At 33.1% G+C, this 72,089-nt stretch overlaps 2 protein-coding genes across 4 annotated transcripts in view; both read left to right on the top strand.

Annotated features, from left to right (window-relative positions):
* LOC115444090 (arylsulfatase B) overlaps positions 1–2,647 on the top strand; it is a 6,176-nt gene extending 3,529 nt beyond the window's left edge. The window contains exons 7-8 of the mRNA XM_030169739.2: positions 182–850; positions 926–2,647. Coding sequence (XP_030025599.1) covers positions 182–850; positions 926–1,305 — 1,049 coding nt within the window. The 3' untranslated portion in view covers positions 1,306–2,647. The remainder of the gene's footprint in view (positions 1–181; positions 851–925) is intronic.
* Positions 2,648–13,299: 10,652 nt separating this feature from the next.
* Positions 13,300–68,080, top strand: LOC115444069 (fasciclin-1). Of its 3 annotated transcripts, none has more exons than XM_030169699.2 (14): positions 13,300–13,556; positions 57,060–57,198; positions 60,121–60,299; positions 60,544–60,683; positions 61,615–61,711; positions 61,793–61,970; positions 62,453–62,613; positions 63,465–63,470; positions 63,851–64,008; positions 64,079–64,169; positions 64,653–64,873; positions 65,117–65,279; positions 65,536–65,683; positions 66,233–68,080. In XM_030169699.2, the coding sequence occupies exons 1-14, from the start codon at positions 13,455–13,457 to the stop codon at positions 66,436–66,438; spliced, it is 1,989 nt and encodes a 662-aa protein (XP_030025559.1). In that variant the 5' UTR covers positions 13,300–13,454; the 3' UTR covers positions 66,439–68,080. The 3 variants fall into 3 exon arrangements, with proteins under 3 accessions (XP_030025559.1, XP_030025560.1, XP_037296574.1); XM_037440677.1 differs by lacking the exon at positions 13,300–13,556 and adding an exon at positions 17,065–17,091; XM_030169700.2 differs by lacking the exon at positions 63,465–63,470.
* The last annotated feature ends 4,009 nt before the right edge of the window (positions 68,081–72,089 follow it).

Genomic DNA, 72,089 nt, shown 5'->3' with positions numbered 1-72,089 from the left:
ATATGCGCGCATAAAACAACAAAACACAGAAGAATAACGTTAACTTATTGGAACTTCCTTCAAACGCACTTATTTTTATGTCTAACACGAAAACTTGCCGAACTGATTTTATGTAAGAATTTTATGCGAATACATAATAAAATGCCGCGTAAAATAATCTTTATTCTTTTTCTATAATCAGGTATGGTGACTTCTTTGGACAGAAGCATCGGTCGTATCGTTGCCGCTTTAGCTGAAAGAGAGATGTTGGACTCGACAATACTCATATTCATTTCTGATAATGGCGCTGCATCTACTGGGGATTTTAAAAATTATGGATCAAATTATCCTCTACGTGGAACTAAAGGTACACCGTGGGAAGGGGCTGTTAAATCTACCGCAATAGTATGGCAAAATTCTATGATACCACAAATTTGGCCAGGATTATTCCATGTTACTGACTGGTTACCTACACTGGTAGCGGCTGCTGGTGGCAACATTATCCAAGAAATTGACGGTATTAACCAATGGAACGCGCTTATCAGTGATGAGATTCCGAAACGCACTAGTGCCTTGATTACAATCGATGATCTGAACGGATGGGCTGCTTATAGGGACGGAGACTTTAAATTAATTATTGGAGATGTAGATGCAGATAAAAGTGATTATTACGGAGAATTATGGACTAGTTTACGAAAACCGCCACCTTCATACGAAAGAGCGTTGTTGAATTCAGAAACCGCTCAAGTATTTAGAGAAATCTTAGACATATATTTAGATGTAGATGCAGCAATCAGGAAAAGAAATGAATTAAATTCGCATATGCTTCAAAGAAGAAAATTATCTTCAGGAATATGCAAACCTACGAACGGTTAGTAGTAGCAATATGAAATTATTACATTATTTGTTTAGAATGTATAATTAAATATTACTTTTTTTTTTTTAGAAAAAGGGTGTCTTTTTAACATAACAGAAGATCCGTTCGAATCTCAAGATTTGTGGTTGCAAGCTCCGGAAATTGTGCGTTACATGGTGCTAAGGATCCGATACTATTGGTCGCAACTCAATCCAAGACGGCAACCGAAATTTGACCACCGATCTAACCCTGCTCTTCGCGAGTACGTATGGCTTCCCTGGGTTAAAAATAATAAGACTGTATCCGAAGAACTTGTTCAATCACCACAGTTTCCACTTATAGTGTCAGTAGGGGAGCTACAGTACTTAGTCGATTACAATTTAAATATGTTTAGTGATAAAGTCAGCGCCTATATAAAAGGTTTGGCTGCTACATTTATGGACAACATGAGTGGTTTGTTTTTGTTTTAAATTAAGAATAACTTTTTATTAACTGAGTAGAAATAAATGTTTACTATTAACTGCTTTGTTTGTAAAAAGAAGGACTGCGGAATTTATAATCTCACAAAGACCTGGTCTTAGCTTTAAGGGAATTATACAATCAATAATATTGTGCTCCGGATGTCTAAAGAAAAAAATATTTTTATAAAACAAATAAAATGTTTGCCATATAACAACTTTTTATTTGTCATTAAGCCATTTGCTACGAGATGTCCTTCCAGTTTTTCAAAAAAAAATCTAGATCTTAATACATTAACCACTTAACACTGTAGTGGTGTAGTGTAGTAGTGGTATAAGATGATTAAGTGAAATAGTGTTTATGGGCAGTTTAAATAACGACCTTGATTGCTTGAACGGTCAGAAATAACAAATTTTATGAAGCGATGAAATATTTTGTCGTCGGTTGGCCGGGCGTCCTTTGATCAAGGCGTGCACTAAAAAGGAAAATTGGTCAGCTTTTCGGGCCTGCGCGCTCCGAAGCATCCATTATATTATTAGACTTACAAAATATGTTGCGGATATTATCTAATATATAAATAAAAATTCACTGTTGCTAAATAGACACATATCCGAGGTTAATACGGTATGTGCTGCACCATTGCATTTTTCAATATCCGCATTTGATACGTCGCGTTCGAAATTAAAGTAAACAGTTTAAAAACAAAACCAAGATCAGATAAAATGTTTACATTTAGTTATAAAAGATAAACAAAGACGCTTAGTGATTTTTTAAATAAATTAATAAAGTGATCGGCTTATTCTGTTAATGTTTTAAAATTTTGTTGTTTCAATAAAAGCAAGGAGCATTATTGAAAAGCTTAGTAAACGCTGCGAATCGAACCAGTATAGCCGTAATAAATCTTTTAAATCGTAGCGCCTTCTAATCTAACGCTTCAAGTCGACAAGAAATATAGTAGTCTTCAACGATTTGTACAGCACTCCGCTCACTCATGATTGTGATTCCAATGTTTGATGAGTTCAAGTTTTAGATTGAATTCATTCTTGCGTTAAGAGTTATGACTTGATGTTTTTTATATCTGGAATTTAAATTAAAAAAGGAATTGAATTGTTTTATTGGAAGTATTTCATTTTACCATTTACTAGATTTTGCTCGTGTCTTGGGAGTTAACGTTCATTTCCAGGATAAAAGTAGCCTATAGCACTCAGGGGTAACGTAGCTTTCTATTAGTGAAAGATTTTTTTTAATCGGCTTAGTAGTTCTTGAGTTTATAGATAACAAACACATATACAAGAAATCAATCTGTTCTCGTTATGATATTAGTTTAAGCTGTACATTATTGCTTAAGATAATAAGCTGGTACTTTCAACGAGTCGTCATGTAAAGGAGTTAAAATTATGATGAGACAAAATATGATAATCATTTGCCCTCTCCTGTTATTTCAAAAACATTTCCATAAACAAAAACACAAACAATTTATGTAGAAAATGAACGATAAAGGACAACAATAGTAAGAAAACATTAAACCGTATTCGTAGGCGTTAAAACATCATCCACATCCGATTCTCGTCTCAAGTATTCAAATAGTTTAGGAAGACACGAAGGACATTATTTTGTATGTAGCACCGTGTGTGGAACAAAAGAAGCGTTTATCATCGAACAGCAATCACTGGTTGTACAAACTGTTTTGGCCTGCAGCCAGACTCCGCTGCGCTTACTAACAACTTTATTATGCATTACTCGCCGTCGTGTGAAACTAAATAAGCAACAGTTCACTTGCCAAGTTTCGACTTTACATTTTCATTAGATGCCGATCTGTCATCGCGCTACACCAATTAAAGCCTGCGATGAGTTGAAAAGTATCGTCACTTTTCGGTGTTAATGAGATTCCCACACTCAAGTGGTTTGAGTTGTTTATGAATATTAATATAAATAAATGGGTTGTGCTGTTATCTTTGTTTGATTCATGTAAATAGCGTAACTTTCTTTTGATGTTAAGATCGAAAAATATAACAATGTAAGTTATTGCTCAATTATTTTATGGGCTTAAAGTTCTTTAATAAGTAATTAAACGTGTCACAGTAAAGTAACTCAGGTATTATTATATTAAAATACACCAGTAAATTAGAAGCTACTTAGTTTTGGATGAGATCCAAAAGTCCAACCAAATACAGCGCTTACGACTGTTGCGTAAAGGAGCATTGGTCCTAATTATTCCCTTGTATAGTCTTATCAAATATTGCCTTCAGTTTTTTAGTAATTATTATAAAAGGGACATTACTACGATGACAACCAAGTATAAAAAATAAACCTAAACTGTGACCATTTGGGGTAAATATTTATCAATTTACGAAAAGCCTTTCTAAACAAAATCGTAATGTAACAAAGCATTGGATTCGGGTACACGCAATAACAAACTTTGAATAAACGAATTAAGTGTAAAAATCAAGTGGACATTCGGTAGTTTTATTTCATCTATATAAATGAGCGTATAATTTAGTTGAAAGTGGTAATCAAGAGACTCGTCGCGACAGTTGGATCTGTTCGTGGCCCCGTTGGTCTACTTACTACTAACTGAGCACGGGACTAATTACTTTATTTAATTATAAACACGCTAGTTCTTGTGCCATTTTCACTGAAAACTATTAATTTTTGATTAATATACTAATTGGGTAGCACCGAATTAAAAAAAATAGAAAGGATTGGGTTTTATTTAAAAAAATTAAACAATGTTATGGAAGTAGGGTCGGTTGAAAAAAATCTGTCAACGGTTGGGATAAAGTCTAACTAATACAATATTAATTGTAATACACAGAAAACAATTGAAATAATTTAAATTTATTATTAAATTCTACACGGGTTGTTTGCTCTGCCCGTTATAAATTTAAGGCGAATTACTTTTAACTCAATTAATAATTTCTCTTTGTTTCGAAGGCTTGAATTCAGTTCAGATACTTATGATACAGAAACATTCAAAGTTCTGGGAGATGTAAACACAATGGGATTAACAATGCCCATCCCTCTTAGTAATGGCGCAAGTTGATTTAGGAATACATACTTGGTGGTTAGTAAATCAATACTTTATGTTATTTGATAGCAAAACCTCGGCAACCATTAAGGGGGTCACGCAAAATAAAGTGATTAACATAGCTTATGTATACCCATAATATTCTGATATTCAACTCTTGGTAGCATTGCAAATATTTAGGGAAACGAATCCGTAATCGGAACTATTGACCGTACGGAATATCAGGGGAAATTTGCCACTTCCGCCTGCCACGTTTCTATCACTTCCTGTGGTGGGAAATCAACCTGTAGGTACCACTCTAGAATTTTATAAATTGTTTATTTGCCATCCCCAAAGATAACATAACAATATTTAATTAAACCTAAACGAAAATCTATGCTTTCATGTTTAAACTCGACCACTTTGATTTTATTGTTAAATTTTGTTAATATGATCCGCGTCACGATCAATTTTTATCGCTCATTTCGCTTTCGAAAGCGAACGATGCGGCGTAATTAAACAGATTCTAAAATTGCAAATAAATTCGATTATATAGATAAATAAATTTAGATCGATATTTAGATTCTATATTGGAAGATTTATTTTAGTAGTAGTAGTTTTGTTTCCATCATTATGTAATTTTAATATTTCTTTTAAATAATTAATATTTTTATTTATACCTGTAAAGCAAATGTTATATTTTGTATTTTAACATTTTTTTTCCCACAAAACTGCCTTGTTCGTTCTCATTTGAACTGTGTAAGTTAATCATACAGAATATTGTGAAACGACAAGACGTTGCATATGACTAGCATTATTATTAGGTTAATATCCCCAACGTTCCTGTTAATTAAATAAATCTAATCGCTACGGTAAGATGTATCAATTGACTTGCTTAATGAGTGGTGGAAGCGGCGGGCGATGCCCCGAACAGGAAGTGGTTGCACCCGCAAGTGCCTCGCCTTCCACTCGGAGTTATAAATGAGTCGACCTGACCATGGCTTGTACGTCTTACTATTTTGTAATCATATTATTAAGGTGAAAATGAAGATGTTCAGTTAGACGTTAACGCATAAATGGCTGAATGGATTTGGAGGAATTTTATAACTTTTGAGTAAATGCTACTTGTAATTTAAATGTATAAATCGGTCAAATACAACAGTCACAATCTTATCTATACTCTCAAATAAATGGGATATAATGGTTACTATGTACATTAGCTGTAAACAGCTAATGTATATAGTATACATTAGCTGTAAACAGCTAATGTATATAGTAACCATTATATCCCGATATATACGATAATTGTAAAATAAATTTTAGTTGTAACTTGGAAACAGGCTCTGAATTTTATATTAACATATTATTTTGATATAATAACGTTATTAAAACTCTGTAAACATATTTGTATCTGTTACATATGAAAGCAGAAACGAAAAGAAAGGATAGAGGCTGTCATCATTATATCGAAAATTTAAAAAAATATCACTGCATAATATTATTATCAAGTGTTTTTTCGAACTTTCATAGACATTTTTGTATCTCGCCGTAAAATCGAATCCAAAATCTTATGTTTCACAGCGTTGATGCGCCCCCACTATTAATGCGGCTATAATAAGGAGGTAAAATAACATTTTATTTTATTAAACGAACTAGATACTCTATATATATCATAATGCGAGACAGGCGTATGTTTGGTGTAAAGTAAACAACACTTCTCGGTAACATCGTAGTAGCATTCTGTATTACGCTGTAATACTGCGCGGCAAGTTTCAGAGTTGTGCTCTTTGACGTTCAACGTGACATAAATAGCAATAAGGTAAGTATATTTTACCGCGGTTTCACTCTTATATTTTGTCATGTCAGAACCTCCAACAAGGACTTCCTGGAATATTCTGTTTAGTTTAATTTGGCTTAGGCGACGTGCAGACGCTAGTAGTCGAGAAACACTATATAAAATGTATAAAGACGTATGTAATGTATAAAATTGGTAGTTTCTTCAGCAATTTTAGTGACTGTCAGTCAGCAACGATTTTTTTCATAGTGCTCAAGTAAATATAAGCTGCCTTTTATTGAATGAAAGGTGATATAAATGGTACTTATTTGATTAATATTTACTTGGGAGCATAGTTAGCAAACATGACTTTTGTATTTTTATTGCTTTGAATGACGAGATGGGCTTGCTGTTCGCTTGGTGGTAAGCTTTAAATTACAAAGTATTGTTTGGTATTCCTCTGCGTTCGCCATCCTAACACATGAGATATTAAGTCTTGTTATGTCTAGTAGGCTACGCACTGCTGCTTGTCGTCAGAAATAGACATTGCGTTGGTACCTACCCAGGCAGACTCTCACATGTGTGAGACCTGCCACCAGTAGTTTATTAATCATTATTTATAATATGAGGAGCATTTACTCAGAATTTATAATACAGACGCTGAGGCTTTAGATTCCTTAAATTATATTTTTTGGTTATTACTTTATTGAGCGTGAGGGAGCAATGATATTATTTCATGTTTCTCTAAGAGAATGTCAATACATACTTATGACGATAAACAAAATAAATGAATGGATTTACTGCTTGATAGAAATAACATCCAAAGTAATATTAAGAGCACAACATTTAAAAATTATGGAGATATACAACGTAAACATCTGAAAATGCGTTTGTCAGATTGGACAAATACAAAGAGAATCAGTCCATCAATATTTATCCACACGCAGTCCCGAAGGCATCCGCTTTGACGTCACTGAGGAAAATAAAAAAAGTATTTCCACCTCAAGTTTGTTTAAGCACGTGTTCTAAAGGATTAATTAGCACATTAAAGCAGCGCTTATTCTTAATCAAGTTAACATATTTAATGAATAGTCTAATTTGTTTGTTTAACGAGAGAAGCAAATATTCGTCTCGATGTTGATACTTTCTTGAACACGTATAGTTGGACTATTAAGCGAAGAGTTTGCGGTAAGATTAAGAGGAATTTGGTAAGCGATATTCACATACTTAGTTCGACTTCGCGGTGTTGATTCTTCATAATCCTCTACACGTTGAATATCCATATCAAAATTATTAGGTTATGTATTTTTACTGTCTATTAATTTTTTATATTTTACTTTTAATTTTCCATTCCAACTTTTTACGTGCGATCCGCTACAAATAACTGCAATACCGAGCGTAGTTGTTCCCTATTTTTACGGTAAACCTATGATGGCACGTTTCAATTTGGGTCTAAATCATTTTAGTAAGAAGGTCGTGCTAACTCGGTTTAGTTACCACAAATATTTGCCTTGCCCACATCCACCTAGAGTTATGAACATACAGCAACATATAAAATTTTATGAAGTTTGTTCAACATTTTAATTTAATGTTACTAATATATTTATGAAATATTTGTAGTTGTTAAAATCTGCTGTAGACTATATTGTCAACAGAATGAATACATTTGTTCGAAAGGCATGGTAGATAAGTGTTAAGGAATATCGTCGAGTAATAGCTTATTCACTGTTGGGCTGCATTTGTCCTTTACGTACTTCTACCCCTTCAAGTTCGATTATGCTGTACTCATAATGCCTCCAACTAGATATGGAGGGTGTTCATGACTGTAGTCGATCAGTACCCATCCCGTAGTTTAGCCACTCACTTGTCTATTATTTAATTAGAAAAAAAAATGATTCCTTGTTTATGTTTTATATAATCTCATCTATTTCTACAGCTAAGCTATTTGCTGTTTAATATTTTTATTTGTCTCTCTTTAAAATCAAATTAGTTCTCCTCAGTTCTTTTCTATTATTTTTATTTTCCTTATCACCGAGCCCGTAGGTCACAGAGGAATCTAATTAAAATGTACTCGGTTATACTGAGATATATTACGGCACGTATATGTGTAGTTATAGAGGACTAGCGACGATAAAATGGGATTATGTGGGCCACGTAAGCCGAATTAGACGTAGCAGATAATGAAAAATCGGTATTGCTTCGAAATAAAATTATTAGCGAAATGTTCTATATTTAGAGTTCTAGATAAACACAGCTACATCTGTGAACTAAGTAAATTATTTTAAATGCTTGAAAGTGAAAATTTGAGTAACGTTGCTAACTTAAATAAATTCGCGTAAAATTTGTGCGCCTCTTTTAAAGTACACCAACACAAAGTTATAACTTCAAGGAAAAGTTATCGCTTTAAGGAGTTAGTGTAAGCCATCTTACAGCAAGGGACTTGACTGAAATATTAATAGCTTTCAATGATGTACGTCTTAAACGGATTAAGAATTTCGTTTGAACATTGAAATATTATTATTTAATATTCTATTTTATTTACATAAATTAAGTCGTTTGACAATAACAAATTATGTCTACCTTTCTGGGCCGGGAGTTGTTACAAAAGATGTATTGTTATCTCTGGAAATATTCCAAATGATATTTGTTTGTTTCAGTACCTATGAGTTTGAACATCATAGTCTGGCGAGATGTTTCATAAATAAAAAATAAATATGCTCCAGTAATTTTTTAACGGTTTTAGAAATAAAGCCACGATATTTTATAGATAATGTGTGTACACAATATACAAGAAATATATTATATGGGTGTTTTTAAAAAACTTCCCGTAGTCAAATTTCGAGGTTTTAAGTCATTAAGAAAATTAAGTTCAATCGTTAATGGTTTTTGTTTTCAGCGAAATAATATTATTGTGCACATTTGGTATTCAATATTTATTTCAATTTGTTACCTTAATCATTTTTTAAAAAATATAGCGTGGCATAGAGATAGACGAACAAAAATAATAATCTAGGATTTTTTTTCCTTAAATGAGATCGGAACATAGAATTAATAGTAAATAACAATGTTTACATTATAATATGAACCCACAATTTACGAAGGTGCCTTCTGGGATTTAACCTTTTAAGAAGATGAATTTCTCTAAGACATATTTCAGTCTTATCTGTCTAATATAAGAAACCCCTGTGCAAAATTTCATTTACTCTACATTGACTCTCCGACCGTGTTAAAAATTTTATTAACACACATACATAAATGACACGTGTATAAAAATATCCACATGAACACTGAATAAAAAGTTTTATTTTTAACAATATAATTTTCTAGTTCATTGGTTTCGTCAGTTTGGAATGAGTTCAGAATTTGAAATACCATCGTACTTTCGATTGGCGTTTAGATCTACGTACGTATAATACCTATGCGGAAAATTAAAACGATATTTCAGAGACAGTATGTGTTATAATTTCCACACTCCATACAATTCTTTTAAAGGCATTAAGGAATCACATTTCAAAATATATTCAAGATTTTATACTTTTATATTTACTTTAATATTTTTCACATAGCAGTCAGTATATTATAATAATAATATACATATGACCATTTGCCAGCAGGCTCGTCATAATAGGCGGAATTTATCGGCTGCCTGGATTGATTATAAGAAAGCCTATGATTCAGTGCCCCATACTTGGCTCTTGAGGGTGTTGAATTTGTATAAGGTTGGTACAAATTTATGCACCTTACTTGGGTCATGTATGGGACAGTGGACCACTGTTCTCAGATATCCAGGTGGTGTGATTCCCGCTGAATGTGATGAGCCGATTAGGATCAAGCGGGGTATATTCCAGGGTGACAGTCTGAGTCCATTGTGGTTCTGCATGGCCCTGAATCCTCTCAGTACTCTTTTGTTGGATTCGGGGTTAGGATACCGTCTACGGAGGGAGTGAGCCTATATCTCACTTGCTTTACATGGATGATCTCAAGTTGTTTGCATCAAAACAAACCGAATTGATTGAGTTGTTAAAAATAACTGAAAAATTTTGCGACTCAATCAATATGGAGTTTGGTGTAGATAAATGTGCAGTTATTCATGTGAAGCGAGGAGAGGTTGTGGTCTCTGATGACATTCAAATCTCAGAGACTGTAAGACTTAAATCCCTTTCTGAGACGGAAACCTACAAATATCTGGGTATGCCTGAGGCACTGGGTATTGTGAGTGCAGACGTAAAACAATCGGTGAGAGAACGTTTCTTTGGCCGCCTGAGAAAAATACTCAACAGTTTTTTATCGGGTGGAAACAAGATTCGCGCCTTCAACGGTTGGGTTATGCCTGTACTCATGTACTCTTTTGGTATACTCAGATGGACTCCAGACCGAATTGGACGCCCTGGACAGAAAGGTCCGGACTCTACTGACTGCACATCGTATGCACCACCCACGTTCGTCAGTGATGAGATTGTACATCCCGCGGAAATGTGGAGGCCGAGGTTTACTTAATGCTAAGGATTTGCATAACCGCGAGGTGTGCAATCTTAGGGATTATTTCCTTCACAGTGAAGTGGGCATGCATAGGATTGTAGTTATGGTGGATAAAGGATTAACCCCGCTTTCCTTGGCGAAGAGAACTGGCGGAGACCTCTGATATTGGGTATAAGGGAGCGCAGGGAAATATGGAAGAGCAAAGAATTACACGGTCGGTTCTATCGGGCCTTTCATGGACCTGATGTGGACCAGCTTGCGTCCGTATCTTGGCTACGTTTTGGTAACCTCTTTGGGGAAACTGAGGGTTTTGTCTTTGCAATTATGGACGAAGTTATCAAAACGAACAATTATAGGAAATACATCCTGAAGGATGGTACGGTCGATATTTGTCGCGCATGCCATCGTCCTGGTGAATCAATCAGGCATGTAATTTCCGGTTGTTCGTATCTTGCTAACGGCGAGTACTTGCATAGACACAACCTTGTAGCCAAGATCATACACCAGCAAATTGCTCTTCGATATGGTCTTGTGTCTTCTGAAGTACCATATTACCAGTATATACCACAACCAGTTCTCGAAAATGATCATGCAACGCTGTATTGGGATCGATCTATTATCACAGACAGGACAATTGTTGCCAATAAGCCTGATATTGTGATAGTAGATCGATTGTCGCGCCGAGCAATACTTGTTGATGTCACCATTCCGCATGACGATAACCTTGTTAAAGCCGAAAGGATAAAATGTCTAAATATTTAGACTTGGCACATGAGGTTACCGACATGTGGGATGTGAACTCTAATTATTGTTCCGATTGTCGATTCTGCGCATGGATTGATACCAAAGAGCCTCGACCAACATCTTCGGAAGCTCTCAATTGGCCGTTGGGTCGGAGGCCAGATGCAGAAGGCAGTATTGCTGGACACGGCGCGCATTGTGAGGCGATTCCTCACTTTGAATCCCTAACCGCCGGTGGCCTGGGTCTTGCGCTTCGCCATCGGAGGGTCATACATTTTTTATATTTTTATATGCATGTTTTTTTTAAAATGTATATGTAAAAATGTAAAAAAAAAATACCTTTAAAATAAAGAGAATTGACCATATACATATAGCTATAATATATTGGAAAAATCTAATAAAAAATCATGTAAATTGCGATTCTTAACAGAATCGTGTTAAACTGTTCTTGCGGATAGTCAATACATTTCAAACATTGAAAAATTCAACAGAAGCTTTGTTTACCTTTTTACACAAGCGCAGCAGTGACTCAACTGCAGCTGATATGATAAGTAGCGTCTAGATAGAGTGGTAAGAGATGTTCCTCGCTAGACTACTGAATTATGCCAGCTTATTATATACATATTATATAATTGGATATACAACTACTCAATAGGTATGTTTTACACGTGTAGTTGGGTGGATAAAATAATTCCACTACCAGCAAAACTTAATCATAAAAATATATAATATATTTTACACACCATGCTTATTTGTAAAATATTTTTTTCAACAATATTACGATGTGAATATCCTTAATATTTAACTTCAATCGGTACCTGGTAGGCTATTAATTTCCTGGATGGTCACAATATATCGGTCAACGGTCGTCAGCCTAACCAATTTGGGTTTCATTAGCGTTGCGTAGACAATTTACGGCTAGAATTAATCATTTTGTCGATGTGTCGAGGTAAAGCATGAACATAATGTAATAATTGAAGACTAATCATTTTGTATCTAAAGGTCTGATCACAGAAAATAAACCTCATATATATTATATTATTAATTGATCGCATCTATAAAAAAAAGTCTAAATTTCTGTTTATATATAACGTTTATAACACGAGTGGTAAGATTGAGTGTCATTATAATCACAATAGTGACCTTTGATCGTTCACTTCAAAAAGAATAACATGGAAAACGTAAAAATATTGATGTTAGGGACTGTTCTATAAGGTGATATTGTTACGAACGAACAACAAAGGTAAAAATATAAAGCGCGGAGAAAGTCGAAGATTTCAAGGCGTCAGAAAACAATGGTTTATAATCGGTTCCCGTCACGTTTTATCAAAACGAGCCCGGCTTGTGATGAGTAGGTAAACGCATACCAGTTTTTATACTGGATTTAAGCTTTTTTTTGCCTACAAAGAGGCTATACGTGTTAACGATGTATGTACACTATATTGTTCCAAAAGGTAAACCAAGTAAAATAAAACTTTGCACATAGTTTGTGTTTACCACTTCCGAGGCAGGTTATTGATGATGTTGCTTTCGCTTCGACATAGTTAACGGTTTTAGCTTTGGTTAATGAGTTCGAAATTTATTTTTAAAAGATAAAACATGCAGTATTATATATGCATTTTAACTTGTGCTATGAACAATGAGAAAGATTGTGCACATAATTAATTTAAAATATTCTGTGAAAAATTAAAATGTCATACTTAACGTACAATAATATTTTTAAATCGAGCTTAATCCTTTTCAAGATAAGACGGCGCTTTGTATAACCAAACCTGGAACTGTAAAGGTGCCAATCCATTGTTATTACTCACACGCGCGGCGGCACAAACAAGCTCTATGCGTCATATTATCTAAGTGGCGGTTAAAAGTTCCTATTTAATATTCGGTATTACACCTTGCATCCAAACATTTCCTGGCTTATAATTCGAAATCCAACGGCCACGGCGAAGATGACCAGCACAACGCAACGGTTGTATCGTGTGAGAGCGGGAGGGAGCGGCGGCTTGCGTCGACGGGCCACGGCGCTAGAGCCGTAGAGCCGGCATTTATCGGCCGGCATTCCCTACCTCCGCGCGTTCCTAACACGGATTCCGCATATGTACTCCGCGAGTGTGTTGTGAATACCACTTGTGACTGTTTTGGATGTTTGCACCTCCAAAATGGGGCCGATTGTGTTGTTAGTTATGTGCTTCAGCGTCGCTGTTGCTGATAGAAAAATGACCGTCGCAGAGAAATTGCAAGAAGACGCGGATTTATCTCAGGTATTTAAACTTTTACAAATGTTAATGTTTTAGTTGGAAACACGATTTACCACTTTGTTCGGCTCCGTAATTATTAAACATGTTAAAATTAGAGTACAAGATTTTAATGTAAATGTCTCAGAGTATTTTTGCATACTTATTCAAAGTCAAACTGTTTTAGCTGACGCATTTCGCTCCGAAGTTGTTTACTTATACAAAACCTGTTTTCTGATAAGTTTCGCTTATTATTATTTTTATTTGTGCGGAACTCTATATAAATTTAATAACTCTACGCTATTTCTAAACCGATGTAATGCTGTATTGATTTAAATGATTAAATAGACTAGAACCGTTGTATGGCTCTCTTATTGGGTATGAAATATGTAGCCAATTTGCCTTCCTTGTTATAACCCTAATCACGTCAGAGGCCAGAGCGCTTAAACTCATTTTAATGCAGCTTAGTCCGGAGATGGGTTTCTGTTTCGACTATAAATTATAATTCCAATATTATACCGTCTTTATGTAAAGTGTGGAACTCCTATTACTGCCGATATTTAATACACTAGTATATACAAGTATGCAAATAAATTTTAATTACAGTAAAATCGCCAGATGTAACAATGCACAGATAAATTGATGACCAATACTGACTTTTGCATTTGCATTTAACCCTTAACAGTTGCGTATAATTACAGTGAATTAGATTTGCAATCGCTGACCATCTGCCATTTAGCTGTGACTCACTTAGTTTGACATTCACTACCCATTTTCCAGTTTATGATCATGTCACAAGTTACGCTACGTTACTTTCACTACTGTCTCTTATAGTATTTATTTTTCTGTAATTATCAAATATATTAAAGGGCCGACATTTCAAAAAAACAAATACCGGGCGCAGTTAAAAGGGCTATATGCCATAAGGATTTTAAAACACTCATAAAATCGTACCTTTTTAAGGAAGGGTTTGTTAAATAAATTTCAAAATATTTGTAGGGATTATGAAGTGAAATAAGAACATATAAATGAACGGGGTATTAGCATCAATCCTTTGTTTAATTGGTAAGGTAGCTTCACTTTCTCTGGACATTTATGAGTCTTATCAAAGACAACTGGCTTAATTTCCAATGCTTAACATTCCAATGTGTATCTTCATATAAGAAAGATTTGATTGTCCTTCACCACGCCTTAATGGTGTATTATGTATATGTATGGATTTTTATAATACATGTCAGTTTGGTGCCATTTTTCACCAAAGCTACGATGTTTCTAATCTATTTCTAACGACTTTTGCTGTTTGTCACCACCAAGACTACTTTCAACGGTTATTTTCATTTTAGACGGTGTTTTACATGCCGCTTGTCAGCACGCTGTGCAAAGCATGAAAAACTCACAGTGTGGACGACAGTATCGACTGTATGTCATAAAGTCAATGAAAATATTGATCTACCTTGCTTGCTATGTACCAAGTATTCTATAAATGTGTCCTTATGTATATATTCGTCGATGCATAGATTTCGGTCAGAAAACGTGGTCGCGTCTCATTCCGGAAAGGATTATACATTACTCGACCGCGATTGTCATAGTCACACGCCCTCCCTGTTACTAAATGGCTACGGGTCCCGAAATGTGTATAATGAACAATTTGATTAAATATATTACGTCTATTGTATTTGATGGTTATGTATCTGCGGGATTTTGTTTAGAAAACAATATGTTACGTTATTTTATATATTAGGGGCGGCATATACCTATGGATTAAAAGTTATTATGTAGAGCATTTTAAAAGTTTTATTTGATTATATTTTCCATTTACAGCTATTGAATTTCGCGTAGATTGTAACTTGCAAATGGAAGCTTCTTCATATAAACCGATCAACTGTAGATAAAACTTCAATGTTCTGACATCACATTTTAACAAAGAAATTCAAGAGCTCACTCTACCTTTTCTGATTATCTGATGATTAGTTTTGCAAAGTTAAGTATCTTTGCTGTTGCGTGGTTTCTTATTTCTATAAAGCATAAATACAACATGGTCTAACATTCTAAAACAGATATCAACATATTATGTAAGCATGATACCATCTATAACTATCCGTGATCATAATATTGACAGATCAGTCACTTCGATGATACAAAATTAATTCCCATACAAATGTCGTTTGTGTCACGAGCCGATAATTATATAACACGTAATGGATCTATTCGAGATATGAGCAGATTATAAACATGTTAGACAAAACGAATTATGGGGAAATGTGCCTTAAATGTAAATTGTGTTATGTTCATTATTGTATCAAATGACGTGATTATATTATTAATTTAAATCAAAGATTCGAGTACTGTTAATCAATGATTCAGTTATTATAACATTTATAACATAAATGAACTGATGTTTAAATTATGAAACAATAAGCATAATATTAGGATAATATTTATGTGTAATGATATAGATAACTAAAGTTGGTAGCGAAAATGTTAAGCAAAATATTATTCTTAGAATCCAATCTCATAAAAATGTATGTAATAGACTTCTTACATAAATTATTATGTGTCATATACCTACGTTAGTGAAACAAATAATTTATTTCATAATCTCTTCACATAATTTGCATTTTATTAGTATACCCACATCTCGTCGGTAAGACATGACATAGGCGAATATCTTATAAAGGTTATGAATGCCGTCTAAAAATATTCAACCTTTCCTCAGGACTCTTTCAACTTAAACCTAAATGTGACGTGAGAGTAGACAGCAACTCCTGTCAAAAGGATTACATTAGTTGGGCACTTTATGAATGCTTATACCGGGTCATTTCTGATATAAAACAGCAAGAGCCTGCGTCATAGTTATAGAACAAAGTTCTAAGGAGAGTATCCTTGATGTTTGAATGTATGAATGTACAGTAAGCAAATCGGTCAGTTTTCATCACATAGAGCCGTTAATGTAGTTGTTTCTATTGTTCGATCTCAAAGATCCACCATTCTTGAAAGAGAAACAGTAGGTATTTGCATATCACTGATTGATAGTAATATCTTTTATGTTAAAATACGGCCTGAATATGTTAAATTTAATTGAATAGGCATTACTTATTTGATCTTAATTAAATTTGGTGGCGACTACAATTCTAATACAACTCTTTAAGCTCATGTCTAACATAGTAGCATACAAATTACGTTTTACTACATTTAAATGGACTTGATTAGTAGTAGGTACTTAACAGCGACATGGACGTCCGTCTGGATGGTAAGAAAAGTAATAACTTGTAGTAAGTAAGCACGACTACACGAATTAAGACAATAAAAATAATCAAATCAATCATTGTTCGTGAAGCAAATTCATGACCGATACGAGGCAATGGGGATAGATGGTCCTCACTCATAATTGACCCGTGCGTCTCAAACGGTCACATCCGTTTGTCTTATGACGGTCCTTTGTACTCTTACTTTATCAATGAATGGCTCTCATTACTGCCTCGAACGTTAAGCGATTAAATACTTCGCCAATTGGAGTACAGACCAAATCACAGTTCGTTACCTCGTGAATATGTGCGAATATGTAAGTTTTACTTTACTATTAATGTAATTCACATTTCTTTCATGAACGCGTACGTGTTTAATGTTTAGAATATTTTATAAATGAACGTTAAACGGTTTTATATTAGAAAATTAAATTTCATATAATGTTTTAATTCCATCATGCCTGTGCCGTCACATTTTACGGCACTATTTTGTTAAACTTTACTTTTAAAAATTCTTTTATCTACTACATATTTACGTCGCAACAAAAGAGATAGGTATTCTGCGTTTAACCTTATTAGTTCGTTCAACTTGTTATTAACGTAAACATCGATAGTACATATTTTTAATCTGATCCCCATATTAACCTCACGAACCAATGAGGCATACTCACAAACTTTCCGCATATTTACATCGCTTAAGGTCGACTAAGGTTAAACTTACCTACGTATTATGTACATTTCGCTATTTCCATCACCCCTACTTTACTATGATCCGCGAGAGCAGTTTCGCTCATTATGTAAGGCTAGTCCTGTTGTTTTATTCAGCTGGTGCTGTAAAAGCGTGAGTGTCATTGACTGCAACATCACACTTTTGGTTTGGTATAATTATAATATACTAGCTTTTACTCGTGGGTACGCTTTTGAGAAAGGTTTTCTCTGCATAAAAGTGTTTCTGTATATTTGCAGAATGAAAAGCATTTTTAATACAAGAATTGACCTATGCTTTTTTTAAACCTATTCAACAGTTTATATTATGTTTTTTATATATTGGATTTCTCTTATATGGGTACTTATTTATCCATAGTGAAATAAAAACCAATATTGTAAATTAATTTATTTATTATTTGGAAATTTATACAAAATTAAATTATTTATTATGCCATTGTAATTTAATGATGATTTTTTTATTGTAACAATTTATTATTGTATGCATTTAATTAATATGTAATTATAATTAATCCTATGACGTAATTTTTTTAATATATTCACTATAAAATTAAAGAGCCTAAATTAATAATAATATACTTATATCTTCTCAACAGTATTACAATTCACGCATAATATCATTATTGTAGTATAACATCCATGTTTATGATAATGGTAAATAAGATAATATGAGTTCACACTGTATATTCGGCGTGACGATGAAACTTGTGCTTATTATTCTTTATATTATATACTTAATATTTTTTTACATAAAAAATATAAATAAAAATGTACTTTATTATAAAGCGTGAGAAAAATCTATTACGGGTATTGGTAATGAAGAACTCAGAAATAAAACATACAAGGTACACACATAAATTACACATTGAATTCAAAACACGTTTTCTATGCCGCGCTTTCCATAATCGAAAATGTTATTTGCGAACATAATATTTAAGTTTATTGAAATTCTCAAGGACTTGTATTCGGCCTGTCGAAACTAAATAAAAATGATTTGTTAGTCAGTTGTTTATTACCTCTTGCAATTTAATTTTACAACTGTCCAATATTTTACATTTATTGATGTTAAAACAACATTTGTAGTACAGTCGAATCCGTTTATAATGACATCGAAGGGAATTGACAAACACGTCATAATAAGCGGACGTCATACAAAGCGTTTTGTGAAAAAAAAAATATGTAAATAGTATGCATGTATTTAAGTACTTTAATAGAGAAATATAGTAACTTATAAAATAAAAATGCACGTAATAAGTACATACCTATGTATGTACATAAAAGTTGTATTTTTAATGTAAGTAATCTGTAATTTTTGTCTGCTTTTGTTTTTTTATTTTTATTGTAAAAACAGTCTCTAATACTATTGTGTATAGAAGACATCGCTATGTCAATTACTCACTGAGATTCAAAACAAAAACGAGCCACGTGCCGAACGTCGTCGGGAATCAAGGAACATTACCGAGGGCGTAAAGAATCATGTCGGTCATTATAACCGGACATAATTTATTAAAAGGGGTCACAATAAGCGACATGTCACTGTAAGGGAAGTCATTATATTCGACTTTTTTATAAAGAATCTTATATGAAAACCAAACTTCGTAGTGTAATTACGTCATAATAAGAGGTTGGTCAATATAGGCAGAGTCATAATAAACGGATTATACTGTATTATAAATTGAACACGAACGAAGCTAAAATAAATACAGCACCGTCGACCCTAAATAAATTCTAGGAGTGAACCGTTCTCATCTTACTTACTTCCTCTAAGCTATACGAGTAATTATTATGGACAGCAGTTCCCTTCGTCAATAAATGTACACTCTAATTTCATTTGAGTATCCTATGTGAAGGCGTTAGTAGTACTATAACATTATTACATTACCATGTTAAGAAATGAGTTGTTAAATTTTAAACCCTTAGCAGATTTAATGGCATTGTAACTACAAACAGGCATTTGTGTAAGAGTGGTTGAATGTCTGGTTAGGTAGATAAAATATAGTTGAAGGAAAACATTAATATTTTATATTTAGAAACACACGCTGTAGTAAATATCTGTTAATAAGGCCTTGTGCGTGAAAATGAATTGCTCCTACTCATCATCCCTTCAGGAGATTTTTTCAAAAATACCTACCTGTGCTCATACATTGTATCAGATACTAAGTAGTCGTTATTTGTCAGTATGATAAACATGGTATTACGGAGATTAAAACAAAAGAAGTAATCAAAATATTTCATATCATGTCACGTTTAGTAGGTATTCGCGATTTATGCGGAATTCTGTTGCGCGGGATGGAGTAAATCTAAAGTATTTTAATAACTCTTCTTGTCTACCAATTTGGGAGCATGCAGGCATACTTTAAACACAAATATTAAATTCCGAATAATAAATTAGTCGCGGTTTGTAATGTCGCTTTAAATGTAATATTTTTAAAACAAAATTTGCTTGTACGAAACTTTAGTAATAACATGAACGAATTTGATTAAGAGTGAATGGAAAATATATGATTTATGTATCTTGAAGTAGCTTTTCATTGGTGTGAGTTGTTTTTATTCTCATGTTTTAAGGCGAGGTCTGATTAATTGGAATCGGGGTGAATTGTAGGAAATTACGAGAGCTTCGTTGTAAAATTGTTCCGGCGCCGTGGCAAGTGATAAGTGCTCGATGAAAATGTTGCGGTTCGCCGCTCACTCACCGTTCAAAGTGTTATTTTATGGTAAATGAAATATACTATCAGGATTCGTTTGTTTTTATAGGAAATAATGGATTACGACAGTTGTTCCGATGCTCAGTAATATAAGTAAAGATATATTGTATGGATTGTTTGTAATAATAAACATTTTTTAATAAATAAAATTGTTTATCTTTTCCTATTATAATTTAAAATTGAACTGAATAGATATAGAAATAAAGGAATGAACTATAATCCGAATGTTAATACTGTAGTAATTATTTACACTCGCAGAGTGGTGAAACAGTTTATTAAAATTTGAGCTATAAAATAAAATTTGTGTCTTTATATTTTATTTTAACACGTGTCTATTTTTAATTATTTCTTTTACTATATAAATTATGTTAGTTGCTTTTTACAATTTCAACTACGTGATTGTTAAAATTTTCAAGATTTTGTGATCAGAGACTTAGATCTATTGACGTTTATAAGATGCCGTCACTACAATTTGGTGTTTTATAATAACTTCATCTGATCTAAAAATAAATTTATTTTTGAATCATATGTACAGGGATTTACAATAACATATTTTTTTACGTATTGCAAGAAAACCATAGATGTTATTGAAAAGGAATTACAAGAACAATTGAATATTTTTTCTCCCAGAAATCTCAGCCAAAAATTTACACAAGTAAAAACACAATTACCGTTACTGTCGTGGTAGAACATCCTGTGGTGACTTCCTGCGCTACAAGGGTGACGGAGTATCAATTGGTGAAGAATTCAATAAAGGCCATACGCGAGTTTTAGACAGCTACTAGATTTTTGTATTCTGTAGACGTACGTTCGACACCTGAGATGTGTACATGCTTACATATGTAAACGTATTTTAACGTCTCACGGCGACGTGACTATGTTGTGAAACGGACAGCAGTTCGGGTGTTGCCAGGAAGGATGCCTGTTCCGTGACTACTAATTTTGTTTTTCAATTGAGATTATTATTATCAGAATTGGCTTAATTCAGTTGTATCATTATCCAGAGCCCGTTAGTAAAATTGAATATTAGTTTTTCTATGTGTTTTAGTGGAGAGTAAATTGTTGTACATTGCAAAAATAGGGACTTTTAACCAAATTATGCTTTGTCGTGTGACAGTTTCGGAAATTGTGTTTTTTGTGTAACATTCCTTTTTTATATTAGAGTATTCTAATAAAAAGCAATAAATCATTCGCGAAACAGACAGGCCAACAGAATAAATCTACAAAAGGAAGAAACACTGATATAATATGCCTTGGCAATAAGGTGCTTCAAGAGGCTTCAAGTACCTACTTAATATCTAATAAATATGAATAATGTGTATTAGTTTATTATTATTGTGTCTCTCATAATAATTCGATTAAAGGCGCATAGAGACAATCTAAAATGGATTCATGAACTAGAAATTATGTAAAGAATATTTTTTTATTATCTGAGACGGTAATTTGTGTTAATTTACACTAAAGGACCAAGAATTGAGTAAAGCAGACTTGATATATGAAAATAAATCGATAAGAAGTTTTATGCGGTAAAATTCGATTTTGGAATATCGTGTTGTATTCGATTTTGGAATATGACAGCTAAAAATCGTGCGTGTTATTTGGAGCGTACGCGGTGCCGCATACCATGTGATGGGACTGACACTGCTTTCTCTGCTAGTTTTTAGCAAGTTTAAATCACGCAATCCGATGGATTTGTTGGCCCGTAAATCCCTCAAATGTTCGGTATATTGGTTACCAACATAGTTTTTGTGACAAGTCTGTCGGACTCGAGAATCTGTTTCAATACGTTCTATCGTATCATCTATTTCTGCCATGAAGCAACATTGTACAAAAATTATTCCGGTTTGAAAGACGTTTTAGTCAGTATAATTACTAAATTTTGAGATGGTACTCAGGATGATGATTGCACTGCTATGTTACACAGGAGTCTGAGTAATGTTGTTATAGTTTATAGACAGGTATGACGTTTGTATCCGAATTTACTTGTTACCGGGCCATTTAGTTATTTAGAAAATAATAATTTTCCATTATCTTTAGCTAACTACTTAAGAGAGAACCATCTGAAGATTTCAATCATTAAAGCACGTTTGTTAGTAGATAAAATGTTTCTTAGAGCAGTGCCCAGTGACAGCATTCAGGTCATTTTCTTTTATCGAAATTCTCGAGTCTCAACTGTTCTATTGAGAATTTGACGTCTCTTAGTTATTGTGTAACAACGTGCTTACTGTGTTGAACCTTTGAAACTGTAAATTATTAGTAGGTAGAGCATTTAGCCTTCATTGAACATTACTACATATTTATAGATAGAAGAATTTCTTTATTTTCGCTCTTACATGTTTTTTTATAAATTAAGTTTAATGCATTTCTCTGTATATTAGCCACACTGAATGTAATTAATATGTTTAAGTTTATCGCAGTTTTAATTAAATATATTCTTTTGATTCATTAACACATAAAATATTATATTCGAAAAAAGAATCGCTTTTAATTAAAAGTATTTTATTAGTCAATTGTTGAGCCTCCATAATCCTAGTATTAATATTTCTACTTCCAAAGGGATTAGTTTATTCTTTGGTTCTATCTGTAATACTTAGTACTTACATCAAATCTTTACAGATCCTGTTCAGTACACATAATATAATTTAATTTAAAGGATCGGATTTAATTTAGAGTATTTAACGTGGGTCGTGTAAGATAAGTTGTAATTCGATGCAAACGGTGGGTTTTGTCTCCGGATGGCGAGTGACAGTGATGCGGGTGACGCTCTCAAACGATGCGTAACCCATATCTAGATTATGTTGCTCCATACATTGTATTTTTGAAATTAAGGACCCTCCATATATCTTGGAAATAGAAATATAAATTGCACGATTTGGTTTCTAATTACCATTGTTTTCAAAATTATAATTACCAATCAACATTATAATATTATTTGAATATTTTAGTGAACTTTAATCTCTAGCTATTATGTAGTTTTTCAATATTGAAGGATATTTTTGAGTGGATTTTAGACCTTCATCAGAGGATCAAGTCACGTCTACGACCCTGGACTTGTTGAATAATAGCGTAAGTGGATTTAAACATTTTTATTGTGTCTGATTGAGTACAGGGACTTTGCAGTTAGCTAAAGGATAACATTGTTAGAAATGTAACATTACACCGGCATCTTTTTTGAGGTTATAAAACGGCGAGTCAGATAATGTTAATAAATAATAAGGTGAAAAACTGTCGGGTCAGTTGGGTAAAAGTTACCATGTAAAAAAGTCTGGAGGCAGTTATCGAAGCTCTAAAAGGCATCGTGGAGACCTAGATGCTTTTGTTGGAAGCTAGTTGGTTTTATATAACAAAAGATCACTAGCTGAAGGTGAAACGGATAGTAATTATGTTTTTTTTTTTATTAAAAAAAGCTGATTGCACAATAGATCTGTAATACACAATTACATTACAGAACTATTTTTAATAACCTTGAAACAATAAATCTTATCAGTAATAAATTTTGGAAACGCGTCGTGTGAAGATAACATAAAAGTCCTTTTGTGAATTACATTTGATAAATTGACATAAATAATTTGTACTTTATTTTAACCATCGATGTATATGTACTACGTACTAAAATTGGAGTTCCGAACATTCGCTGTGGTTAACCTAATTGAACTGCAATCCATTCAAACTGACTTTAGTATGGTGTCAATATTGTCACTATGTGGTTGTGTATGGAGTGGCGCTCATAATATAAGAAGTCGAGTCTAAGTGTAAACCTGGATGTGAATAAAAAATATAAGTCAAATACGTAAAATTATTTGTAAATCAAGTGAATAAATAGGTTATAACAGTGACATTTTGGTTGCAATTTTAGTTCAGATTTTGAACAAATAGTTTATATGGAAGTTCGTGTCAATACAATATACGTCAATGATTGTAACATGATTTTACGTCTGCTATAATGAAAATTAATGTATATAACATATGAATCGCTAGCTATGCGTTCAGTTAGCGTACATGGTGAAACTTATATGATTGTGTCAGGCGTCTAGTGCAGACATAGCGATGTCGATAGCCCCTTTATATTCAAATATCGAACACGCCTAGTTCTATTTGAAAATTCATATTATGCAAATATAATGTCCTTTTGTATTATAGAAGGAACTATGTATTTGAAACGTTTAGTTAAACTTAAGTTGGTAGGTACTTTTTTAAAATATGTTATACAAAATGAATAATTTTGCTTTTCTATGTTTCTGGATATCGAAACGATTGACTTTTAAAACATGGAAATTGGTAATCTGAGATATCTTAAAACTCGATGAAGTGAAGAAAAACACGTCGACAGATTTACTAACATTTATTGTGATTGCTTTTTGCATTTATTGAAGTGACTTTTTACTCAGAATTTGAAGTGTGATAAGGTAATTTTATTTTGAAGGAATGATCGAGAGGTGTAACGAGCCACTGGAGATTATCATTTTCATTACTATAAATACTACGTATATGAAAATTGCGTTTCGAGGCTTCGAGCTTCATGAGTTTTTTAAGATATATTTTGTCAGTGTGATTTTGACACTTTACGTAATTAACAATGTAAATAATGTTTGCAGTAAATATTGCATAGAAACTGATCGAAATTGACACAACCACCTAAAAGGCATGAAATTGTTTTGTACTTACAAGAGGCATATAATATCAGATTTTAAAACAAATATGCTGATGTATAAAATTTTTAAATACACATATTTAATGTGAAAATCTAACTAAAATCCATTACGGAGTATTAGAGGGATTACCTTTCGACGGGCGGAGTACGAATGGTTCCTCTTGACGCGAACCATTGAACGTGAGTCCGTGACGTGGCGGAGTCTCGACTCATCCATTGTCTACGGGCATCCGTCGTGTTATCGCGTTACCCCGCCTTCCTCTTTTATACAGCTGCATCCCTCGTAAAAAGTACTTAAACGGGGTTCTCGCTTATCGTATTTTTTGTCAAAAGCCGTGCGTACTAATTTGAATTTTATCTTCGTCATAACATTACTAAAATATTTCATCAGTAAATAATGCTAAGTTTTGAGGTGAAACCTAAAATTTATTTATGCAGACTGTATTATAATTGTGGTGGAAGTCAGAATGAGTTGTTTGAAATGTTGTAATACCTACGCTTATATCAGTGGCTCATATTCTCTAAAGCTAAAAAAATAATATTTCCGTGGCACAAATTTTGTAGCATTGTAACGATGCTACATTACTAAGAGCAGCATTTTTGGACAAAGTAAACACGTTTCTCTGCTGGCGACATAAAAAACAATTAATATTGAACAAAAACCATTACTGTGCTACCCTATTATCTCTTCACTTCTCTGTGATTTTAAAATACGTGCATGGCCCATTTAATGCGTCATCGCGGTTAATTTATAGCCGGCTCCCGATGCCCTTCAGCAATAAAACTCGATGAGCCGGAATCTATATGCCAAAACTTCTACAATGCTGTAATAAGCTGGTATTATTATTCACCACGCTTCCTGGTGCATCACGAAGGGATCCGAACAGGATATTGCGAGCATCGTGATTTATTGTCTTTGAAATTACTACGCAGTGTATGGCATCGTGCGTCTTAAACGGTAAATTATCAATTTGCATTAGGAAATTTGACAATAAAGTCGGCAATATATTATAATAAATTTAAAAATAAATGATAAACAATGATATTTCGAAGTTTCGAGATTTTTTATAAGCCTTAGGTGTTCATTAGTTTCAAGTAAATTTTATTTAACAGTTATCGTATTAAACAGCTAATGTAGATATAGTAGGTACTCTATTTAATACTATTTACGTGAGAACTATCTTATAGTGACTTTTGTATTTGTTCGGCTTATATATCTATGTGACGAGTAGCAAATACTTTGAATTTGTAAAACGGAGCCTAAATATACTGGTGTTCTGTAACTACCCTGACAAATACTCGACATGTTTTTCGTTTTCTATAGAAAATCGTAAATAGCCCGTCCGTTTAAAGCATTTGCAATTTAAATTAGTAGCCTGCAACTAACGCTGGTAGGTAAGCTTGCGCTTGTAACTTTCGTTTGCTCGATAAAATAAATTCGCAGTTTTTGCTTCAGATCGTATCGTTGGCTGTTACCAGCATTCATAAAGACTTGTTTAATATTTAATACGGGCTTCGTTTCAAACGCAAATTGAGTTTTGCAATTGGTATATTTAATGAAATTAAAATTTATTTAATTGCTTCGTACTATTCATAGTAATAAGTAATAATTGTATACTGTAGAAAACAAATATCTTTTTGAAATATATGAAAATACGTCTCCTTACATAATTAAATTTGCTAAAATTGTTGGAAGGATTTTATGAATTGACGTTATAACTTATAAAGTTGTTACACTTTCAGGTTCTTTTAATATTGACGTGAAGATCTACAAACATCTTAAAACTTAGACTAAAATTTAATGAGCTTGGGACTGAATAAATTTATCGAAAAAGGCTTTGGGTTTCGCAAATGTTTACAGACAGAGAGAGAGAGTTCTTTAGAATTTCACGCCGTAATAAATATTTCTAGAGAAATGAGGCAATTCAAAAGAATGTGTGTGTACCGTACCCTATTAAATTAATCCATCATATTTAGCGTTTCTTAAACAAGTTGTCTAAACGTTGGGTTAGAAAATTTTAATAAAGTTGGAAAGGATGTTGTATGGAAATAAATTTATGTTTTTTGTTTCTATTTTATTTGTTTACCCCCGTGCAAACAATCGCTAACTAGAGAAGGAACAAAAAAGACATTAAGGCATTATAGAACTTTCCTGAATGTAGAGCAAATAAATTACAAAATGCTTATCCAGATTAGGGCCGGTGAATAACTATCATTGAATGCCATTAAATGTCGACTAACTTAACAAAAAGTACGGCAAAGTACAGGGTATTTGCTGTTTAATCCACAGTGTTATTTGTCATAGTTACCGGTTTTATGCGCGTAATAATCTCCACGTTTTTTGTCGCAGTATGTTTGGGGTATAAAATATGGTTGTTGTGAAACGCTCTATTGTTAACGCGTTAGCTCAGCAACACGTAACATCTGACAATAGTCGTTGCACCATTGTTATTGCTAATTGAAAATGCGGGCATAATCGATATTTTATGTATTATGTTTTAATATAAAAACCATAATATTTGAAAGTCGAGATTAAACAAAACATTGTTTGATCGTGTATTCGCTTGGCTCTCCGCAGCTGTTGCGTCGAATGGTTTATTATGTTATATAACACATTGCAGGGTTGCGTTAAAAACTAGGTAAATTCAAAGAAACCTCTCAAGAGTTGTTCCGGTTTCAAGCGAAACGCCCGCCGCGTACTCATATGGCTTCCGTTGGGTGCTGACCGCAGCAATGTAACCAACTCGCTTACATCGACCGAGTGAATTAATAACGAGCCTTCTTCGCTAACTTAGTTACGCATCACGCTTTATGTTACAGACGACTATGGCATGCGTTTAGCACACATAAAACTGACTTGTTTATTTTTCTACCTAATATATGTCTGTGCTTGTGGTACCCCATTTACATTCCTCCAATGTGTGCTATTTTTTGTTTTGAAACTCGAATTGCCTTCCTAAATATTTGGTCGTACCGGGAATTTTATTAATGCATCTTTAAATTATTTTATCGGAGTCAAATTCAGAAGTTCAGTTCAAAACGCAGAAACATTAAAATGGTGAAATATCGTGCGCACCACAAATATCGGTGTGATGCGGAAATATATGATCGGAGTTTTCGTAACTCTACATAGTCTGATTTATTTGGGTCCAGTTTCAAATAAATGGACGTTTTGCCTTGAAACCATCAATAAAATGTTCGCAAACACATCAGTCACTCCACGGTGTGCCTTGAGACGAATCCAGAGGTGGAGACAGTTGGACAAGTATTTTATGGACTCGATTGTAGCGTTAATACAATGTTACCTAGAGGCTACCTCTAGGTAAGGTTTAAACATTGGAACCAAATTTGTATGGTGGAAATTAGTGAGATATATTGTATCTGATTTAAGAGTAATATAAATCATCTCTCTATACCCTCGCATACGCGACGGTAAAAATGAAATATTAAATTTATAATAGACTTTGAATTGGAAACATAGGTAACATCTACACTAAAACCCCCTACATCTAGCTTTTTAGAAATTAACACGGGAATTGATAATATTAATTAATATTACAGACTGAAATAAAGCATTCTCGTCATCTACGAATACATTAACTATACCTCTTTAAAATCATCTCATTTACAAAGAAAACTATTTAAAATTCAAAGAGTTTTTACGCGAGGAACTACCTAGATTCTTTGAAGCTTATCAAAATCTCCAACAAAGGCGGCTGTTGTCCTCGACCGGCTCATATTGAATGCAACTGAGCGCGCGACTCAGCCAGCGGCAAATCAAAAGGTCCGTAGGACTGGGTATACTGGCTCAGCCGAGCTACATGTGTTGTCTTAGCTTTGATATTTCAGATGGAAATTAAATCAAATGTAACATGATACGGGAATTTAAGAAGAAATATAATTTAAATAGCTGTTCATGAATCATGAGAAATTTAAATGGCTTCTAGCTGGGTGTTGAAATTTCAAACGCCTCTTATTGAAGTTCTAATCAACAAATTAAATAAAATACGTTAAAATATAAAAGCCGCAAGATTAATAATTGTGTCTTTAACATTTTGCTGGTGGTAGGATATATTTTATATCCGTCTTGGTAGCGACCGCCGTACACAAGGTTTTTAAACCCGCCATAGAGGTCCACGTACGTGTGTCGCGTTCCGGAATAAGCCTGTGTATATCCGGTTCCAACAGGCCGGCATAACTGTGTCGACTGCTAAGGGCTAATCATCTCTCGTCGATATTGTATTGGACCACACTCCACTAACCATCAGGTACAATGTGGTCACTTTAGTGAGTAGTTTCTACATTCGCTATGTAGTATGATAACTGTCGATTAATGTTCACATAAAAATGGTTGAACAGGTCCTACCTATAATATAATTTGTTAATCAAATTGTGACACATATACTAAAAGAATTTGAAAAAAATATAAACTGATTTCATTGAAAGATTACAATAACCATTCTTATACGCGCTAATATTGATTGAGATAAAATTTTAGTAATTTCATATAACGCAGTGTACATGCACCTTTATATGGGAATGCAATGCCGGTGGTCCGATATTCAAGCTGCCTCAGTTATTAGTAGTTTGTTAATATCGGATAGTCAGAAATATGACATTATAAAAGGTTCTCTTTGTCCGTCATTCGTAGCTCAATGAATATTTCGCATAAAAACCTTACAGGTTAGTGTTTGATTGCGAATGCAATATTGCGTGAAGATGTGTCAAATCGATCGTAACTGGGGTAAATAGCTGTTGCTTATGGGTCAAGGTAAAGCTTTTATTAGATATTTTTATTATATGCTTTTATTGGCTGTTATTTAAGATAGTGACGTAGATTGCACTTAAGGGGCCCTAAATCGAATCTTGCTTAAGATCAGCACGCGGGGCCCCGTATAATTGTTATGGCTGATATACCGGTAGCTACATCCCTGAATTTATGATTTTAATTAAAAATATTATGAATTTAAATGTCTTTATGAAATAAAGCAAATTCTATGTAACTGGATTACTTAAAAATAAAGTTATGTCAAGAAAAAAATGTAAGTACAAAGCAAAGAATTTTAACCTGTGGTAAAGTTCTAACTGCTCAAGCAAATCTCTTACTACATCATGTAATGTGTTAAATAGACTCAGTTTACAGAGATTCAGATGATTGTGCAGATTTTAAATGAGACTAAGTTTTGTGGGTGGGCGACGAACATGTAATGATTTATAGTATAGAAAAAATTATAGGTTTCATTAACATAATAAAACTATTTATAACCTTTTAGACAAATATTCAATTTATGGATTCTATTTATTATCGTTTAAGGTTTGCGTGTCTTTGCTTAAATTGATTTATGTTAAACTAAACGAATTTAAATTGGTTAAACATGATTAGAATTTTGCATAATTACTAATAAAAATTGACGCTAAATATGTTTTAACAGTCTGTGAAGCAACTGGCTTTGAGTGCATTGAAAGACGACTAAGAACTTAAGAAAACCATATAAATTGACAAATATATATTAAAATAAATGATACGCTCGCGATTAATATAGTGAAAATTACAAATATTATTTTATTTTGCTCACATACATTTATTTGCCTGAACATTGTAGATGTTTAAAAGTTGCATTCTGTTTGATTTTTGGCACTGTTCCTTTCAGTTATCTTGCACAATTACAATACGTTTAATTTTACGCAAGTTTATTTCATCATTGGTTTTGGATATAATAAAAATTGCAAAGTCCCACAGCCTTTAAATGTAGTGTTAAATAGTAAAATCACTAAATAAATGACTTTCGCGATATTCGACAAATATTATCAACATGTGCAACCAGGATGCTAAAACAGCTTTTAACATCGACACGACGTCAGTATCGTATAAGGGAAGCTAACTGCGTTTAAATTAAACTCATTTTGTGCGTCTAATTACAGTTGCATAACATCCCTCGTACTTCCCTTTTTAGATGTAGGCAGGGGTGTATGATACATACATACTTTGCCAGGTATATTAGGCCTTATAAAAGGACGAGTTTATTGTCATTACCTGGGCACTGATTACAGTTGATTTTGTTTACGTTGTTAATTAGCCCAACTTATTTAATTGTTTATTTACTCTTTATTTTCAAATTTAATTTTTATCTATTTATATATGTCTATATATTAAACATAATATTAATGACTATATAATATAAAGTGGATTATTTTCCGACCGTGAAGCAAATCACCGGTGGTTAGGGATACAAATTGAGGAATCTCGTCACAATATGTGCCGTGTCCAGCCATACTGCCTTCTGCATAAGGCCTTTGACCCAACGGCCAATTGAGAGCTTCTGGAAATGTTGGTCGACGCTCTTTCGTATCAGCAACCATGGGAAGAAACGACAACCGGGCAATAATCGTAGAGTCCACATCCCACATGTCAGTAACCTCGCGTGCCAAGTCTAAATATTTAGACTAATAATTATTAATAACCATTATTATTAATACTAATCTATTTAACGACAAACTATATCTAACTTTACTGTACATAACGCGTTAAGTAAATTTACTACAACTCATAATATTTACCTACGATATTCGTCATAGCATTGTACGGTTTATATTGCCTTATAAATCTAGTATTTAAGTTATAGCGCTTGGCAAAAAGGCAGATATTGAACGTAGCGTTCAACCTTAAAGCTGATCATAAATTCAGATACACACGAGTCTAAAAGACGTACTGAAGAGTTTTGCGAAGTAATGCGAAGTCACGCTAGGTTTATCAGTTACACCTTACTTAACGTTAAACAGTTATACTAGGGGCTTTATATGATTACAGAAATACGGAACAAGTTTTATACAAGTTGGTAAAGAAGCCCACGCATGTTCATCACGCCTTGCAAATAGGACGCCAATGATAAATCATTATCGTCATGAATATAAATGTATGGTTTATCATTCCATACATAATACATACATAACATCACGCATTTTATCCCCGAAGGGGTATGCAGAGGCGCAACTAGGGCACCCACTTTTCGCCAAGTATGTTCCGTCCCATGATGTGATAGGGGGCGAGCCTATCGCCATATCGGGCACAAATTCCAGACTCCGGGCTGATACTGAGCTTTGCCCGACCCGGGATTCGAACCCAGGACCTCAGAGCGCTATTGTACCGGACATGCAATACAACTACGCCACCGAGGCAGTCTTAAATTGTACGATTGGGATATCTAAGGTTTAATACCATTATTCCGGCAAAATACAAATACGATCATTCAGTCTATTTTGTTTCAAAGAGATTCCGCTGACAAAATTCATTTTCAACTTACTACGCCATTTACAAACTGTTTAAAATTTTATAAAGTACATTTGGAGTGAGTAAATAATTTGAGATAACTGGTTGACTTTAGAGGCGAAATGCTTGCTGAACGCGAATCCTATTGTTCATGCATTCATCCACAGTCTACCGTTTAACTGCTTGACATTCAAGCTGCCTTTGTCTATTTTCTAGTTAAATGTACCTTAGACAGAGTATGTACATCATGGACTTTGCTTCCATTCTAATAGAATATAACTATTAGTAACTCTGTAAATTGTTAGTTGGGTCGGTATAATCTCGTCCGTTAGATTGTTTGGTACAATTAGGTTTCTGAAGATGTTGATGAACTTAGTATCGGATACATTAATTAATATAGGTATTGAATATGTTGTACTTAAAATAAATTTGCTTGATTATATTTTTGAGAATATTTTTGTATCTGAATTATTTGTATCTAACTGATATTTTGTGTGCTTTGGTTATTGTTGACCGAATTACGATTTCAGAACTATTTATTGTTTATTTAATAGAACGCCAACAGTTACTTAATAGACTAAATAAACTTAATTAATATTACAATGTTATGAACGAGTCTACTTCGTAATTACAGGTGTGAAATGGCGACTCGAAATTCGTTGCTTTTACATTGTACAAAAATAATTAATTAATTTACTGTAATCTTCGATTTTTTTACGCCTGTAGCAGCAAATCTTCGTTATTTCATCCAAATTAGACGAAATCTGAGAAATACCTTCAATAATAATTTCATCATCCTTAATACTAAACACGAAGCATGCTGGTATAAATACGGTCCTTCATTCGACTTAAGGGGACCCCAATTGTGTATATAAATCATAGTTATTGGATGACGCATCCTTATAATACGCCGATATTGCACCTCCAGGACGATTGTTTGCGTTAGCAAATAGAAGTCCCGTAAACTAAGAGATGGTCAGTGAAAACGTGTATTAGAATACTTAAATTTTTAATAAAACTTTCAGTAGGACAGGTGTATGAATACTTAAAGACGAAACTAATAAGAAAATATTCCACAAATCTTAACTGACTTAAGTATTACGAAGGATAAAATTAACAGAAATTTTGGTCTTAAGTTCTGACAATAACACTTTCTACCGATTTCCCGTAATAACGTTTAAAATGTCGATATTTCTATAGCCATCATTGCTGAAGCAGCTGTTGGGTTCGTAATAAGTTATATTTCCCGGCAGCAAGTTAACCGTGTCCACGAGGCGCTTTTATTGCATTGACCATAATAGATAAATCACAATTAACAGTGTTTTTTAATTAAAAAATATTATCGAATTTACAGGAAGTTTTTTCTATCTTGTATTATTTCCTGCGAATCTGCTCGTGTGAAATAGATTTACTGGGATAAATATTTTCCTGGGATAAGAAGTGGCCTATAGCAATCAGGATTAATGTAGCTTCCTATTAGTGCAAAAATATGAAAATCAGTTTAGTAGGTCCTGAGTTTAGCGCGTTCAAACGAATAAATTCTCAGCTGTATATATTAGTACTAGCTTTTGCCCGCGGCTCCGCCCGCGTTATAAAGTTTTTCAGGCTAAAGTTTTCCGTTATAAAAGTAGTAGTTTCCCGGGAGCCTATGTTCTTCCCAGGGTCTCAAACTGTCTCCATACCAAATTTCATTTTAATACGTTGGGTAGTTTTTGAGTTTAACACGTTTAGGCAGACGGATGCAGCGGGGGACTTTGTTTTATAATATATTTTTCAGAACTTTTTAAGAGGAACAATCCCGTCATACATCATTGTTGCATAACTTTAACCGTTTACGCAGCGCACGCAACGGACGCTCTCAAAACTAATAAATTGTCCCGTTTTTGCAACATGTTTCATTACTGCTTCGCTCCTATTGGTCATAGCGTTTTGATATATAACTAAGAGCACTCCACAAACAAAAGGCTATCCAACGCAAAAATATTTTTTCAGTTCGAACCTGTAGTTCCTGAGATTAGCGATTACTGCTCCGCTCCTATTGGGCATAGCGTGATGATATATATAGCCTATAGCATTCCAGGAACAAAGGGCTATCCAATACAAAAAGAATTATTCAGTTCAAACTCCTAGTTTCTGAGATTAGCCATTACTGCTCTGCTCCTATTGGTCATAGCGTGATGATATATAGCCTATAGCACTTCACGAACAAAGGGCTATCCAACGCAAAAAGAATTTTTCAGTTTGGACCGGCAGTTCCTGAGATTAGCGCGTTCAAACAAAGAAACAAACAAACAAACTCTTCAGCTTTATATAATAGTATAGATAGATATACGAGTACCTATATTTAGTTGGAACAGTCCTTTCAATTTTAATATACCTTTTCCAGAGTTACGTAGGTGCAGCGAGTTAAATATTCTTTCCAATCTAGCGTAATACATGTAGCCGTAAATGAAGTGCCTTATGTTTCATTCATTGCGAATGCAGTAGCTTGTTATCAACGAAACAAAGCTGGCCGATTGTTCATACAAATTTAATCAGAACCTTTCAACCTTTCGAGCGAGGGTCGCGGACATTAGCGCTGCAAACAGAAATCTGATGATGATTTGGCTTGCATACATTATGCATCATGCATATGGCGCGTATAACTGTCAAATTGGCCAGGGATTTATCGATCGATCCTTAAACGTAGGTTGACATGGTGTTCTAAAGTAGTCCGAATTAAGGAATAGACACGTTGAATTCTTGTTTACGGGTGATTTTCGTTTAATTTATATTTTGTAACCTTTTTACTTGAAATGCCGAGGAAAATTCATGTACAAAATTTAAAAAAAAAATAAGTTTTTAGTTACGTGAATAATTGACCATTTGAAAAGTAAATATGTCTCAGTATAATTTACAGCAGTGTTATATAAGAGTCCGACCCAGATTAGCTTTAATGTTTTGCTCTAATTACCGATCAATTTATATCGATAACAGAACCATAGTTTGATAAAATAATTCCATTAATAACTACACATTAAACACAGCTTAGTTATGGTGTTCGGGTACCTCTTTACAAGAGATATTATGTATTTTTCGTATAACACTGTATTCTAAAATTTGAAATACATGTATAATTTTTTTTATGCTAGAACGGTATCTAGGTGTATCATAGTCACCTAGGACCTCAATAATTCAATATCAGCTAATATATTTCACGCACCGGGATTTCTCTCCCCGCCGAGCTTACGACAAAGCTCTGTAATGCGAATATGATTAATCATCGTTGTCCATAAATGCGGTAGATAAAAAGATTTATTTTAAAAAGGTTTATAAATTTCCTATATTTAATATAACATCTTATTATTCTTTCATTTACAATAGGGATCCCAATTTTACGTACATAAATATTGAATAATTTATCTTGAATTTGGTTACGAAATCTCTTCATAAAATAAGATAATAATAAAATAAGTTTACCCAGCACAATAGGCACTTAACGAGTTTATCCAGTACTCGTTGCTTAAATATACAATAAAATCGATGCTATCAAACAAAAATCTTTTCAGACAACACCAACTTAATTTAAGTTTAAGTTACTTGAAGATACTTAGTACACTAATATAATTGTCTTAAGTATATAGTAAGTGATTCGAGGGTTTAAGTAAATATACACTAAATGGTCTAAATTGCGTAAAAGATCCGAGGCACAAATGGCGGGATGTAGAACATTGACCCGATGATAGTACAGATGTTTATAGACACCATCGCTGGCGCCGGAGAGACTACGGCGACGTCGCGACAATCCGGCGCCGTGCGCGGAAAATCAACGAATTTGCTCAATTTATTTGGACGCAGTAATGTGACAATAAAATATTATATTTACAAGTAAGCAAATTAAAAATAGCTCTTATCGTAATATATAACTCTTTTTTAAGAAAATCTGGTGCTCTTTTTTCGTAAAATAGTTTTTGTGCGTCGCAATTTAAAATCTATATAGCCTTTGTTATTTAGAGTCAATAAAGTGCATTTACAAATAAACAAGTTAAAATAGTTATTGTGAATAAGTTTTTTTTAATAAAACCTGATGTTTTTATCGTAAAATCATCTTTAGGTGTCGCAGTAAATATCTGAAAAATGAATATTTTAGGCGAATGTTATTTTCTTTTCAATTTGTGTTATGAAAACTTTTTCACACAAATAGAAACTCAAATCTTTATAAAAACTTTAATCGCTAATGGATTCATCATAGTTATATTACTTAAAGTAATAAGATTTTCCAAATGAGCTATGAAGCTGCGACAGTAAAATTCAATCACTTAATCTAATAAAAAAATTCAAAGGATCTTTTTAAAGCCGCGCACGCTTTAGCGACCCGCAAGTAAGCTTATATTAGCTAGTATGCACAAAATGGCCGTTTAATAATATTACCTTTGTAATATTATTAAACGAGTTTATTTTATGTTAATGTGAAATGGATGAATGAATGGCATAATATTTGAGATTTTTTTGTTAAACTGAAAACAATATCTTCGTCGCAAAGAAAATCTTTTAAAAGTTATATGGAAAACTACTTAAAATGTCATAATAAAAGAATACGATTTATTTCGTAGCTGTTCTTTTTCTTTGGTCCGCTACTTAAGAATATTTGAGTACCGATTAATAATATGCCGAAACAATTTATTGTTTCTTTTTTGTAATTATACGAAGAACAAGGTTAGAGCTCTATAGCAAGCGCTGGCTTTGTATATTGAGGATTGTGTTTGTTTTGGAATAAGAGCGTTATATAGGTTAATGATTCTTGACCTAAGTAGTTGTTTTTTTAATTAAATGGATATCAATCAACCTGTTTAACCAAACAATTGAATCAAAAATACGGTGAGAGTTATTTGAAAAATATATATTAAGATAATATATATTGAACAACATGCCGCGTCGTAAGAATTTCAGATTCCAAGAACTTAGAGCCTAATATAGGGTTTCCAACAAAAAATATTTTCATTACAAAGCAAAACAATTATCTAGACTCCAGTCTCACTACTAACGAAAATGTCCATAAAACAGAATTCTTAGACGGCAAGCGCCTATAGATACATCGAAAAAAAAAAACAGTTTATAGATACTGTGTGTAATAAAATAAAACTGTAGGCTTTGAAAATGTATTTGAATGATTCCCAGAGATTTCGTTCATGACGCGTCGGGTTTGGTTTATGGGCTGATTCAGCGTAAGTGGAACGATTGGCACGTACGTCTAATAGCCCTATCGATATCTTTATATCCCACAATGTCGGCGTTTGCTTTTGGTAAAATCTTACGAGTGATGCTTTCTCGGTACACGAGATCACCGTGCCTAATGGTTTTTATAACAAGTTCAAATTATCTTAGGTAATACTTTTTTATTTTTCATGGTTAATTTGTAAAGGATAAAGCTTTGTTATGTACTTTAAGAAACGAAAAAAGATAACACGATAAAATAACAGCCACAAAAAGATTCCTGTGCCTACGAAATAAAAGATATTTTCAACTGAAAATACGAATTTGAAATAAAAAACTCCGATGAATGGAATTGTTTTGCGTAAACTGAAGTAATTCGTAATGAATTATATTTTTTAATTAAAACGCTGCAAGCAAATGTCGCTAAGCGGCGAGGTAAGGCTCTGATTGCGCCACAGTTTATGTGCCAACAAAGAAGCTTAACAAAGTGGAACATTTTCTCCACTTTCTCCCTCATTAATTAGACGCGTTTCAACTACAATATCCATCGTATAATTGTATCCGGAAATTAAAAAGAGGCGCAAAAGAATTTAAAAGTCTTAAAATACTTTAATGCTTCGTTCATTTTCCTTAACGCAGGTTCACGCTTCTTGTTGCCGAAGCGGTAGGCAGAAGGACAGCTAAAGTATTACTATTTATTTTGTTTTATAATTCAAACTCGAAATCAAATCAAAGACCGTATGTGGCATAAGTACGTTGCTATTATAATCTTTCTTCTTCGATTATAATAATAATAATAATAATATCAGCCCTGTATTATATACTTGCCCACTGCTGAGCACGGGCCTCCTCTACTACTGAGAGGGATTAGGCCTTAGTCCACCACGCTGGCCTAGTGCGGATTGGTAGACTTCACACACCTTCGAAATTCCTATAGAGAACTTTTCAGATGTGCAGGTTTACTCACGATGTTTTCCTTCACCGTTAAAGCGAACGATAAATGTATAAAGAATACACACATGATTTTTTTTAGAAAAGTCAGAGGTGTGTGCCCTTGGGATTTGAACCTGCGGACATTGGCCTCGGCAGTCCGTTCCATACCCAACTAGGCTATCGTCGCTTTTACTAGGCTATCGTCGCTTTTAAGTCTTCGATTAGTCATCACTTATGTAGCTAGTGGAAAAATAGCTAGGCTAGCGTCTATATCTTTCTCAGTGGTGAAAATCGCCAGGAGTCCTTGCCATTACATAAAAAAAACTTTTTTCTTTTTCTATCTGCCTGCCCAAACTATTTTTATTACGTCGTCGTGTGCTTTCATTTGATTTTCCGTTCAATATTACATTAAATAAGTAACTATGTATGGTGTAATATAATCTATCTATACTTATAATAAATCTGTAGAGAGGTCAATTCTGTACATGAAATATATTTCCAAAATAACTATCAGGGGGTGATTAGGGATCGATACTGATGCCAAAAATGCAATTAGTAAAATTTTTGTCTGTCTGTCTGTCTGTCTGTCTGTCTGTCTGTCTGTATAACCGTTATAGAAACAAAAACTACTCGACGGATTTTAACGAAACTTGGTACAATTATTTGTCATACTCCTGTGCTGGTTATAGTATACTTTTCATCACGCTACAATTAATAGGAGCAGAGCAGTGAAGGGAAATGTTGGGAAAACGGGAGAAGTTACTCCATTTTTTAAGCTTCCGTCGCGTGTGCAACCTTAATGCTTAAAGCTACACAGAAATCATGTATGACGGAAATGTTCTCCTTAAAATTATGTAAAAAATATCCCACGACAGCATATGTCTATCTTTTATGGTTGACTCACAATAACACGTGTAACTTCCGATAGCTTAGCAGTTCGAAGCTTTCTCATTATATTTGTCTACTCTTACGTTTATAACACTCTCAGTCATCCCTAATTAAAAAAGTTAACATTATTCAATCTTCCATAAAAAAGACTCATAGAAATCGGTATAGAAACACCAAAGTTATACATGAAATACGCTAATAATAAGCCATCACGCGTGAATACTGAATCATGCTATAAGCTTCCTTCAATTTCACCAGGATCCCATCATCAGACCCTGACCGGACAATCGGACCACCTGCATACCACCATACTTTAAAAATCATCCCGACAAATTGAGCACCTCCTCCATTTTTGAAGTCCGAAATCCACGCGGGCGAAGCTGCGAGCGGAAGCTAGTTTATAATAATTATTTTCTAGCGTTTTGGTTTGTCATAAGTGCTTGTGTGCAGTAAAATTGAGCTAGGCCGAAGCAATTTAGGTACGTGTATAAGTGATATTCTGTTGGTTGGTATGTATGTGGTATGTTTTTACTTTTAAGAAAATTTTTTATTGATAATAATATAGAATCGGAAATGCATGTTGATTTCATGCAAAATTTGTTTATGACGGACGCACTAAATCTAAATCATAACTCAGAATCCAGATGGTTTATGATGTTACTGATCTTCCATAAAATATAAAGCGTAAAAATACGAAGAGTTAACCGTACTCTTTTTACCTTTAAAACAAGAATACACACCTTTCTTAACGTGTTTAATAAAGATTAAGAACAGCTTGAAATAAATTCCCGAGCTCAAATTCACATCGCATTAGATTAACAAGCTAGAAAATCCGTAGACGCCGTCTCTTTTTAATTGAGGATGTGATTTATTACAATTCGTATTATTTTAAATCGCTAACGAGAACAATGGTTAGAGCAGGATTAAACTTAGAAACTTTTGTGTCCCTACAAATATATTATCCCCTTTTATCTTTTTTATTTATCTATTGCTTCTGCGCCATAAATAAAGTTCAGGCAGGGGTCTAATGTAAGCAGTACGTTACCCTGAAAAAGTAAATATATTTCATTAATGGCAAATCACAGTTTGTTTTATTTATGTTTTACGTGCCTTTATTTTGTTATGTAGTGAAATAGGTAATTATATGTGATGCATAGTTGACCTCACAAAATACGTGATTTGATCGATTAGTCGTTTGAGTTTGGATGGTATGAAATTTCCGATTGCGTCACTCAAATGGATGTTTGAAGACAAGAAATGTTCAATATCGCATTTGAAGGTTTTATTTAAATATTGTAATTCTAAAAGATTTAGACCGTATGTCACCAACAGCTGCAGTCTACTTTCATTCGTACATTGTATTTGCACAAGTGCACTTAGATGCATCCAATCTTTCTTATATATTTTAATGCGAAAGTATGTGAAGATGTTTTCATATTTGTTAAGAGGAAGGGTTTGCCCTTACTATGAACCGCTGAATTAATTTAGATAAAACTTGGCACAAAATATGATATAGGTACACATTTATTTCAGAAAATTGCACAATATATTTTTGTACCGGTAATGGGTTTCACGCGAGCAAAGCCGTAGCGAAAACCTAGCAAACTATTAATGATGGCTTTCTACTTTGAAAAAATCAACATACTCCTTTATTGTTGCCAAACATTCTTCTGATAAATACTTCTAACAAAGAATTCCATTCAAATTTTACAAAAGCAATATTTGAACACGAAATTTTCGTTGGTGAGTTATCCCTTTAATGTAGCGCTCTCACAGAATTCGTTACAACTTTCCATTTTCACCGTTACTCATTCTGTCTGAAGAATTCGTGAGAACGAATTTGTCAAATTGAATTACAATTTTATGCTCTCAATTACTTATCAAATATTTGATTTTTATTGGCAATCGTAATATAACTTCGCCGGTGACAAAAATGATTTTGGCTGGGAACGAAAGGAGATGACTTTTATAAGAGATTTTATTTTTCACTTACTTCTTGACTCGTAAGTCATGTTTTTAGTTTACAACTGGTAGAGTCGTGCGGTTAAAATATTGGTTAACCTCGTCTTGATAAATTAAGAAATTAGTTAAGAAAAATGGTTAATTGAATTTTTTGCTGCTTATTTATGCCCCCCTTCGTGTCCCTCTTCTTTCCCAAAGGTTTAAACTATTATCAATCCGCCGCGTTCCCATTACGACAATCTTGTATAAGTTTGACTTAATGTATTTTATGTGGGTCTAAATATTGATTTTTTCTTAATAAGTATTTTTATTGCCGTATGATATGTTTCAAGTCTTTTATCGTTGTTCTGCTTGAAGTACAGAACAGGCCGAACATAAGAAATTTATAAATTATGGTTTAATGAGTTTATTAGATTCGACAATTTTGTTTACAGTATATAATATAAGTGGCCATTTCTTTTGATATTTCATCTTCCTTTAATCAGTTTTAAATCACAAATTTAATAATATATGTAGTTGTTATGTAAATACAGATTAACCTTTAAGAATAATGTATCATTAGCCTTTATTGTACACTTTAACGCTTGAACAATAAAACCAAGAAAGTTTTATGTTTATCGGTCAGCAAATAGTTCCATAAATTATACGTTATTCCCTAACTAGGACCAACTACAGTTATGATTGTTTTTGTAAGCAAAACTGTTGAGAAACATGTAAGGTATTTTTTCGACAGCCGGAATCAAGAAAACAAGGAAGTTAGTTCTTCTTATTGTGTTCTTCAATAATTTTATTAAAATAAATTAGATTTATTGGGATATTTGTTTAATTATTAACAGTTTTGTCTGCCTTGGTGGCGTAGTAGTATTGCCTCCGCGCTACGACCACTGTTCTGAGGTCCCGGGTTGGAATCCCGTGTCGGGCAGTCATATTTGGGTTTCTGCTTACTGTCAGTGCGGAACCTGAAATTAGGCCCAAAATGTCAGAAACTTCATGGGACGGACTGTCACTGTCACATCATGGGACGGACCACACATGGCGAAATATGGGTGCCTTGCTTGTAGTTCTACCAACTCTTTCGGGAATAAAAGCGTGATGTATGTATGTGTATTCATAGTTCTAGTTCAATGTCAAAATTCACATTAAATTAGGAAACAATTATTCAACAATATCAAACAAATCATGACTAAATTGTCGACCTTTAGGCGCCGCGTAGACGGCTTAAGTGTAGGTTTAGAAATGGGTGACGAAGTATTGTTAGATGTCTAACAATGACGTCGGGCCGTTCCAAACCCAACAGCAATAGTGGCGCATCACCTAAGTTTCCTGTGAGACAGTACTGCCGACCTCAGTGAAAGCCGTCTATTCATGTTGTAGACAAAACAGGTTATCACAAGGATTCCCTGCATACTGTCAAACAAACAAAATAGATGTCAAAATCTAGATGAGATGTCGACCAAATTAAGAATGCTTTTAAACATATTACGCAATTTATTATAAAAAGGAGACAACAAAAAAGATATAAATCGTCTGGATTTTTATAATCAATATATTACAAACTAATAATCTTTATCTTACCCGTACAAAATTACATTTTTCTGATCCAACGTTCATTGAAATTTATTACAAAAGTTTTATATTAACAAATATTTGTAAGTTATGTAACAATTTACTTAATATAACATTGATTTAACGTGGGTATGTCAGTAATGTACAAACTCAAAATTGCCATACCTTTTAAAACTTCAAATTTACAAATGACTATCAGATAACTAATAAGTTAGAATGCAAATAAAAAAAAAGACTGCTGTAGCCATAATAGTCATACATAATTTCATTTATCGAGTTCATAATCTGTTATATCATCAATTATTTTGTTATACTTACTTTATCAATTTCAATGTAAACATTAAATCAATTTAAAATGTATAATCGAACAGTAAAGCTAGCCAATTCGTTCGATTTGTTGAAAGTCGTTAACTTTACAATAGACTTCCATTTACAAACGCGATTCTATAACCCTTGTGAAGTCCGCATGAATCATACAGAAACGTTTTATTATTTGAGATACGGGATTTTAAAGAGTACATTTCTCCCGCTGTGTAAACACAATGAATTAAATCAGATTAACACTTTTACATCAGGCGCTTTGTACACATTCTTATCAAGATTAGGGGTGTCACGATTCTTTACATTTAAACGTCAACAAAGGGCGAGTAAATCCGAGTTGAAATAAACAATTTCACACGTTGTTATTAGGGTGGAGCTACTGATTTTATCTCAATGGGTTCAAATTTAAATTGGACAGGAGCTGTTATTATTAGCAACAAGTAGCTATTACGAAGCAAAAAGTTTGATAAATGGCAAATGTCGACATTAATTGACTTTTACGACGTTTTTATGTCATATTTGACCAGAATATAACTGAGAGAACTGACCATATATTTACACATCAATAAAGCAGCTAATCTCATTACCAGTGGCCATCTGTTACAACCACTTAACATTAAGTGTAACGCCTACTATTGCCGCTCCAATGTGCATACTATGAGATAAAGAACAAAGAACTCTGGGTGGTCGCGAACATTCCTTTTGCTGTAAATAGGGAATGATCGAAATCTCGAGTTTGACAAATTTCATGACGATAGTGGGAAAGTTGAAGGGGTTTTAATTTTTTTAATTGTTTTGATTTTAAATTTTCGTGAACTTAGATATATTGCGGCTTATGTCCAATTTTAGTACATTACATAAATAAATATTGAATTTCGATGGTACCTTTATATTATTTGTAAGCAAGTAGGTTTTATGAAAAGAATACGTATGAAGGTTACAAAAAAAAATATTGTTTTGTAAACGAGTTTTATTATGTGTATTATTATATAACAAAATCATGAAGAAAGAAATCATGATGTTAGCTCAGAAAAGCGATCTTAAAAAAAATTCAGGATTTGACATTTTGATTCAATATTTAAATTCTGTCAAAAAAGTAAAATATTGTGCTCGATATTCTTACACATCTAATGTGTTTTCAAAACTAAAAAAATATAACCTAACAAAACATAAGATAGTATTTTTACAGTACTTAAACTTAATTGCCATATTAACCCTTTATATGTATTATTACCTACCTAATCTATAATAATTCCACAGATCCAGTTAAACTATTCCACAATACTACTATTTTACATTTACATACTACTTACTATTTTATATTACCAATTAAAACAATTGTTCAATAGTTCTACAAAGTTATTATAGATGAACTGTTGAACAATAATAAGATTTTTTGAATTTACATGAATGGTACATTTGATTATGAATCAATGAATGTCATCCCAAAAGAAGTTTCAGAGTTAGGATTATTTTATTATATGTTAACAGTTTAAAGAACAAAATTTTCGATTTTTATTGATATTGGTCGAAAGTTAGTGCTATTATTAATGCTAACCTACTTTTAAACCATTGAGCACGCGCTATGAATTATGAAAGCTCATGGGGAAACATTGATTAAAATGGTTGCTACACTGTCGTCTATTTCTATGAAGAGGTCTCGAATAAATAAAAAAAAACTATTAAAAAATTCCCTAGTTACTGGCAAATTGATATTTGTTATACCACTAATGACATAGTAGGAGTACCTGAATTATGGCCAGCGCCTAGGTACGAAAACAACAAACAATGTTCCCATTACAATGTGTTAGACCCGTGAGTTAGGCAGTCAAAGTAAGCAGGCAAAAGTTAGTAATTTTCGTAGAGACCTTTATGCACACTGCAATTATGTAAATAAATTAACCTCTGTTAAATAATAACTCTATTACAATGTTCAAGTAATAAAGGTTAAAATTATTATATTTTGCAATTTGGAATTCTTCGATTTTATCATCGCCATACTACGATGAAGCTTTTCGAGCTCTGACTTGAATCTCGAGTACTTAATATGCAATTATTGAAGGAATTTTAATTAATATTATAAATGAGAACTCGTTGTTCCCGGCTTTTAAATTCACGCTGCACTTACGCCTTTATTAATTAAGCTTAAAAAAGTGATTTACATTCGGAAAGAGATTTACTTGCTTTTTAAATGTTTTAATGTTTATGTTTATGTTTATAGTTAGCTCACTATATAACGTTGTTATAATATTTAAGACCAACTTATATAATATGGAAAAATATACAAGTTTTGTATATCGACTTAGACATGTATTTGGAATATTTTATACATTTTGACTACAATTTAAAAAAATCGTAAGATGATTATATAAAAAATGGGACCCGTTTTTTTACATGACGTAAATATAAATATATACTATAGGTTCGGTACCGAACAAAGTAAACAAGTTACCTTTCGGAAAGTTGTTACCGTCGCTGTTACGAACGTGTCACGTGCATTGCGAATGACAGCTACACTGAAGATTCGCATCACGGAACATTCGGTCGTAGGTACATGATATTCCACAGTAGTGTGCAGAGAATCAAGCTTGGAAGATCACACAAAGTCGCTTTTAGGCAGTACACATAGGCCTATGGATTCAATATCTGTCTTCCTTTATGCATGTACGAGTGCGTCATATGCCGCATGTTTAACCAATAGTACTTCTTTGATGTAGACTCATGTTAGAAACGTCAGCGATTATTACCACCCTACTCTGAGGTACGGCAACCTCATGCCTGTGCCTTTACTTACAATCACATGAATCGTGAATTGGCTGCGCCAGGAAACTGTACTGGCATACGGCCAGCTCCATGCCAGGTCTTTTAGAGTTGTTGACGAGGCAAGCGTGTGCGGTTAGTTCGGTAAGATTAGTAGATCTATAGATCTAGGATGCACAAAAGTTAGAGGGGTTCCTGGCCTCACTGCAGTATCTCCTTTTTCGAACATGACCATATCCAAATTAAATTGAAATCTAGAAAAGAATCCTTACTAGTAAGAAATGATAAGTCTTTCTACTGAGTGATATTAAGTGATCATTATAACATATTTTGTAAACAGTTCCATGCAAAACGATCTTTCGAACCCATTGAAAGTCATCGGCAATGTGCTGATTATTCAATCATGTTTAGTCAACATCAACGCTTCATCCCTCCCAGCAAGCTGTCAGCTTCCTGAAGACATCTTCGAGATGACTTGTAAATAATTTAGGAGATAAGGGATCTCCCCATTTGACGCCCTTTTCTATGTAAATTTTGACCTGTTGTTCATGCTTTATTTTAGGTTGTGCTATGTTTACAAATGTTTTGAATGAGTTGATTGTATATTAAGGTTTTTGAGTACAGTTAATATCAAGTGTTGATGTCAACTCTTGAAGTTGATTTCACAGATCAGAGAAAAGACGATTTAGACTCATGTACTTTTTGATGATTTGCTTAATATAACGGCAGTAGATTATTGAGACGTGGTCCCAGCGAAATCCAGTTCGTTCCTAAAACATACTGAAATACAAAATTGTAAAATCAACTTACTGGTGGTTCCTACAGAAGTAAACTTTCGCTTGAGTGTACTTACTTTCCGTCCCCAACTAAAGCGCCTGACCAAGAAGTTCTCAATAGTTTTCAACCATCGAAGTTTCTTTGATAATTATTAGTGTAAGTGGTGTTCGATAGCTTTAAAACACTAACTACACAGTTTAATGCTAAAACAAAATACAAATTACCTTTCATTACGCTGTTTTTCAATAAATCAAATGAATGAAGTTGGAACAATCCGTTTATTTGTTCATAATTGACCATCATGAAATTTAATTACTTACTGAATACGAACGCTAATAACCAAATAACACACATTCACCATATTAAGTATATTTAAAGTAATAAATCAGCGTGCAAATGACTAATAGCTAGATAACATGATATTCCGAATTTCTGAATTAAATACTAAATTAATTTGAAAATAAGTTATAGAACGTAATTAAAATATTATTAAATAAGCAATAAGAGTGAAACTGGACAGAAGAAATAGGCTATAAAAGATCGGGATGTAAATCTTTACGGGAGCCCAATGTTTAATAGTGCACATCATGCGTCTTGTGATGGATTGAGTAAGCGGAACAAACAAGAAACGACAGCTAAGGCAGGAGTGGATCAGACTGCAGTAAAAAGAAACAAACGTCGCGGTTTAAATTCAGCTCCCAAGGCTGGCATCTTTGACATTTTGAAACTACATGTGAATTCTTTTTGAATTATCGCTCGCTTTAACATGGCCTATGTTCAGACTTGAACATACTATGACTATTAATGACGATGACGACTTATTTTTTTGATCCTTGAATATGAAATCGATTTATTTAAGGAAATATATAACATATTCATTTTATAAAGCAAATAAAATCAAATGGAGTAACTCTAACCTTACATGGCGCCTTATTAGAAGGCATTGTTCCAACTGTGTGTGTTCGCGGTCCCCCTTTTGTGGTAACGTACTGTGCCACTATTATTCTGTTCCCTAATTAGAACGACTAACGTGTTTCCAATTACGTAAAGTCAACTATAAATCTATCGATTTAGGTACATAATTCATATTACATACTTACAAAGAAACCTCAATCACAGGGTTTCATTTATTCTATTAGTCACCTTAACGAGTAGGTATATGTTTAGTACCAATTCTGCATACTAATTTATTTTATAAAGTGATATCTCAATACTGATTCCTTTTGCCTCTTTTACAGGAAACTCTTTTCTATAACAGATTAATTTTCAAAATATACTTAGTTAACGGACACTTAAGGCCTGTGTCCTAACCAATTAAATTAATTATACAATATCAGTTTTAATCTCTAGAACTTGGTGAATAACGATATATAATGTTATATTTCAAGACAACACTTGGTCATTCACAATAATATAGATTACAAAATTTTACCCCACCGTTTAACCATATTCTAAAAGTATTGAGCAATATTCGCCACCCATTCCACAGTAAAACATAATAATACTAGGTGTTATTCGCGGATTCGCCCGCGTTGAAACCACTTCCTGCTTCCAAAGTCGTGAATTATCTCTGCAATGCCTGTGCCATCAATTTAAAATTCAGATTAAAAAAAAAAAATTCTATGAAGCAAGTTACCAGGATAAAACGCTTATATGGTAATCCTCGACACGGTCTCTATGTGTGTGCCAAGTTTCATCTAAAACTATTCAGCTTCACATTTCTGAGTTAACTTTTGATAAACATCCAAACATTTTCACATAATTTCGAATTTAGAAAGTAAATAAGATGAGATGATATAAAAAAAGCGACAAAAACACTGATCGCATTAAAATGAAGCCAATTACAAAGCATTAGAACTTAGAGTGCGAAGGAAAACAATGACTTTCTATTTCATTACTTCCAATCTCCGTTAATTAGTTGAGATTTATCTAAAGGCGCATTATGCTTGAGCATCACTACAAAGAAGGTCATTAATTACTTTCTGAAGTATATTTATATAGTGCATATTCTATTCCTGCTGCATCATTCAATATTTGCTAGAAGTCTACAGTCTTCCCTTATATACTCGCGCTAGCCAATTTAGTAGGAAAGCAGCAACCAGACTTCTCAATAGCATAATGGGTTTTGAAGGGTCTGCGTGGCAACGGCTTTGAATCCAGGGATCGTCGCACATAAATAAAATAGCTGACATACATAGAAATATTTTCTCAAGCTCTATTCCATAAGCTTTTAAACAAATAATACGTTAAAAACTATTTGCCCATGTTCGGTGTCGGATAAAAACCATCAAGAGCCTATTTGTGCCTCAGATATTGATCTGACAAAGGACTGCCTTTGAATCACCCTTTTTGAGTCTAAAAGTAGTTCAAGTTTGAATTTGTGCTGAACTGGTGCAGAAATAACGTATAAATTATAACCATTACACAATGCGAGCGGAACGGCATGATATAAGATTTTTATCAATTAGGTTTACTAATTTTACTGTTATTGAACAAGGGTAGTTGCTCGGTCATGGGTTCGTGCTAAAGCCGCTACTAACCACAACACAAATTTCATTTTGTAGCCTTTATCGGTAAGCCCCAATGCGCTGAGGGCTTTGTTCTCTCGCTAATGAATATAAGAATGTCTTGTTACGTATAAAGCTACGATGATATTGAAATTTCGGCTGATGGAATGTGAATTATGTATTTGTGTATTATTTAAGAAATAGAATTTCGTTTTATATATACAATAAAGGTTAAACTATAGCATCGATTTGCCCACAAAATGAGTCTAGAAATAGAAGCCAGACTACGTCTATTGCGTGTCACAGCTCCTTACAGAATGTTTCTGCAAAATCAATTCAATATAAGGACGACAAACTTGTAACTGAGCCATAATGCTAACTGATGACCCTTCTCCCTTTAAGGCGCTTCGCTTTCGCAATAATGTCCATTGTCCAGTCCTTTGTCTGCGCGGCCTAATGGGTCATAGATTCAACAATGGAGCCAAAAATGAAATGCCAAGACACACATAATTATCGGTTTTCGGTACGCACTAATATATTGTAGTATGTTTCTATGCGGACTATATTACTAATAATATAGTCCGCATAGAAACATACTACAACTACATCTTTGAAGGTAGGACTAATCCTACCTTCAAAGAGACAAAACACATTTTTCTAATATACCTATGGATTATTCTTGTTAAAAATTATCTTCAAACGCTCTTTGTTTTAAACTCAAAGAGAGGGCACGTGACAAATTGTCACTGTCCTTGACAAAAGCCAGACAAAAGTTCGTATAAAATGTCATTTGTAATAAGTCATTGATAAAAGCCAGCTGCTATCCGGTTGAAATCTAGGAAATGTGGATATTCGATTTATGCTACGCAGAGTTTCAAAATCAAAACTTAAACGATATTTCAAACTAAATCGGCAGAGACAGATGTGTTTCGAACGGTTGTGTTTCTTGCACGCAAGCTGAGAATCCAGACTACTATTAGTTATATTAACGACGAAATTGTCGTTGTGAATGAAATATAGACACATTGTATGATTATTTACCTACTAGTGACGTCAAAATATGCGAGTATAAATATTAGTTTGGTTTCCATCAATTTATGTTATAGCTATATTATCATAATGATTAATATAATAATAGTCTAGATACAAAGTCGCCGATTTTCATCAAACAAAACTATACTAATAAGAAATATGATTAACATAATTATATTAAATCACGAAGACAAATGAACTGCGTATAAATAAGCAGGTTTTTAATATTAAATAAAACCTAATAAAAACGTCAGATTTAAATATAGCCACGCTCTTTTAAATTGTTAAACAGCTATTTTAAATCATAAACCATCCGCCCTTGCGAACGTTGCTGATAAGTGTCAAGGTAAGCCGTTGTGTCAACATTAAAAACCATTAAGTGTTCTAAAGTAATACGAAAGCGCCCCAAGCCGGCGTTAGCGCCTGAATGGCAAACATAATGTCACTGTAAATATGCAATATGCAGTGTTAAGGGGTAAATGTCCGCAAAGAAAAAAAAATACTTTGTAACCACGCCGTTTATGGTAAATTACTTGAAAATTGTCAGGACTCTTGAAATTCTTGTCGACTTAGCTGCGCAAAAAACGAAAACATTCAAGTTGTTTCTATAAAAGTTTGAGTGCTTACTAAACTCGTACTAACTTTACATTACGTTATAAATGATGCGGCACCGGACAGAAGTTTATTTCGTCTCCAAAACTTTGTTTCGACCAAATTCCTAGTTTTCATTAAATAATAAGTCAATTTGTACAAAGTTTGCATCCATGAGGTCATTAAACAGGCCGCAAATAGGCCAGTGGTTCACCCCATACGGTGCCAAATCTCGTAGCCGCCCCGACGGCGCCGTTTAGGAACAAACCTTACCCTATTTTATAAGCCAATGTACTCACAACCTATTTTCCGTTGCCAAGTTCAGCGATATGAATATATTCCCGATAGCATCCTATTAACTTGGACAAATATAATAGGTATCATTATCATCGTTTGGCTGTTTTGTGTCTATGAAATGTGATGTCATTTAATTATTAAAACACTAAATTCAGTTTTATAAAAATGTTACTATTGAAAAAAGTTATTCATATTGCAAATAGAACGATCTCTTAAATAGATGATTCTTATACAAGTCATAAAACTATTGCTTGGGAAATTATAAATAACAAAAAAATTCAAATTTCCACATTAACGTTGAAAACGAATTCTCGCGGTTTGACTTTGATTGCCAGACTTCGAAAATTACGAAGCTAAGCAAAACACGAGCGGCGCAAGTTGCAGGGGCAAACATCGTGACAAATATTATTGAACTTTGTTACATATTTGTGCTTTGTATTTTCAGTTATAAATTTTCTTACTGAGGTATGCATTTTAATACACAATCGGGCACGATGCAGACCTTAATAAAATAAAACATAATTATGAATTACACATTTAGGTAATTTCGGTAGGATTTACCTACAAATAAGACACAATAGATCTTTCAATCCACAACTACTACAGAAACCATGTTACCTGGAACAAGTACCCACACTGTAATCCAATCCTTTGTATCTGGGTACAATTTTTGGGCTTCGATATTACTCACTCCGACACACTCGGCTCGTCGATAAATAATGCGTAGGCAGGTGTTTCGGTCGGTTGGTGCCAAATGAAACTCTTATGTAGTGGATTAGCAATAGCAGCGGCTATCCGGACATATATCCTCACCGAATGGCGAAAATACTAAATAAAAGCAACATTTGAGGAAGAATAAACGAGAAATTGTGTTTCATGTGTTCTTAAATATGTTGAAAGTAGTCTTTTTATATTTTTATTGTATGCGTACATGTAAAATATTGCCCTTGTGACGGACTGGATCATTAAAACGATTTAAAATATTGGCGTTTTGGGAAAACGTTTGCCTTTTTTGCTGTTTCTTAAAATAATTAAATTTCCGCCATAATCACTAAGATTTGTGGCTAGTAACGAAGCCTACTCGTAAGTCGATCATCGTTGCTTCACAGATCCTGTCAAATCAAATATTTTTTCTTTGAAAATTATAGGTGGCATAATGTTATATACAAGCATTTGCTCAGGGCTTCGTCCGCGTGAAAAAGTTTTTTCGGTATAAAATGGAGCCTATATTTTAAGTTAGACCTCTAAAAATATATGGGTGAAAAGTGCAATTAACTCCATGGAGCAGTTTTTGCGTGATGCCTGTACAAAAATTCTGAAAACTGTAGTTTCAACTTCCGTTCGTTTAATAAAGAGACCCAGTAAGAGTTTTTCTCCAATATGTATAATATACAGACATATACGGTCATTTCCAATTTTATTATACGTAGATATCATTATAATTAAACTTTTGTAATGTTTTTTTACAATATTATGATTCCATAATATTAATGCACATACTGTTTCCATTTTTATGTGTCACACCCAAACTCATCAGATAGGTGTAGATCACTCACTGTCAGCATAACTTAGCACATACGCTATGGACACCAATGACGGACAGCATTAGAAGCCATTATTACAATGATAAGCGATTTTGCTTTATTGTACTACGTACGTGACTGTATATTAAAATAACCCTGATGATACCCATATTCCAACAAAATACACAATTTGCAGAAGTTATATAATTCATAAGAACTCAGGGCGAACGTTTCATTCAATTTAAACAACAATGAAGGAAGGAAACCTCTCTACGAAATTCTTTGCCTGTACAGAGTTAGTTGAACTACTTTTAATCAAACTAAATACCCCGGAGTTAAGAGACAAGGACGCAGTAAATTTGTTTAAGACTTTAAGGTTTATAGACTTGCAGGGTAATTTAAAAATGTAATGTTTTACAATTAAAATTACCTAAAAGACTTGGCTCGATAGGTGTTTAATTAGTAGTGAAAATAAATTACACATATTAAAACGTTTGTAAGTTCGGCCTTATGATACAAACTTACAGAAGATGTTCAAAAAGTAATATTTATTTTCATAATATTATTATATGAAAAATACATCAAGCAAAACTAATCCGATAAAATATTATATATGTAAGTAAATCAATATCATATTGCATAATCAGGATGAACCGAACGAGTTTTATGCAAGCTTTAAGAAGTTTAAAATGATAATGATCAGTATGCAATTCCATGAGAAGTGAGAACTCTGGCACAAACTAGAAAAGTACTGCATTCCGTAGATATTGATTTAATTAGTATATTAAATTGTAGAGAATCGTATGTAGAAAGGAGAATAAAGCAGAGAGGAAAGTATTAACCTAATATACAAATTAATTTTATAAAAAGAGAAAATCAACTGTCTACATTTGGACTAGATAATTGATTTAAAAGTTCAGCCACACCGATTCATAATTAAATATACGATGTAGAGTTAATTGAAAGTGGAATATTTTTCTTTGCATTTGAATCATGTTAATGGCGATGTTAAAACTTTTTTCATTAAACAGTTAATATAATTGTTTTTTTCATTCTGAGAGGAAAATATTTTTATTAGTTGAAATGGAGTGAAATGGCGTCAACTACAATGGTGCAAAAACAATACTGATTTAAATGAAGTATTATTAAAATCAGAACGTCAAAACTAATTGAAATAACTTATCTACACGTAAAAAATCCCTTCCATTTTTCCCTTTAAATATTGAAATAACACGCCATTCTGTTTTAAAAGTTCATATAAACAGAAAAATTTCCTTTTTCTTTATTATCTCTCCTGCTAAATAAAACCTTAAAACAATAATATTTTGGAGAAAAATAACTATTTGTTTTAACGAGTTACGCTATGAAGTAGACAATGTGAAAACTGGGAATAATGTTAGGTAAAAAGAGAGTTGCTAATTTCATTTTACATTACACATTTGTATGTATATTCCGCATTACCGCAAAGGCCACAAGTCAGTTACATTTGCACATTTTCAGAACGATATCCCTACCAGTAATTACGTACTTAAGCTTTTGAATGAACGATCCCGGATAATAAAAGCATAATTTAATAATACTATTCATATGAGGAGAACAATAAGGTGGGTTTTAGAGTGTCCTTTATTTATTTTATGAACTCCTTGTGCACGTATATAATATTATATTACGTACACAAAAGTTAAAGTGTTTTTTTAGTATTATAAGTTACTAGCTTTTGCTCGCGGCTTCGTCCACGTGAAGAAGTTTTCCGGGATAAAAGTCTCGCTAAAAATGTATCCGATTTAATTATATTTATGACTCACTATTTTGGTCACAGTGACTTCAACATGAAAGGTAGATATATGGTGTTGCAGTCTTTTATTTCGAACTATTTAAGACAAACAATCCTACAGTACATCATCTTTGCCTTACTCCATTGGGTTAGGCAGCGTACGCAGAGATAGCATTTTTTTTCCGACTTATCTGATATGTATCGTTATGTTATAACTAAATTCCACAAAATCATCATAAATTGTAGCCTATGTGTTATTCTGATGTATAACCATTATTACAGTAAAGTTTCATCCAAATTCGTTTAGTAGTTTTTCCGTGAAAGAGGAACAAACATACATACAAACATTCATACATCCATCCTCACAAACTTTCGCATTCATAATATGAGTATGATTACAAAACATAAATAAAATTGGGATAATATCCGACCAATGCGTCGATATTTTTTGTCTCGAAGTGCTTTGTTATTTCATGAACATAACCTCGTTATTTTACCGAGTCTAACACAAACTCCCACTGGTTCGAACCATACTTCAGTTTATAAAACGTTTAAATATCTACATTGTTTCATAAGCTACGGCTCACGTTATTGTTTGATTATTATGCAATGTTCACCTGCGCTCGTCCAATTTGCGATGAAATCGAACTCTGGCAAAATACCACTTCTATTAGTACTGCAAAGACGTTCGTGTCGCTAATACACTCCAGTACGTCGTGCCAACTCAAATCATAGATTTTTTGTTCAGTGGCAAAAGTTTTAACGAGATTCCGAGTATGTTAGTTAAGGAGAACGTAGGATCTTTCGACGGTTTTTCACACTAGTGACATTCCATTAAAATTGTTCTTTCTTTCAACAATATTTATAAAGTTATTTATAGTTATCGAGTCCTTAATATAAATCGAGACAATATTATAGTCAATTCCGCCAAAAGATGTTTGGGCTTCGAAAATTATTGTTAGAAACAGTAACATTTATTTTTCTTTTGTCATTTAAACAGATATAGAATGTATAATTATAGATTGTCTTCGAGAAATTTTGTTACTCAACCTTATAATCAAAACACATATATATTAATGTAACTTAATGTTAAGTGATTTAAGACCTTTTTGCGGAATTATTTTGGTCAATATTCGTGTGCAAAGCCCGTCAAACTTGTCTAGAAACATGTATGAAAATGATATCCAGCCTATCAACGTGATTGCCCTCATCCGACCACATTAAAGCAAATTGTCTCGCAAACGAAACAAGAGTGGTTCTAAATATAGATGTATGTGTGATCCCTTTTGGGTCTGAACAAATATTACAAATGTAATATTATATGTACATACAAAACTTATGTAATTAAAGCTATATGAAACTTATTTCATTAACTCGCCTCTGCAATATTTTGTTTTATTTAGCTAAATCATTGTTTCGCATGGTGTGTGTGTCTTCAACCGTATCATTCATTATAACAGTTGGTGGGTATCTTTGGCCAATAATATTTTTAGTATAATTTTGTACTACTTATCCGGATTTGATACTAAAAACTATATACGAAACAACTGAAGGAATGAAAATTAATACGTCCAACTTATGTTTAGGTAAGAACAGGTGTTATGAATGAAAATTATTTTAAAAACATCCATTAATAGCAAAGCTGCACGGAATTATCCAGTAACATTTTTTCAGCGCCATTTTGTACACCTTTTATAAAGAAAACAATGAAATTCTATTTTGGAGAAGTCAAGGGACTAAAAGCGTAGGTTTAAAAAGAATATAAAAAATCCACACTCGGTGTGCTGACGTCGCGTCGGCGAGTGTGTAGTTATAAAATTTTATCGTACATTTAACAGTCGATCTGGCACCTATCTGCTATTATGATAACACCCGCCATATATCTGACAGGGAAATATTTGGCAGAAATACATCCATTACGTGATTCATACGCCCAATGCTTGTATTAATCACGGATGAAATTATGAAAACAGATAACGAACTTAAATTAATTACGCATTTACTACACAATAATAAGTAAATTGTTGTTTCCAGTGACGTTATATCGCGCATTAATTTATGTGCCGGCGTAATTTTCCTCTGAACTATGTCATTACATAAATTGATATTTATAGATCAACAAATAATTAGTTGATTTTAAACTGTTCATGGGATAAGTGATTCCTCTTAATAAATGTTATTATTCCCAGTAGTACGATTTTATGAGAATACTTCTAGGTCTTAACATAAAATACACACGCTATTTAATTTTTGCGTTGTGATATGAACAAACAACCTGAACAAATGATTATAAACAAAATCTCATCAAATTGTCATGAATGTTTTATGTGTATAAACAAAGGCTGTACAGTTTCAACTTTGCCGAGGACAATGTAAAGGTCATAGAGGTGCTATTACGAATTATACTGCGTAAATAACAACGGTCTAGAGGGAGCCTGTTGTAATGTGTACTTCGTGATTTCTGATATTTCGTCAGGTCTTTTTTTATATTTGTATCTATATATGTACATATAATACTTACACCAATGTTATATATTTATAGTTATTGTACGGTAAATTTTAACCTCAATTACTGCTATGTATAACATATTATATTTGTCTGTATTATAACGTAGTACAACTATATAAAATATTTTTTCTAATCCTTTTTTAAGTCAACATTTTAACTGACATTAAACAAAGCAAATATTCATTTAAAAGGCATTACCTTAGTATAGAGGGTAAAGACCCCGTTTAACGCAGCAAACTAAAATTAAATAAATTCCTTAAACAACTCTCTGTCTCATAAAAATAAATTATCTTTTGTTCTCAGTTTTTGGCGCTCCTCGAGCGGAATATTATAGCAAATACAAGTATCCACTACAGGCAGATGACACTGTTTGCCCCTACCAACGAAGCTTTCCAACGATACACCGGTGACATGGACGACAATCTAGTTCTCTACCACATATGTAAGTATAGTACTACTATTAAAACTACGACCCCACTAAAGACTTCAAACTAATGACCTTTAGATGTACTCCGAGGTTGGCTGGCGCACTAATATAGAAAATTTACAAAGAGCAGTGTTGTGGACTTTAGCCTTTAAACCGCGTTGGCGTTTGATATCAATCTTTCACTCTTTGAAAAATAGGGTAGTTAGTTTGGGTTGTTAGTCTTTCTTTATTGTTACAAATTATTTTATACGCGTTAGCAAATACAATGTAGAATAAATAGAAACAGAACTAAATTTAACTATAAAATTAGTTGTATGAGCTATGTTTATGACGCAATGCGTTATGCGACTCTATTCACCCTATCTCTTTCGCACGCCCGCATCGTAATGATAGTGCTATCTGATCTTAAATATCGGAATGTTTTTCTACTATTTGAGAATTATATTTGCAACATATTAAACAATAAAAAAAGAACACACCGACTACTCTACTGAGCCAAACCTTAGCTAACATCGTTTAGTACTGACCAGATTTCATATTTAGCTACACGTTGGACAATATTTGTTGATAGCTTTATTAACTATTGAAAAACAAATATATTATTAATCTGGTCGGATTCAAAATATATCTGTGCAACCGATTAAGCGGAAACGGTTAAATCAATAGCGATAAAATTTGGCACGGATGTAAATTTTGAGCCAAACTACTAAAACATTAATTGCAATGAACCTATCACAATATAAATTTCACTATAATTTTACAAAATATGTATATTTTATATGGTTAGCAATTAGAGTGCTTTAAATTTGCACTCTCTAGTTTTGTTATGTGGCTGGAAAACATAAAGTTACAAAAACAGTTGTTTTCCCTTGTAGACGCAAAAAAAAACAGAATTTACTCAAATAGTCGTTAACCTTTTCTAGTCGTATACAACTAGCTAAAACCAAGTTTGGAAACTTTGTTCGTGACACATGGAAACTGGAGTTTCAAGTGAGGGACTAAGTTTGCTTTGTGCTTACCCTTGCCGATGGGTCTGTTATGTCTTCCGTTCGCGTTTTGTTAATTTCAGCTGTTTTACCTGGCTGCATTCAAGTTAATTTAACTTTATTGCATCTGCTCCAGTGAGTTTTGGTCTGGCCAAGGATTATTGCTTTAAGGTAATCTGCTTAAAAAGTATAAACCCCAGTTTTGATTCAATATTTATGTTTGCATTTTGTCCGACTACCATTAGGATTTTCTATTTTATTCTTTAGATGTCAACGTCGAATTTAGAAGCTACGATTTCTTCTATCCCTTATTACAGAACGTTATATTTTGGTCAAAATAAAATATTAATGAATACAAAAGACGGTTCGTAATGAGGAATAGAAATATTAAAAAAGCGACGAAGTTAATTCGGGATTGTGCTGGTCTGTAACGACCATTTCTTTTTATATTTAGCATTTAGAAAAACATAATAAAGTATGTTCCGTTCACTTTTGCAAAATAACAGAGAGATTTTAGATACTTTATGATTTCAATATTTACTTATTCGTTTGTTACGTGGATTTGCAGTGTGCTTTAGACTTTTTACAATAGGCGACCAGTTACCTATACCTATTCAGGAAGTAGATCACCACTGTAAATATGAAAAAGATTGGTTAGTTATGGAGTTAATATTAATATGTCGTAATTTATTTGTGTATTCAAACTACTTTTACTAGAAACATTATGAGAAGCGGAGATTTTAGTAATAATATTAGATCATACCTATATTATGTTAACATCTTATAAAAATTTAATGATCACAATTAATTACCAATGCTTAAATTTATGTGTATTAAATCTTATGAATGCATAATATGTTATAATCAGTGTTATTGTTACAATAGTTAGTACTCATATTCAGGCACTAATGTAATTCATGTTGTACTTAATGATAGTAGTGAAAGATTCTTTGCAATGCCACATGAATAAGTTTTAGGCGCCGAGAATTCATCTTTATTGAGCCATGAAGGAAGACGTATGTTTATTTACATGTAGATATGTGAAATGTAATGCGTCCATCCGGCGGAAGTAAATCCGTCAGAGCACACGCTTGCAAGTCGCAACTACATACATAATATCTAGTATGTTGTCGGTATCTGGGGCCGTACCTAAGAAGCCTTTCTACGATCGTTAAAGCCTACTTTATGTATGTGAATGACATATTTTAGCGATAGACTTATTGATAGGTAATGTCGTTTCCATACATTTATTATGTTTTCTATTTGCTTTATTGATTGTAGATTTTACTGGTGGTAGGATATTTTATCTCCACCCGGATAGCGACCACTGCACACGGTAAGGCCCACGTAAGTGTATCGCGTTCAGGGATCAGCCTGTGAATATCCGGTTCCAACAGACCGGTATAATTGTATCGACTGCCGAGGGGTAATCATCTCTCGTCAGTCAATACTTTATTGGACCCCACTCGACTTACCATCAGGTGCAGTAGTAGGAGTAGCAGTTTGCCGTGCCTATATAAGAACAGTAAAAAGAATCTTGGTTCAGGTTCCAGTTGGTTTATGACTTTGTCAGCTATCCTCAGCATTTGAAATTGGGCAGGGTAATTTTTCTTATAATAACTGCCCTCTTGTATACATATATGGTTCTAACAACTTCGGCGTCTAAGTTTATCTTAGAAGCATTGTTGGCCCTGTTGGTTAGGAGCTTGTGGTTTACAATAACTACAAGCTGAGAAAGTACTTTGTTCAGTAACAGTTAATTTACGGGCTATCTATAATTGTCTTCATTTATATAATACGCATAAAATTTCTTTTACAGAGGATTAGTTAGAACGATTATTGATTTATGAGTCGTAGACCATTAATCCTAAATCAGTACGAAAAGAGAAAATCCACAAAACGCCAACGTGAAAATGCCTTTAGTATGTTATATAACATATAAACGTTACAGCGAATCTAGCGACAACACTGACGAACCTCGACTATGCAATATCATCGGAGCTCGACGGGAACCCGCCTTTATGGGTGACGCGACGACGAGACACCATGCACGACGACATATACGTGAACAACGCTAAAGTATACGTGTCCCGATCTTATCAAGCCTACAATAGGAACAATAAACGACAAGTGAGAATTGCCCGTACTTTATTTCTTGAACGGAACAATTTTGTTTCCTTCTTTGGAAATCTTAGACGTGTTGTATAGGAAAAAGCGTGTTGAGATTTTATTTGCAGTGATTAAAGTAATGTTTTGTTGTGAATACAGTATTAAGATTTATTGTTGTAATAAGCATTGGAAATAAATATAAAAAGATAATGCAGTCCGAATCGTATATATGAAGTAACTGATTTACATATTTATTTTCCTTTAGGTTCTGCATGTAATAGATCAAGTGTTGCATCCGCTGCAACCTCACGGACCAGGATCTATCAGTTCTCCAGTCTACAACCCCAACGCATATCAGTTTTTGGAACATTCTGATGTGTTCAACATAGGACAACATAGACTGAGGTAAAGATTTTTAAGGAATTTTAATGATTACCGTTAACTAATTTGAAGTACGCAATTTTATTCCTAAGTATCTCAAAATCTCGTGTCAAAATATTCGGGCAGTATATCGGAGAAGTCTTGTAGGAAATTCCTTGACATAGTTCATACACAAGTTATTCTACGAACAGATTCAACATTGCAATCACCAAATAAGACGTATTGAGTAATAAAATTTAACTGTAGTTGAAGTGTCAAATGCAATTTCGAAACATACAAGCGAAATGTTTCCGTCAGAGTCTATTAGTATAAAAAAGAGTGTGAAATAAGGCATAACGCTGTGAACGTAAAATTGTTTCGAACTCAACTTTTATTAACTTTAACACGCTATATTATTTGAAGCAAAACAGCTATTACAACGATAGATGCGGTAAATTTATAAATTAATTTTCCTTTCTGCAGACATTGATTAATGACTTAAATTTTTATAAATTGCCCCCAGAAGTTTTATGAGACATGTTATTATAAAAATATTAGCTGTGGAGGGTTCGCAAAAAGGAGAGAATAATTTTGTTCGCAAGTTATTTCATAAATGGACTTATGTATTCTATCAGAAACACTAAAAACACTCCGCTATTGTGGGTTCCCATTAATTAAGCACTACTTCGCGTGTTTCAATTAAAATGAAACTCGAGTCGAACTAACTTACCTGCGTCCAACTTTTTGCACCCTCTACGTGTGTAACACACAACAATTATATAAAATTGCCGCACTTTGTTCTACATTTTGCATATTTTTGTAATGTGATTGTTAAGTACAGATTTCATTTCGTATGAAATGGTTAACCTGATATTTATGAACTATAACAAATGTTGGCATTCTTTATTACTTTATTTAAAAAAAATAAAGGAACGTTTCTATTAGATTCCTTTGATTAAATCAATCTTTTTTACAGATCATTCAGACAAAAAGTGAATCAACTGCAAAAAAATAAAGTGTTTAATGCAGATGGAAGACACACCTTTTTCATTCCAGTTGACGAAGGATTTAAGGTTAGTTCGTTAAGGGCTGACGATAATTTACAACATTACAAAAAGGTCATAACTATGATTGAAGTATTCTGTTTTCCTTAGCCAACAACTAGGTCGGACTTGATAGATGAGAAAGTGGTCGATGGTCACGTGATCCCCCACCACGTTCTTTTCACCCACGCGACCCCCGACAGCCAAGAGTTCGAAACCTTGGCCTTTGGAGATAATGTCAAGGTCATCATTTCCTTTAGCACCACCATGAATGGACGGGAAGAGATAAGTAAGTTAGTTTGATAAAATTCTGATAATTTTGATTATGATTTTAATTAAAATTATTTAAAATGTATTTTGAACATCTAGAAATCTGTTAAGCACTTAGAGAGTTTCCTTTAGGCTAGTTGTAAAAACTCATAAGGCAATGTCGGTAATAGGTATATCTACATATTTTCTAGAGTATAATATTTTACATCTAATCACAATTTTGGAACCAGCATTCTTACCAAATTCCTAACTGCTATTCCACGAAAGAGTAAAGTAGAAATAGTTGCGTGTTCAATGTACCTTATAAGCGTAAAAAGTATCTACACGCTATCGGCTTCTTCATAATGAAGTCGTAAACAAGTTTATGTTGTTTCTAAATTGTTTACTTAGTAGAATTTTATACCTATTTTATTTTATTTATTATACTATGCTATTGCTATACTCAAAGAGAATACAGCACTACGTTAAATATACTATGCTATAATAACAAAATAATTGCAGACTATGTGAAATCGAACACGGTGGCTGGAGATGCCAAGCATAGTCGCGGAGTGGTTTTAGCGGATATTGTGAGAGCAAACATTCCTGTCAAGAATGGAGTGGTCCATCTCATCCAGAGACCCCTTATGGTGGTTGACACTACGGTCATCGATTTCTTAAAGGTAAGCTTCAAAACCAGACTTGTTAAAAATATTAACACTTGTGAATGTTACATCGCAGAATCTTTACTAACATTTATTACAATACATAAGAACTTGGAAAAATTCAGGCAGTATCATTTAATGAATAATTTATATAATTAAAGTTTATTTATTTGAGAAAATAAATTTACAACTGTATCATTGACTTTTCGCTCCATTTTTACGGAACCAGGCTATGAAGGTAAAATGAAGCGTCTTATTTATTTCCATTTTATTATCCATCTTTGTGAGTGTCCTCTTTACTTCATGGAAATCTATTTCCGTTTCTTTGCGTTTTTAGAATACATTTTATAATAAATTGAAGCACGTTTTGAACCTTTGCCTATATTTTCAACCTATTGTTCCATCCAAAGTATTTTGAAGTATCGTATTGTTTGACGAGCTTTATTTTCAGATACAAAACCATAGTAAGTTTGTTTCCCTTGCCATTAAATTATATTTAGGTAGGTTTGTTGTTGAACATTTACTTCTTCGTCGCAGTTATTTACGCAGTCCTGAATGCCGGGGTAAAGCGCAATAGTGTTGTAATCGTGACTCATGATATTTTGATACTAATCTCATGTAGATTTGTGTATCTACAAATAATGCTTTATCATGTAACTATTACCATTATTAACAAATTACTACATTAAAATCGTATTTAATATGTTTCCAAAAGTTTTTGTGTAGTGATGTATCATATAACGTAACTTAACTAAAATAAGGGATATCTTCATAAATTTTATAAATAAGAAAACTTCTTTCTCTTTCACATTTGCCTGTGCTACCCGTCCGCTCTGATGTCGGATTCTGCATGTTCTTGACAACTTTAGGGAATTGTAAGTATTACCAATGCATGCTTTGAGTAGTCCCTTGTCTTATTTTCCACCCTTTCATATTCTTAGCAACGATCTTTGGGTATGTGCTTATAACTTTTCATTGCCTATATTTTTTCCTTTTTCATATCTTTATACGGTGATGAAAGGTAACATGAACTTTTATATTTTCTTTGTCTATTATTGTTTGTACAGAAATAAATTTGATAATAATAAAGTATTTTTATTATATGATAAATATAATATGATATGGCAACCATTTAAGTACCAAGCATGTACGTATATTAAAAAAACTACACAATTCTAAATATAACTTTATTAGCAGAAATCTGTGTTACGACATATACTACCTCTGAGAATAAATGCAATAAATATTTACACAGGAAAAAGAAGACGGCCCGCTTTGCAAGTTCTACGAGGTTATAATGGACTTAGGCGCTAACAATCAGTTTTACACCGAACTTACTTTGGCTAAAGACATCACTCTGTTTGCTCCGTCAAACGAAGCTTGGGCAGAATTTAGTGTTCAAAATATTATTAGGTAATTTTTTATCATATTTATGTACTTTTTGTATACTAAGACTAGCTCGTAACGGTTGTATTTCTTACAGAAATCATCAAAAACTGATGGAAATTTTAAATCTGCACTTAGTTCGAGAACGTTTGCCAATGGATGCTATTATTCACAACAATATGAATCAGGTAAAATATACGAACTTTATAACTTCATAACCGCAATTGCATTTTGCAATTCGTATATGAGATTAATTGAAAATGTATTCACAAACCACGAATTATAATAAATTTTAATTCCAAAATTAAAATTAATGTCGTGTGCTGGATTAATTCTTTGGTTTCGCTGCTGCTTATTGGGATCAGCTCCCGGGAACTGTATGTTAATTCAATATTAAATACAATTTATCCATCGATTACTTTTTAATTTTAATCAGATATGTGTGAAAACATCAATATCATTTTATTTTTAACGTAACCCACTTGCATGACTGTGAAGTGTCCATGTATCCATTATGAGATTGATTTTTGTAGTTTATGTGTTGAAGTCCTCTGTTTGTATATCGTCGTTATCTTTATAGTAATTTTACTTTCCCCGCCTGTGGCATGTATGTCATGTAGGTACTTAATATAATTAAATGGAATTACTTTAACATAAAATAACTGTTTCAGATCTACCAAGCTCCGACAGCCTTGGCTCGTAAATATTTATACTTCAACGTGCTTACCCACGGCCAGAACCAAACCCTGACTGTCGAAGGTGGTGGAGTCAATGCCACTGTCACCTTACCTAATATCGCAGCCACAAATGGCTTTGTACATATCATCGACAGAGTTCTTGGAGTTCCGTACACAACTGTCTTCGAGAAAATAAAGACTGACCCTATGCTCAAGTAAGTAATAACACACCATACTCCTAACATTTAATTTCTAAATTATTGTAAATAAACAGAAACAACTATCATTTTATAATAAGTAACAGTATTTAAATATTAATATTTAAATGAATAATTTGCACAATTGAATATTTATATAATCTGTTTCCATTCCATTAAACCGTAGGAATGCGTAAACGAGTAAAATAATAATATATTTAATATAAAGCGTGGAAATAAACCAGAGTTTATTCGTTTTAGCATCACGTATAACCTAGGAAAGCGGCAAATGTTCAACCATCAACTAAACGACATGGAGCATCGGTACACATATTTCGTGCCGCGTGATCACGCGTGGTTGAAATTCCAAATCAGGCATCCTTCGGCCTACAAAGCTCTTTTTAAAGAGGACTTCGGCTACTTCGTAAGATGTTTTCTATATTTAGATTCGTTTCAAATTCTGCAACATTGCTTGATGTTATTGAAACTAGATTTTCATTGGATCTATAAGGTAAAACAAATACTGATACTTGAACACGAACCTCAATACCTTACGTGCTCTTTCTCTACTTGCAGTTATATGTTAGTTAAGTAATTATTAATTCTAAAATATTTGTTATAATCTAATAAAAAATGGTGATAGTAATCATTTGCAGCATTTGCCATATAATTTTTTTCAGACAAAGCAAATTTTAGAACGGCACGTGATCCGCGCGGGACGCTCATACACGGTATCTGATTTAAAACTGCTTGCAAATGAAACACACGCCTTTCTCCTACCAACCTCACGCGATCCTCTCCGGCTGCGTGTCAAGGAATCTGATAAGAGTAAGCTTTTAACTATTCATTTGATACTGAAATAGGTACCCGTACAATTACCTGCTGACCGAGATACCTTTTCAGAACAGAAATTGAATTTTATATATGTGCATAATATATATACTTACCAAGCTTATATGGGTATCCATGTCAGTTAATGCACTCTTTATGATTTATTAGCACAAGCTTTTATATAAAATAATAATATTATAAAAGATAACCACTAAAAGTATAACTTTTCATCATTTTCGAAGTTAAATTAAAAACAGCGAAAATGGGTTGTGGTTTGAAAGAGATTAAAGTTTGCTTAGCACACTGGCTAGTTCAAAAGATACATTAAAGTTATCAATCTGTTACTTTCTTGCGCTTTCGGTTGTTAATAACTTTCTTTAAATAAATAAATAGGGTTCTTTCAGTTTTATATTATTGTTTAGTTTGAAAGTTTTTGAACTTAGCCTGTATGTAGAAGGTAATAATATCTTTAACTGAAGACTAACCTAGTTGACACTTTATTTAATATTAGTAAAGATACCCTGAGATATTATCGCTTTTCTATAGATTACTACGTGGAATGGAACGGACATTGGATCCACGTGTTCAGACCTGACGTAGAGTGCACCAACGGCATCATTCACGTTATCGACGAGCCTTTTGTCTTGGAGAGCGACATCCGCGCGACCGGCGCAGCTGACCGCCTCCGCCTAGCCTACACCCTCATCTCACTCCTTATCTCGATCGGATTCTTGCGAATTTTAGATAATTAAATCGTCCAATATTTATTTTTTTTTTCGACAGCCAATTTTATAAAACATGAAACATTTAAATTATGTAACTGATTACGGCTGTCACATAATTTATTTCTTCGACCATTATCTTTCCGATAGGTTCAGATGTCTGAATCTTATACGCTTAAATCATTATTTTAAGGTGTTATAATTCTTAATTTATTAAAAAAAAAATTTTGCTTTTGCGACTGATATGATAATATCTACATTTTTAAAATAGGATAATAAAGTACTCTTTATATCACGTTGTTCCGATGACAAATGTTTTTCGACGTTGTATGATGTACTGTATTTATATCCGTTGTATTTGGTCCGTCGTGCCTTCTTTGGAAAATTTATATAAACTTACGTACCTTTTGAAAGAAGCCCTTATTTACTTTTACTATCATTTTAATATCTAATAAATTATCAAAATACATTCTTTATTCTTCTATACATTCCATGTTACATTTAAATATATTTAACTCATTATTTATTCTTGTTGAATACTCTAAAATTATTTACTATACAAACGATTTCATCTTTTTTATACATATAATAAATTCTGTCATCGACAATGAGGCTATATCGTCGATGAATTTGGTAAACAAATTATTTATTGTGTCAATTGTACAATTAATTGCTGGGATTTTAAAAGTATTGGATGAGAGGAAATTAATGATCAGCTGTAACAACTATTTTTTTTTCCAAACTTTCTACAATTTAAACTTTTACAATGTATCGTTTAACTTAAGTGCATGTTAGCCATGTACAAAATAATTTTAATTTGAGAGCAATCAATGTATATAGGGTGAATGTGCTTATAGCTGTAACGGTGCATTTGTGATTATCTTATGTTTACTAAACAGTTGTAAATAATTTGTGTAAGTTACGATAGTTCATTATAATTATATAATTTTGTAGATGTTACTTACGCGACTGAAATATCATAAATGTCTAGGCCAAGCTGTTTGCAAATATATCACGACTGTACAATTTAATTGAAACGCTGCTTGGAGTTCGATTTTTAAAAATACTACCACGTTATACCCATGTACTTACCTATTTATAGAAAGTGACTATACATTTATATCGTAAATGTTTTAAATCTTTACGCAGCATTTCTTAATCAGGTTGGAATGCTTATGTATATCCTATAGTTTATCATGTTTGACACATTTGTATATTGGAACGATATATCAGACCTGTCGCTTTATACATATAAATATACAAAAATATTCTCTTTGTAAGTGTAAACACTAGATTTTAAGTCATTATTGAGCCAAAGCTAAACGCTAATTCAACTGGTAGCATATTTAATGGATAAGATTTTAATACCGCGATAGTATGAATATATAAGATTGTTTGTAGTAGATATGTATACTTAAAGTCTATTTGCATTGATATTGTCCTTCATATAATATAGGATTTTAAACGGATGTCTAGTGTTACATGGGATAATCCCAAGACAATATAACTTTGACCAAATATTGTACCAAATATTTGGTTACGTGTATGAGATTGGATTCCATTTATTAGTGAATGTTTAATGTATTAAAAATACCTATGTCAAATTAGTAAAAGTTTATGACGAACGTTTATGAAAATGAATTTATGTATAAAATATAGATATGAAACTTAATCTTTGTGTTTAATTTAATATTTTATCTTAATTTCCTTTGTTTTTTACCCCCAAAATAAACAAAATGCGGACGAAATGACCCGAATGTTTGTCGGGCTGACGCAATTTTCAACACTCCCACAGCAAAAATATCATACAATTTAAAACAACTGAACAAACTTTGGCCGCACCGGTGCGGTTTTAAAAGAATAATTGAACACAAAGGTACAACACATCCTGGTCTGCTAATCTCATAAGTTTGGAGTGACAACAGACTGCTTTACAATCCTTTTAACGTAAAGCGCCAAACAGTCTCCCTGTAAAATACAAAAAAATATTAATATACTTCACGCTTTTATCCCTGAAGTGGTGGGCAGACGTGCATTCAGGGCACCTACTTTTCACTAAGTGTGTTCTGTCCTATGATGACATAGGCGGTAAGCCAATCGCCACAGTATTCACAAATTCCAGGCTGATACTGAGTAGAAAAACTTAAAATTACTGACTGACTCGACTAGACTGCCTCGAGTAATAAGTCCGCTAATTGTATTTTATTTATTTGAATATTTTACCATTTTATATGGTTTTTCCTTATGTATGCGTGTGCACTGTGAAGAGTAAAGAGTTATAAATAAATAAATAAAAATAAAATAGAAGCATTCCTGTAAAGTAAACAGAAGGTATCTAATATCTATTTAATGCATGTAGTTTGTGATTACCGAGACAACAACGGAACCGTATGCAAATGTGTTCTAGATATTATGTATGCCTGCCGTTAAATTGTTTGTAAACTCCATACAATTTGGTGATTGACGCCAAACTAAATATTGTTTAAGGCTAATAGTTAACGAGCTTTTGCTCGTGGATATGCTCATGTAAAAAAGACACTTGGAAGAATACCTGAGAAAACAAATAGATAAATGTGTACCAATAATTTTATAAGCTTAGGACAAAGCCGATATTTCGAAAGCATAAACACTTCATTCTTACTTATTAGTTTACGTTAAGAAAAATAATATTCAATGACTTTTTATAATATAAAATAAAAGTCTTTCCGGTGCTTGTATGTTCCTGCTTACTTTCTTAAATATAATATAATTTTTAAAACTTTTTTCGTAACTTACACGCTGATCCATAAAATGTAAGCCACCAGAAGTAATAGAAAATGCGTAAGGTTATTAATTCAATTCAAGTCAACAAAGTTCATATTTTGCTCACATCAATATTTCGTTTAACTTAAGCAACAAATATATCACAAACATAACCGAATTGTATGAACAATATTCATCGTAGCAAAGGCTATAATATTAATAATCTTAACAAATAGCAATTCCCCTTAAATCCTTCACAAAATAAATGCAAGCTGTTACGCCATCGTTTTGGAGGAAAATAAAACTTTTTAAGGAACCATTTATCTTTCAGTGTGGTAGAGTGCCGTCATAGATGCCCTTACCCTACTTTCTTACTAGTAATACTGGTATGAATGGATGTATCAACTGGATTTTTTCCTTTATACTATCTACGTATGGATTTAAAAAGAAATATCATCTACTTATCACGATATCTCAGGTACAATAAAGCCAAGAAAGAAATTTGATCGCAGAATGTAGGCTTACATAAATAAATGTTTTAACAAAAATCCCTCCATAAAAGCGTAGGTTAGTATTACAAACAGAGCTTCTAATAAAACAATCTCCACAATTAAAATCATTTCAAGTTATTTTGGGAGAATTAAACAAAAACACTCTATAAGCTATAGAAATAATGTATATTATATATATTTAACTCCATATCAACCGAAGGTAGTGTAAAGCGATAGAAATTAATATATTTTATATGAATATACTCCATATGTACCGAAGGTAGTGTAGTGACATCTTTGGCAGTCCAAATTATAAACTGAGTTTATTAAATCGGTATGTAAATTATCACAGTTTAAGAAATACAGCATATTCTCCAAAATGACGAGACGCGTCGATCCTTTGTCTAAAGTAAGCGCTACGCTTGTTTACAAGTAGGCATCAATAACGCAAAGAACCGAAAATTAGAGAATACTGCATGGCACCACACTACGCTCGTCCTTTTGAGACATTCGATATTCTCACAATAATAATAATAATATCAGCCCTGTATCATATATACTTGCCCACTGCTGAGCACGGGCCTCCTCTACTACTGAGAGGGATTAGGCCTTAGTCCACCACGCTGGTCTAGTGCGGATTGGTAGACTTCACACACCTTCGAAATTCCTATAGAGAACTTCTCAGATGTGCAGGTTTCCTCACGATGTTTTCCTTCACCGTTAAAGCGAACGATAAATTCACAAAGAATACACACATGATTTTTTAGAAAAGTCAGAGGTGTGTGCCCTTGGGATTTGAACCTGCGGACATTTGTCTCGGCAGTCCGTTCCACACCCAACTAGACTATCGCCGCTATTCTCACAATGCTCGGTAATTATATTGGCTTATGTTTTGGTCTATAAAATGTCACAAAAATCATAAAATATCTCGTGGACATCTACTTAAAATCATATAGTTTTATATTCGTCTGTTTCGCTGATAGATAACATAAAATCTACAACAAATTATTGTAATTATTTTATTTTTACTACTTAGATTAATGTGTAATTTAATACATAACTTCTACTACCGCAAAACCTGGCGATAGGTCGGTTCCTTTAACAACTAAATCCATCACTTGAAACTGATTGTTAAATAAATAAAATATTTAATAAAGGATCCCTAGTAAAGGGATGTTAAATTTTAACGCCACCGATCTGCAGGGCAGCACCTTTAGTGAGTAATAATTAATATAAGGAGGCCTTGTTTAATATGTATTTTCTTGATTTGCAACTGTTAAATGAAAATCGGCGCTAAAAGAGAATTCAAAATATTATATCCTCTAATCGAAGACAAATATTTAGACGTCAAATTAAAAAAGTTACTTTATTCTTACATGAGTATCAAGCAGCGTAGTGTTTTATTTATTTATTCTCTAATGCAAATTTAAACCAATTTTGACAAAAAAAAAAACAGTTATTCTGATAAAAAATAAACTACTTCAGAACAACATCTTGGTGTCATATGAGATGAATAATGTACATTTATCTTACAAATACAATCGAGACACATTTGCTAACAAACGTAAAATGTACTAGAATAAATCAAGTGTCTCGCCTCCGACCGTGCATACTTACTGAGCTTAACTCAGTATCGATATAAACACAATAGTAAATCAGATCTTAATCCAATCGAATTAGAATCGGTTCCATTGAATTTAACATTTAAATGTAACGAAAAATAAAAGATAGATTGCAAAGGAAATGAATAGCACCGAGCATTTGCAATTCAAACGGCTTTTAACAAAAACGCAATCGTATTTTCTTGATTTCTATTTTAATGTTGCTATTATTCCTTATCTCGGTACACATAAAATGACGCCGAGCACTTTGCATTAATTATAGGATGTTGGTATTTTATGTTTATGTGTTTGTTACCATATATTTGAGGAACAAAAAAAATACAAAACATTTTTACTAATTGCTTTTTTATGAACTGTTAGCTGTAAAGGCGTATTCACTATTCAGACACAAATTTCTTTTATTACAGCAGTTGACGACAGCAGGTTTAAATTGATCGTGCAATAATTAAATTAGCCAGCGACTTCATATCCTTTCTCGCCTGCCATATTCGAAATTAAATATTTCACAGTCAATATGAGTAAAATCAAACTCCGTTAAAATTCGCTCAATGCCTCTGTTATATTACGTTAAAATCGTTCACTACTGGTAAATATTTCACTAAAATAAACCTGAAAAGGATATTATTTTTAAGACTCCCAGAGAGCGAGGAACAAAAACAATTTCCTTTCGAATCATTCACGTTTGAGATGCCCGGCCTTCCTTAGAGTTATTTTCGCGGGACCTGCGACTGTCACTCACATCTATAACAGCCGAGGCGGTGAAAATCACGCGATTATTTTATAAATCGGATAACCAACCTTTTCAAAATGGTGATCGTAAATCACT

The sequence above is a fragment of the Manduca sexta genome, chromosome 20, assembly GCF_014839805.1.
Source record: "Manduca sexta isolate Smith_Timp_Sample1 chromosome 20, JHU_Msex_v1.0, whole genome shotgun sequence".
In the NCBI taxonomy this organism is placed as follows: domain Eukaryota; kingdom Metazoa; phylum Arthropoda; class Insecta; order Lepidoptera; family Sphingidae; genus Manduca; species Manduca sexta.
This window is presented reverse-complemented; position numbering and strand designations above follow the sequence as displayed.

Bases quoted from the DNA above. Each gene is read 5' to 3' on its own strand.
- LOC115444069 (XM_030169699.2), top strand. From the start codon at position 13,455: ATGGGGCCGATTGTGTTGTTAGTTATGTGCTTCAGCGTCGCTGTTGCT. The intron at 13,557-57,059 runs GTATTTAAACTT...TTTTGTTCTCAG, and splicing joins AAGACGCGGATTTATCTCAG to TTTTTGGCGCTCCTCGAGCG. The intron at 57,199-60,120 runs GTAAGTATAGTA...TAAACGTTACAG, and splicing joins TCTAGTTCTCTACCACATAT to CGAATCTAGCGACAACACTG.